Here is a 72,089-nt window from a genome sequence, read left to right on the forward strand (position 1 = left end):
CTCCTCACTGTCGGAGACGTACTCGACGCTCTCCACACTGCCCTCCTGGCTGCCTTCCTCCTCCTCGGTCGAATTCCCATTCGAGACAGGAGAAAACCAGTTGGTCCACGCCTGCACGAGATACAATCGACAACATCAGACGTCGGACAATAATACAAGAAAAAGCGATAAATCTAAGACAGTTGGATGCACTCGACAAGTTATACTCACCTCATTCGGAGGAGGGTTGTCCGCGTGGAAGGGCTTCACTCGCCGGGCTCGTCTGAGATTATCGCAGGCGCCTGTGATGTTGAGGACCCACGACGCCACCAGCTCCCCGGTCACGCACTCGGGGTTAGTCCGAGTGGAGTCCTCAGGCCCTGTGTAGTGCCACATGGCATGATGTCGAGCTTGCAGAGGCTGGATACGCCGACCCAGAAAAACCTCCAGCAAATCTATGCCAGTGACTCCCTTTCGGACGACCTCTACAAGCGCATCGACCAGAGGCTGGATCTGGATCTTCTCCATCTTCGTGAGCGCGAGTTGCCTAGGCGGAGCCGGTCGGTCTAAGCTAAAAGGTGGTAGTCCGGTGGTGGCATTTGGGCTAGCGACGTCTTGGCAGTAAAACCAAGTCGACTGCCAGTTCCTAACGGATTCAGACAGCTGAAGAGCGGGATAACTACTTTTACTTTTCTTTTGGAAGCCTAAGCCTCCGCAGAGCTGGAGGAGGTGAGTTTTGTCATCCGACTGGCTCAGCCTTTTTGTGGTTTGAGATCTAGCAGAAAAGATGTGCTTAAAAAGCCCCCAATGGGGAGGACAGTCGATAAAGCACTCGCACATCACGACGAAGGCACATAGATGAGCTATTGCGTTGGGGGGAAAATGGTGGAGCTGCGCCCCGAAGTGGTTCAATATACCTCTGAAGAAGGGATGAGGAGGCAGAGAGAAGCCTCGGTGCACATGACTGAGCAACAAGACGCGCTCCCCCTCCTGGGGCGCCGGCTCGGTCTCGCCCTCCGCCGGCAACCTCCACGTCTTGTGCTCGATCATGTCATGCTCCACCAGCTCCAGCATGTCCTCCTCCGTCACCGTGGAGGGGAGGAAATCCCCCTGGATCCAACCCGCCGACAGTGCTCGCTGCCGCCGCTGAGCAGGAGCCGCCGCCTTCCCCTTCTTCTTCCGCGCCTCGAGCTTGCTTGTCTGCCCCTTTGTCATGGTGGAGGTTGCAGACCCGCGGGGGAGAAGGAGAAGGAAAGAGCTTGAGATGCACAGGGGGTGGCGAGAGAAACGAGGCAAGCGCGAGCTATCAGGCGAGTGCAACGAAAAACCCTGTCTTTATCACCGATGAGGATTATGAATTCTCTGTCGACCCTGAGATAATCTCTCTAGTCGAATCTGATCCTTTCCACGGTTATGAGTCTGAGACGGTCGTAGCCCATCTTACCAAACTACACGATATAGCCACCCTTTTCACTAGTGAGGAGAAGATCCGCTACTACTATATCCTTAAGCTGTTTCCTTTCTCTCTAAAGGATGACGCAAAAGCCTGGTTCACTTCTCTTGCTCCTGGATGTGTGAGTAGTCCCCAGGATATGGTCTATTACTTCTGTGAGAAATATTTCCATGCCCATAAGAAGCAAACTGCCTTGCAGGAAATATAGAACTTTGCTCAACTCAAAGAAGAGAGTCTCCCACAAGCTTGGGGGAGGCTCATCCAGCTACAGAATGCTTTGCCTGATCACCCTCTTAAGAAGAACGAGATACTTGATATCTTCTATAACGGACTTACTGATGCCTCTAGAGACCACCTAGATAGTTGTGTCGATTGTGTTTTTAGGGAACGAACTGTAGAACAAGCCGAGATCCTACTGAATAACATCTTGATCAACGATAATGCTTGGACTATTCCCGAACCACCTCCTAAGCCAACTCCTAAGAAAAGAGGTATTCTATTCCCCAGTCCCGAAGATATGCAAGAAGCCAAGAAATCTATGCAAGAGAAAGGCATTAGATCTGAAGAAGTCAAAATTCTACCGTCCATCGAAGAGATCCATGGTCTCGATAACCCGATACAAGTAGTAGAGGTGAATTCTCTGCGTAGATTTAATGAGAGTGATATTCCTTTTGACAAATCTGCTAGCCTATGCCTTGATGAATTTGACAACTTTGTTGCCAAACAACAGAGTTTCAATGATTATGTTAGCAGACAATTGGAACAAATTACTCGTATGCTTAGTCATTTAAGTGCTTGTGTAGACAGAAATGTCAATGATCTAAAGCTTCTGAGTAAACATGCCTCTATGATTACTACTCAGGTAGAACAAGTACTTAAAGCTCAGAATGACTTGCTCAATGAATTAAATGACAACTCTGTCACAGTCATTACTAGAGGAGGCAAAATGACTCAGGAACCTTTGTATCCTGAAGGCCATCCTAAGAGAATTGATCAAGATTCTCAAAGAAATAATGCTGATACACCCAGTCATCCTAAGAAGAAGAAGGATGATAGAAACCTACATGTCAGTTCACCAAATACTGTCACACCTAAAGAACCAAATGATATTCCTGCGTCTGATGCAGAAACACAATCTGGTGATGAACATGAACCTGGTGACAATATCGACAGCGATATTCATAATAATGCTCAACCTAGCAATGATGAGGATGTGGAGATTGAACCTACGGTTAATCCTGATAACCCACAACCTAAGAGATACGATAATAATGACTTCACTGCTAGGAAGCATGGTAAAGAAAGGGAGCCATGGGTTCAGAGACCCATGCCCTTTCCTCCTAAGCCATCTAAGAAAAAGGATGATGAGGATTTTGAGCGCTTTATTGAAATGTTGAGACCCGACTTTCTGCAGATGCGGTTAATTGATATGCTCAAAATGTCTCGATATGCCAAGTACATGAAAGATATCGTGACTAATAAACGGAAGATACCAGATCTTGAGATCTCCACCATGCTCGCCAATTACACTTTCAAAGGTGGAATTCCTAAGAAACTTAGTGATCCCGGAGTGCCCACTATACCTGTTGGGGAACGTCGCATGGGAAACAAAAATTTTCCTACGCGCACGAAGACCTATCATGGTGATGTCCATCTACGAGAGGGGATGAGTGATCTACGTACCCTTGTAGATCGTACAGCAGAAGCGTTAGTGAACGCGGTTGATGTAGTGGAACGTCCTCACGTCCCTCGATCCGCCCCGCGAACAATCCCGCGATCAGTCCCACGATCTAGTACCGAACGGACGGCACCTCCGCGTTCAGCACACGTACAGCTCGACGATGATCTCGGCCTTCTTGATCCAGCAAGAGAGACGGAGAGGTAGAAGAGTTCTCCGGCAGCGTGACGGCGCTCCGGAGGTTGGTGATGATCTCGTCTCAGCAGGGCTCCGCCCGAGCTCCGCAGAAACGCGATCTAGAGGAAAAACTATGGAGGTATGTGGTCGGGCAGCCGTGAGAAAAGTTGTCTCAAATCAGCCCTAAAACCTCCGTATATATAGGTGGGAGGGAGGGGAGGAGGCAGCCTCAAAACCTAAAGGTTTGGCCGAAATTGGAGGTGGAGGAGTCCTACTCCAATCCTACTTGGAGTAGGATTCCACCTTCCCACTTGGAAACTCTTTCCACCTTGTGTTTTTTCCTTCTCAAACCTTATGGGCCTTAGTGGGAACTTATTCCAGCCCACTAGGGGCTGGTTTATCTCTTCCCATAGCCCATGAGACCCCTTGGGGCGTGACACCCCTCCCGATGGTCCCCGGCACCCCTCCCGGCACTCCCGGTACACTACCGATGAGCCCGAAACTTTTCCGGTAATGCACGAAAACCTTCCGGTAACCAAATGAGGTCATCCTATATATCAATCTTCGTTTCCGGACCATTCCGGAAACCCTCGTGACGTCCGTGATCTCATCCGGGACTCCGAACAACATTCAGTAACCAACCATATAACTCAAATACGCATAAAACAACGTCGAACCTTAAGTGTGCAGACCCTGCGGGTTCGAGAACTATGTAGACATGACCCGAGAGACTCCTCGGTCAATATCCAATAGCGGGACCTGGATGCCCATATTGGATCCTACATATTCTCCGAAGATCTTATCGTTTGAACCTCAGTGCCAAGGATTCATATAATCCCGTATGTCATTCCCTTTGTCCTTCGGTATGTTACTTGCCCGAGATTCGATCGTTAGTATCCGCATACCTATTTCAATCTCGTTTACCGGCAAGTCTCTTTACTCGTTCCGTAATACAAGATCCCGCAACTTACATTAAGTTACATTGCTTGCAAGGCTTGTGTGTGATGTTGTATTACCGAGTGGGCCCCGAGATACCTCTCCGTCACACGGAGTGACAAATCCCAGTCTCGATCTATACTAACTCAACGAACACCTTCGGAGATACCTGTAGAGCATCTTTATAGTCACCCAGTTACGTTGTGACGTTTGATACACACAAAGCATTCCTCCGGTGTCAGTGAGTTATATGATCTCATGGTCATAGGAATAAATACTTGACACGCAGAAACCTTGTACAAACCCAAAATCTTTGATCATCTCATCAAAGTGTATATTCCAACTCCGAGATGCTTGCACCAGTCCATTCAAGGATTACTGGAGCTTGCATACTTGCTAGTATCTTTAGGATCGACAAAACCTTCTGGTTGTATCACATACAATGTTTGCTCAAGGAAACCGTCGAGAAAACAATGTTTTGACATCCTACGTGCAATATTTCATAAATAATGCATCAACAACTAACATAATTCTAACAGACTTTTAGCATCGCTACGAGTGAGAAAGTATCATCATAGTCAACTGTTTGATCTTATCGAAAACATCTTTGCGACAAGTCGAGCTTTTCTTAATAGTGACTTATCACCATCATCGTCTGTCTTCTTTTAAAGATCCATCTTTACTCAATAGTCTTATGACCATCAAGTAGTTCTTTTAAAGTCTACACTTTGTTTTCATACATGGATCCTCTCTCGGATTTCATGGCTTCCAGCCATTTGTCGGAATCTGGGCCCACCATCGCTTTCTCCATAACTCGTAGGTTCACTGTTGCTCAACAACATGACCTCCAAGACAGGGTTACCGTACTACTCTGCAGCAGTACGCGACCTTGTCGACCTACGAGGTTTGTAGTGACTTGATTCGAAGCTCAATGATCACCATCATCAGCTTCCACTTCAATTGGTGTAGGCGCCACAGGAACAACTTCCTGCGCCCTGCTACACACTGGTTGAAGTGATGGTTCAATAACCTCATCAAGTTCTACTACCCTCCCACTCAATTCTTTCGAGAGAAACCTTTCCTCGAGAAAGGATCCGTTTCTAGAAACAAACACTTTGCTTTTGGATCTGAGATAGGAGATGTATCCAACTGTTTTGGATATCCTATGAAGATGCATTTGTCCGCTTTGGGTTCGAGCTTATCATACTGAAACTTTTTCACATAAGTGTCGAAGCCCCAAACTTTCAAGAAACGACAGTTTAGATTTCTCTAAACCTCAGTCTATACTGTGTCATCTCAACGGAAATACGCGGTGCCCTATTTAAAATGAGTGTGGTTGTCTCTAATGCATAACCCATAAACGATAGTGGTAATTCGATAAAAGATATCATAGTATGCACCATATCAAATAGTGCGTGGCTATGACGTTCAGACACATCATCACACTATGATGTTCCAGGTGGCATGAACCGCGAAACAATTTCCACATTGTCTTAACTGTGTACCAAAACTCGTAACTCAGATATTCATTTCTTATGATCATATCGTAGACAGTTTGTCCTCTTGTTACGACGATCTTCACTCTGAAACGGATTTGAACTTTTCAACATTTCAGACTTGTGATTCATTAAGTAAATATTCCTGTATCTACTCAAATCATCAGTGAAGTAAGAACATAATGATATCTACTGCGTGCCTCAGTACCTATTGGACTGCATACATCAAAATGTATCACTTCCAACAAGTTACTATCTTATTTCATCTCAATGAAAACAAGGCCTTGCTCATGTGGTATGATTTGCATGTCACTAGTGATTCGAAATCAGGTGAGTACAAAGATCCATCAGCATGGAGCCTCTTCATGCAATTTATACTAACATGACTCAAGCGGCAGTGCCACAAGTAAGTGGTACTATCATCATTAACTCGTATCTTTTGGCACTAATATTATGAACATGTGTAATACTACGATCGAGATTCAATAAACCATTGAAGGTGAATATTCAAGAAAATAGAGTAACCATTATTCTCTTTAAATGAATAATCGTATTGCAACAAACACGATCCAATCATGTTCATGCTTAACGCAAGCACCAAATAACAATTAGTTAGGTTTAACACCAATCCCGATGGTAGAGCGAGCGCGCGACGTTTGATCATATCAACCTTGGAAACACTTCCAACACGTATCGTCACCTCGCCTTTAGCTAGTCTCCGTTTATGCCGTAGCTTTCATTTCGTGTTACTAATCACTTAGCAACCGAACCGGTATCCAATACCCTCATGCTACTAGGAGTACTAGTAAAGTACACATCAACATCATGTATATCAAACACACTTCTTTCGACTTTTGCCAGCCTTCTTTATCTACCAAGTATCTAGAGTTGCTCCGCCTCAGTGACTGTTCCCCTCATTACAGAAGCACTTAGTCTCGGGTTTGGGTTTAATCTTGGGTCTCTTCATTAGTGCAGCAACTGTTTTGCCGTTTCACGAAGTATCCCTTCTAGCCCTTGCCTTTCTTGAAACTTTAGTGGTTTTACAAACCATCAACTATTGATGCTCCTTCTTGATTTCTACTTTCGCAGTGTCAAACATCACGAATCGCTCAAGGATCATTGTATCTATCCTTGATATGTATAGTTCATCACGAAGCTCTCACAGCTTGGTGGCAGTGTCTTTGGAGAACCATCACTATCTCATCTGGAAGATTAGCTCACACTTGATTCAAGTGATTGTTGTACTCAGACAATCTGAGCACACGCTCAACGATTGAGCTTTTCTCCTCCACTTTGTGGTCAAAGAATCTTGTTGGAGGTCTTGTACCTCTTAACAAGGGCACAAGCATGAAATCACAATTTCATCTCTTTAGAACATCACTTATGTTCCGTGACGTTTTAAAACGTTTTCGGTGCCTTGCTTCTAAGCCATTAAGTACTTTGCACTGAACTATCGTGTAGTCATCAGAAACGTGTATGTCGGATGTTCACAGCATCCATAGACGACGCTCGAGGTGCAGCACACCGAGTGGTGCATTAAGGACATAAGCTTTCTGCGTAGCAACGAGGACAATCCTCGGTTTTACAGACTCAGTCTGCAAAGTTTGCTACTATCAATTTTCAACTAAATTTTCTCTAGGAACATATAAAAACAGTAGAGCTATAGCGCAAGCTACATCGTAATTCGCAAAGACCATTAGACTATATTCATGACAATTAGTTCAATTAATCATATTACTTAAGAACTCCCACTCAAAAGTACATCTCTCTAGTCATTTGAGTGGTACATGATCCAAATCCGCTATCTCAAGTCCGATCATCACGTGAGTCGAGAATAGTTTCAGTGGTAAGCATCCCTATGCTAATCATATCAACTATACGATTCATGCTCGACCTTTCGGTCTCATGTGTTCCGAGGCCATGTCTGCACATGCTAGGCTCGTCAAGCTTAACCCGAGTGTTCCGCGTGTGCAACTGTTTTGCACCCGTTGTATGTGAACGTTGAGTCTATCACACCCGATCATCACGTGGTGTCTCGAAACGAAGAACTGTCGCAACGGTGCACAGTCGGGGAGAACACAATTTCGTCTTGAAATTTCAGTGAGAGATCACCTCATAATGCTACCGTCGTTCTAAGCAAAATAAGGTGCATAAAAGGATTAACATCACATGCAATTCATAAGTGACATGATATGGCCATCATCACGTGCTTCTTGATCTCCATCACCAAAGCACCGGCACGATCTTCTTGTCACCGGCGCCACACCATGATCATCCATCAACGTGTTGCCATCGGGGTTGTCGTGCTACTTATGCTATTACTACTAAAGCTACATCCTAGCAAAATAGTAAACGCATCTGCAAGCACATATGTTAGTATAAAGACAACCCTATGGCTCCTGCCGGTTGCCGTACCATCGACGTGCAAGTCGATATTTCTGTTACAACATGATCATCTCATACATCCAATATATCACATCACATCGTTGGCCACATCATATCACAATCATACCCTGCAAAAACAAGTTAGACGTCCTCTAATTTTGTTGTTGCATGTTTTACGTGGTGACCAAGGGTATCTAGTAGGATCGCATCTTACTTACGCAAAAACCACAACGGAGATATATGAGTTGCTATTTAACCTCATCCAAGGACCTCCTCGGTCAAATCCGATTCAACTAAAGTTGGAGAAACAGTCACTTGCCAGTCATCTTTGAGCAAAGGGGGTTACTCGTAACGATGAAACCAGTCTCTCGTAAGCGTACGAGTAATGTCGGTCCAAGCCGCTTCAATCCAACAATACCGCGGAATCAAGAAAAGACTAAGGAGGGCAGCAAAACGCACATCACCGCCCACAAAAACTTTTGTGTTCTACTCGAGAAGACATCTACGCATGAACCTAGCTCATGATGCCACTGTTGGGGAACGTCGCATGGGAAACAAAAATTTTCCTACGCGCACGAAGACCTATCATGGTGATGTCCATCTACGAGAGGGGATGAGTGATCTACGTACCCTTGTAGATCGTACAGCAGAAGCGTTAGTGAACGCGGTTGATGTAGTGGAACGTCCTCACGTCCCTCGATCCGCCCCGCGAACAATCCCGCGATCAGTCCCACGATCTAGTACCGAACGGACGGCACCTCCGCGTTCAGCACACGTACAGCTCGACGATGATCTCGGCCTTCTTGATCCAGCAAGAGAGACGGAGAGGTAGAAGAGTTCTCCGGCAGCGTGACGGCGCTCCGGAGGTTGGTGATGATCTCGTCTCAGCAGGGCTCCGCCCGAGCTCCGCAGAAACGCGATCTAGAGGAAAAACTATGGAGGTATGTGGTCGGGCAGCCGTGAGAAAAGTCGTCTCAAATCAGCCCTAAAACCTCCGTATATATAGGTGGGAGGGAGGGGAGGAGGCAGCCTCAAAACCTAAAGGTTTGGCCGAAATTGGAGGTGGAGGAGTCCTACTCCAATCCTACTTGGAGTAGGATTCCACCTTCCCACTTGGAAACTCTTTCCACCTTGTGTTTTTTCCTTCTCAAACCTTATGGGCCTTAGTGGGAACTTATTCCAGCCCACTAGGGGCTGGTTTATCTCTTCCCATAGCCCATGAGACCCCTTGGGGCGTGACACCCCTCCCGATGGTCCCCGGCACCCCTCCCGGCACTCCCGGTACACTACCGATGAGCCCGAAACTTTTCCGGTAATGCACGAAAACCTTCCGGTAACCAAATGAGGTCATCCTATATATCAATCTTCGTTTCCGGACCATTCCGGAAACCCTCGTGACTTCCGTGATCTCATCCGGGACTCCGAACAACATTCGGTAACCAACCATATAACTCAAATACGCATAAAACAACGTCGAACCTTAAGTGTGCAGACCCTGCGGGTTCGAGAACTATGTAGACATGACCCGAGAGACTCCTCGGTCAATATCCAATAGCGGGACCTGGATGCCCATATTGGATCCTACATATTCTACGAAGATCTTATCGTTTGAACCTCAGTGCCAAGGATTCATATAATCCCGTATGTCATTCCCTTTGTCCTTCGGTATGTTACTTGCCCGAGATTCGATCGTTAGTATCCGCATACCTATTTCAATCTCGTTTACCGGCAAGTCTCTTTACTCGTTCCGTAATACAAGATCCCGCAACTTACATTAAGTTACATTGCTTGCAAGGCTTGTGTGTGATGTTGTATTACCGAGTGGGCCCCGAGATACCTTTCCGTCACACGGAGTGACAAATCCCAGTCTCGATCTATACTAACTCAACGAACACCTTCGGAGATACCTGTAGAGCATCTTTATAGTCACCCAGTTACGTTGTGACGTTTGATACACACAAAGCATTCCTCCGGTGTCAGTGAGTTATATGATCTCATGGTCATAGGAATAAATACTTGACACGCAGAAAACAGTAGCAACAAAATGACACGATCAACATGCTACGTCTATTAGTTTGGGTCTAGTCCATCACATGATTCTCCTAATGATGTGATCCCGTTATCAAGTGACAACACTTGCCTATGGCCAGGAAACCTTGACCATCTTTTGAACAACGAGCTAGTCAACTAGAGGCTTACTAGGGACAGTGTTTTGTCTATGTATCCACACAAGTATTGTGTTTCCAATCAATACAATTATAGCATGGATAATAAACGATTATCATGAACTAAGAAATATAATAATAACTAATTTATTATTGCCTCTAGGGCATATTTCCAACAGTCTCCCACTTGCACTAGAGTCAATAATCTAGTTCACATCACCATGCGATTCCAACGAATCCAACACCCATATAGTTATGGGGTCTGATCACGTCTTGCTCGTGAGAGAGGTTTTAGTCAACGGTTCTGAAACTTTCAGATTCGTGCGTTCTTTACAAATCTTTATGTCATCTTATAGATGCTGCTACTACGTGCTATTCGGAAATGCTCCAAATATCTACTCTACTATATGAATCCGTTTCACTACTCATAGTTATCCGGATTAGTGTCAAAGCTTGCATTGACGTAACCCTTTACGACAAACTCTTTAACCACCTCCATAAGCGAGAAAAATTCCTTAGTCCATTAGTTACTAAGGATAAATTTCGACCGCTGCTAGTGATTCAATCATGGATCACTCTCTGTACCTCTCAACATACTTTGAGTCAAGGCACACTTCAGGTGCGGTACACAGCATGGCATACTTTAGATTCTACGGCTAAGGCATAGAAGACGACCTTCGTCTATTCTCTTTATTCTGCCGTGGTCGGGTTTTGAGTCTTACTCAAATTCACACCTCACAACGCAACCAAGAACTCCTTCTTTGCTGGTCTATTTTGAACTCTTTCAAAAACTTGTCAAGGCATGCATCTTGTTGAAACTTCTATTAAGCGCTTTCGATCTATCTCCATAGATCTTTGATGCTCAACGTTCAAGTAGCATAATCCAGGTACTCCTTTGGAAACTTCTTTCAAACAACCTTGTATGCTTTACAGAAATTCTACATTACTTCTGATCCACAATATGTCAACCACATATACCTATCAGAAATTCTATAGTGCTCCCACTCACTTTTTTTGGAAATACAAGTTTCTCATAAACCTTGTACAAACCCAAAATCTTTGATCATCTCATCAAAGTGTATATTCCAACTCCGAGATGCTTGCACCAGTCCATTGAAGGATTACTGGAGCTTGCATACTTGCTAGTATCTTTAGGATCGACAAAACCTTCTGGTTGTATCACATACAATGTTTGCTCAAGGAAACCGTCGAGAAAACAATGTTTTGACATCCTACGTGCAATATTTCATAAATAATGCATCAACAACTAACATAATTCTAACAGACTTTTAGCATCGCTACGAGTGAGAAAGTATCATCATAGTCAACTGTTTGATCTTATCGAAAACATCTTTGCGACAAGTCGAGCTTTTCTTAATAGTGACTTATCACCATCATCGTCTGTCTTCTTTTAAAGATCCATCTTTACTCAATAGTCTTATGACCATCAAGTAGTTCTTTTAAAGTCTACACTTTGTTTTCATACATGGATCCTCTCTCGGATTTCATGGCTTCCAGCCATTTGTCGGAATCTGGGCCCACCATCGCTTTCTCCATAACTCGTAGGTTCACTGTTGCTCAACAACATGACCTCCAAGACAGGGTTACCGTACTACTCTGCAGCAGTACGCGACCTTGTCGACCTACGAGGTTTGTAGTGACTTGATTCGAAGCTCAATGATCACCATCATCAGCTTCCACTTCAATTGGTGTAGGCGCCACAGGAACAACTTCCTGCGCCCTGCTACACACTGGTTGAAGTGATGGTTCAATAACCTCATCAAGTTCTACTACCCTCCCACTCAATTCTTTCGAGAGAAACCTTTCCTCGAGAAAGGATCCGTTTCTAGAAACAAACACTTTGCTTTTGGATCTGAGATAGGAGATGTATCCAACTGTTTTGGATATCCTATGAAGATGCATTTGTCCGCTTTGGGTTCGAGCTTATCATACTGAAACTTTTTCACATAAGTGTCGAAGCCCCAAACTTTCAAGAAACGACAGTTTAGATTTCTCTAAACCTCAGTCTATACTGTGTCATCTCAACGGAAATACGCGGTGCCCTATTTAAAATGAGTGTGGTTGTCTCTAATGCATAACCCATAAACGATAGTGGTAATTCGATAAAAGATATCATAGTATGCACCATATCAAATAGTGCGTGGCTATGACGTTCAGACACATCATCACACTATGATGTTCCAGGTGGCATGAACCGCGAAACAATTTCCACATTGTCTTAACTGTGTACCAAAACTCGTAACTCAGATATTCATTTCTTATGATCATATCGTAGACAGTTTGTCCTCTTGTTACGACGATCTTCACTCTGAAACGGATTTGAACTTTTCAACATTTCAGACTTGTGATTCATTAAGTAAATATTCCTGTATCTACTCAAATCATCAGTGAAGTAAGAACATAATGATATCTACTGCGTGCCTCAGTACCTATTGGACTGCATACATCAAAATGTATCACTTCCAACAAGTTACTATCTTATTTCATCTCAATGAAAACAAGGCCTTGCTCATGTGGTATGATTTGCATGTCACTAGTGATTCGAAATCAGGTGAGTACAAAGATCCATCAGCATGGAGCCTCTTCATGCAATTTATACTAACATGACTCAAGCGGCAGTGCCACAAGTAAGTGGTACTATCATCATTAACTCGTATCTTTTGGCACTAATATTATGAACATGTGTAATACTACGATCGAGATTCAATAAACCATTGAAGGTGAATATTCAAGAAAATAGAGTAACCATTATTCTCTTTAAATGAATAATCGTATTGCAACAAACACGATCCAATCATGTTCATGCTTAACGCAAGCACCAAATAACAATTAGTTAGGTTTAACACCAATCCCGATGGTAGAGCGAGCGCGCGACGTTTGATCATATCAACCTTGGAAACACTTCCAACACGTATCGTCACCTCGCCTTTAGCTAGTCTCCGTTTATGCCGTAGCTTTCATTTCGTGTTACTAATCACTTAGCAACCGAACCGGTATCCAATACCCTCATGCTACTAGGAGTACTAGTAAAGTACACATCAACATCATGTATATCAAACACACTTCTTTCGACTTTTGCCAGCCTTCTTTATCTACCAAGTATCTAGAGTTGCTCCGCCTCAGTGACTGTTCCCCTCATTACAGAAGCACTTAGTCTCGGGTTTGGGTTTAATCTTGGGTCTCTTCATTAGTGCAGCAACTGTTTTGCCGTTTCACGAAGTATCCCTTCTAGCCCTTGCCTTTCTTGAAACTTTAGTGGTTTTACAAACCATCAACTATTGATGCTCCTTCTTGATTTCTACTTTCGCAGTGTCAAACATCACGAATCGCTCAAGGATCATTGTATCTATCCTTGATATGTATAGTTCATCACGAAGCTCTCACAGCTTGGTGGCAGTGTCTTTGGAGAACCATCACTATCTCATCTGGAAGATTAGCTCACACTTGATTCAAGTGATTGTTGTACTCAGACAATCTGAGCACACGCTCAACGATTGAGCTTTTCTCCTCCACTTTGTGGTCAAAGAATCTTGTTGGAGGTCTTGTACCTCTTAACAAGGGCACAAGCATGAAATCACAATTTCATCTCTTTAGAACATCACTTATGTTCCGTGACGTTTTAAAACGTTTTCGGTGCCTTGCTTCTAAGCCATTAAGTACTTTGCACTGAACTATCGTGTAGTCATCAGAAACGTGTATGTCGGATGTTCACAGCATCCATAGACGACGCTCGAGGTGCAGCACACCGAGTGGTGCATTAAGGACATAAGCTTTCTGCGTAGCAACGAGGACAATCCTCGGTTTTACAGACTCAGTCTGCAAAGTTTGCTACTATCAATTTTCAACTAAATTTTCTCTAGGAACATATAAAAACAGTAGAGCTATAGCGCAAGCTACATCGTAATTCGCAAAGACCATTAGACTATATTCATGACAATTAGTTCAATTAATCATATTACTTAAGAACTCCCACTCAAAAGTACATCTCTCTAGTCATTTGAGTGGTACATGATCCAAATCCGCTATCTCAAGTCCGATCATCACGTGAGTCGAGAATAGTTTCAGTGGTAAGCATCCCTATGCTAATCATATCAACTATACGATTCATGCTCGACCTTTCGGTCTCATGTGTTCCGAGGCCATGTCTGCACATGCTAGGCTCGTCAAGCTTAACCCGAGTGTTCCGCGTGTGCAACTGTTTTGCACCCGTTGTATGTGAACGTTGAGTCTATCACACCCGATCATCACGTGGTGTCTCGAAACGAAGAACTGTCGCAACGGTGCACAGTCGGGGAGAACACAATTTCGTCTTGAAATTTCAGTGAGAGATCACCTCATAATGCTACCGTCGTTCTAAGCAAAATAAGGTGCATAAAAGGATTAACATCACATGCAATTCATAAGTGACATGATATGGCCATCATCACGTGCTTCTTGATCTCCATCACCAAAGCACCGGCACGATCTTCTTGTCACCGGCGCCACACCATGATCATCCATCAACGTGTTGCCATCGGGGTTGTCGTGCTACTTATGCTATTACTACTAAAGCTACATCCTAGCAAAATAGTAAACGCATCTGCAAGCACATATGTTAGTATAAAGACAACCCTATGGCTCCTGCCGGTTGCCGTACCATCGACGTGCAAGTCGATATTTCTGTTACAACATGATCATCTCATACATCCAATATATCACATCACATCGTTGGCCACATCATATCACAATCATACCCTGCAAAAACAAGTTAGACGTCCTCTAATTTTGTTGTTGCATGTTTTACGTGGTGACCAAGGGTATCTAGTAGGATCGCATCTTACTTACGCAAAAACCACAACGGAGATATATGAGTTGCTATTTAACCTCATCCAAGGACCTCCTCGGTCAAATCCGATTCAACTAAAGTTGGAGAAACAGTCACTTGCCAGTCATCTTTGAGCAAAGGGGGTTACTCGTAACGATGAAACCAGTCTCTCGTAAGCGTACGAGTAATGTCGGTCCAAGCCGCTTCAATCCAACAATACCGCGGAATCAAGAAAAGACTAAGGAGGGCAGCAAAACGCACATCACCGCCCACAAAAACTTTTGTGTTCTACTCGAGAAGACATCTACGCATGAACCTAGCTCATGATGCCACTGTTGGGGAACGTCGCATGGGAAACAAAAATTTTCCTACGCGCACGAAGACCTATCATGGTGATGTCCATCTACGAGAGGGGATGAGTGATCTACGTACCCTTGTAGATCGTACAGCAGAAGCGTTAGTGAACGCGGTTGATGTAGTGGAACGTCCTCACGTCCCTCGATCCGCCCCGCGAACAATCCCGCGATCAGTCCCACGATCTAGTACCGAACGGACGGCACCTCCGCGTTCAGCACACGTACAGCTCGACGATGATCTCGGCCTTCTTGATCCAGCAAGAGAGACGGAGAGGTAGAAGAGTTCTCCGGCAGCGTGACGGCGCTCCGGAGGTTGGTGATGATCTCGTCTCAGCAGGGCTCCGCCCGAGCTCCGCAGAAACGCGATCTAGAGGAAAAACTATGGAGGTATGTGGTCGGGCAGCCGTGAGAAAAGTCGTCTCAAATCAGCCCTAAAACCTCCGTATATATAGGTGGGAGGGAGGGGAGGAGGCAGCCTCAAAACCTAAAGGTTTGGCCGAAATTGGAGGTGGAGGAGTCCTACTCCAATCCTACTTGGAGTAGGATTCCACCTTCCCACTTGGAAACTCTTTCCACCTTGTGTTTTTTCCTTCTCAAACCTTATGGGCCTTAGTGGGAACTTATTCCAGCCCACTAGGGGCTGGTTTATCTCTTCCCATAGCCCATGAGACCCCTTGGGGCGTGACACCCCTCCCGATGGTCCCCGGCACCCCTCCCGGCACTCCCGGTACACTACCGATGAGCCCGAAACTTTTCCGGTAATGCACGAAAACCTTCCGGTAACCAAATGAGGTCATCCTATATATCAATCTTCGTTTCCGGACCATTCCGGAAACCCTCGTGACTTCCGTGATCTCATCCGGGACTCCGAACAACATTCGGTAACCAACCATATAACTCAAATACGCATAAAACAACGTCGAACCTTAAGTGTGCAGACCCTGCGGGTTCGAGAACTATGTAGACATGACCCGAGAGACTCCTCGGTCAATATCCAATAGCGGGACCTGGATGCCCATATTGGATCCTACATATTCTACGAAGATCTTATCGTTTGAACCTCAGTGCCAAGGATTCATATAATCCCGTATGTCATTCCCTTTGTCCTTCGGTATGTTACTTGCCCGAGATTCGATCGTTAGTATCCGCATACCTATTTCAATCTCGTTTACCGGCAAGTCTCTTTACTCGTTCCGTAATACAAGATCCCGCAACTTACATTAAGTTACATTGCTTGCAAGGCTTGTGTGTGATGTTGTATTACCGAGTGGGCCCCGAGATACCTTTCCGTCACACGGAGTGACAAATCCCAGTCTCGATCTATACTAACTCAACGAACACCTTCGGAGATACCTGTAGAGCATCTTTATAGTCACCCAGTTACGTTGTGACGTTTGATACACACAAAGCATTCCTCCGGTGTCAGTGAGTTATATGATCTCATGGTCATAGGAATAAATACTTGACACGCAGAAAACAGTAGCAACAAAATGACACGATCAACATGCTACGTCTATTAGTTTGGGTCTAGTCCATCACATGATTCTCCTAATGATGTGATCCCGTTATCAAGTGACAACACTTGCCTATGGCCAGGAAACCTTGACCATCTTTTGAACAACGAGCTAGTCAACTAGAGGCTTACTAGGGACAGTGTTTTGTCTATGTATCCACACAAGTATTGTGTTTCCAATCAATACAATTATAGCATGGATAATAAACGATTATCATGAACTAAGAAATATAATAATAACTAATTTATTATTGCCTCTAGGGCATATTTCCAACAATACCTTGCTGCATTAAAAGAAACTACGTAAGAACTGCCTTATGTGACCTTGGAGCCGGTGTTAGTGTTATGCATCTCTCTCTTTATCGTAGACTTGAACTGGATAAGTTGACACCCACTAAAATCTCTCTGCAAATGGCCGACAAATCAACTGCTTTCCCTGTCGGCATTTGCGAGGATGTGCCTGTTGTGGTTGCTAACGTTACTATCTTAACATACTTTGTTATCCTGGATATTCCTGAGGATGATGCCATGGCGATCATTCTTGGAAGACCATTCTTAAACACCGCAAGGGCTGTTATAGATTGCAGCAAAGGCAATGTCACCTTCCATGTCAATGGTAATGAGCATACAGTGCACTTTCCGAAGAAACGATATCAAGTACATTGCATCAATGCTATCGAAAAAAGTTCATCGATTCTTATTGGGAGCTTTGAATGCCCTATTTCTCGTGTTAAGATGAAGTATGATTTGCTTGTTGGGGAGATTCATATCCCCATTGAGGTGACTTAGTGGCTATTCGACAATTCTCCGTTTCCTTTTGGGATTCGAAAAAGTTTTTTCATGAGGATTTGATCAACCCCATTGATGGATTTCTTTTGATGACCATGAAATGGATGAATCAAGGAGTCACATACCTCTGTTTTAAACTTTCACTTTCTGTTGCTTAGAAGAAAAATGATAGATTTAGTTTAGTTTTTCCTGTTTTCTGTTTTAGCGTCGTTGAGAAAAGTACCCCGAAAATAAAAGTTCTCCGATGGTCCTGAAAATCAAATATGATTTTTTCTGGATTTTAAAAAAAATACTGGGATTGAGAGCTGGCCTAGGGGCCACACTAGTGGGCCACAAGCCCTATAGCCGCGGCCTCCCCCCTGGCCGCGGCTACCAAGCTTGTGGGGCCCACAGGGACCCCCTCCACTCATTCCAGCTCCCATCCTCTTCTTCTACCTCCAGAAAAAATTGTTTCGCAGCTCAAACCCGTGGTCTTGCTCATTTGGCTGTGATTTTTGATCTCCTTGCTCAAAGCACCATTCTCCGAACAGTTTTGGGGAAATTACTCCTTGGTAAGTGACTCCTCCATTGGTCCAATTAGTTTCTACTCTAGTGCTTTATCCTTCGCGTATTCTTGCTACCTTGGTGACCCTGTTCTTGAGCTTGAAATGTTGATTTTAGCTGGTCCCAAGTAGTTTTAGCGCGTGATACGGTCTCTAGGCACTAGTAGGAGTAGTTGCTATAAGGTGTGGTTGGTCTTTATTCACTTTTCTCTTGAACTTCAAAAATTTCAGCAAAAAGAAATTATGTTCAGGAGGAAGTTTCATGGTGGTTCCTCAAGTAAGAAGAGTCCCCGTCTTTCTATTCGGGAGCCCGGTCCTTATCAACTAAGGGACGCACCAGTACAACCATGTGAATGGCCTTCCGATGAGTTCATGATCAAAGCAGGCTTCAAGGATGAGTTTGATACACTTGTCCGCAATGCCGGGTTAGAAGAATTCCTCTCAGATAAATGTGAACAGTATGCTATGCTCACTGCCTCGTTCGTGCGTAGATTTAAATTTTCAGTTGGCCGTGACTCATCCATACTGTTTGATCTGTATGATAAATCCTACATCATGGATTTGGAGGATTTCAATAGGATTTGCAAGATACCCGATGGGGGTAGTCTTAATGATCCTGCTAAGTCTTCGGTTAGAGATTTTGTCTCTAGTATAACTGTTGGAGAAACTAGAGACATGACGCAAGCTACCATAGGAAGCATTCATTTCCCTGCCTTGCACTACTTTGCCCTCTTCATAGGTAGATGCATTAACGACAAGGTTGAACATTGTCACCTATGCGCATCCGACCTTAGTATCCTTAAGTGCGCAGTGACCGGTGACAAAAGCTTCAACATGGGAGCTATTATAGCAAGGAGGCTGAATAAGAATGCTATTGATGGGGATTTCTTTGGCGGCATCTATGCCACTCGCATAGCAAATTTTCTTGGAGTACCCATCCGTGCAGGAGATCCCCCGCTCCATACAGCTTTCATTGACCGCGTCGCTATGACACGCTACCAGTTCCTTGAGAGGGATGATGAATCCCTCCTATACCGATTGATATTTAACCGACAGCGTGTTTTCCATATTACCCTTCCTGCTCCTGCTTTCTTTGACTTTCAGGTAAAACGGAGATACTACATAACAAGAGGAGAGGCACACGAGTATGAGAGGGAGGCGACGGCTGCTCGTCTTCGTGAGGCAGCTATTCAGGCAGTGGCTGCAACGCTCCCGTATATGGACATTTATGCATCTTCACGAGAAGAATTTAGCCCATCTATTGTACTTGTTCATTGTTGCTATATCCGAGTGGCCTATGTTTTGCCGGAATGTTGATTCATTTATGTTTCCGGTAAATTTCAGGCGCTCCATATGTCCACTTTTTAGCAAAGGTCATGCCGAAATTTTTCGTGAATTTCGGCATGACTAGTGCTAGAAACTAGGACATATGGAGTGCCCTGGAATTGCCGAAAATTGGAATGAATCAACATTCCGACAAAATATAGGTCACTTTTTATTATTCATGCTTCTGTTTATATATAGATGTTCAATTCTTTCTATATAGTGTCACGGTTGTTGTTTACGCATTTAAAAACATGTTCCATGGATTATAAGTTAAACTACCACATTAAAACATGAAATGTCTGACAATGAATATTGGGAGTGTGAATATTGCGGCGACTATCGGGGTATCTGCGACACGCCGCACCTACGAGACGACATATTCTTCAGCATGCAGCTTGACGAGACCTTCAAAGTTTGTATGGTACGCAACGATGACTAGTGTTTTTTCGTAATTAAGCATGCATGTCTTATGTTTTTTGCTTCAACGTGTAATTTTTATTTTATACAATTCGACTAGTTCCTCCCTTGCCATGCAAGAAGATATGTGTTGGAGAGGCTTGGTTTCGAAGACCACGAGCGTATGGAGACGAGGAGCGCTAACCTTAGGACTATACATGGTCACATTTGTGATCAAAGTATTTAATTCAGTTTTTAACACAGAAATAGGATGCTCAAAGTGGGAAAATCGTTGCAAGGCATATGGATTTCAGGAGGGTATGGAAACAACCTCCGACCTTCGTCCTGAAGATAATATGCCAGGCAACATCGACATTTGGGTGGTTGTCGGTTTGCTTTCTGTTTTACCTCCATGTGAGTTCCTCAACCATATTTGTCAAGTAATTTGCATTCTATATTTAGAAATAGTTGGTGTTCATCCATATACTAAATTTTTAAAATTATAATTTAAAGATTATTTCGGTACTTCGAGTGAATTAAGGAAATTAATTGACACGACACACTACACGTATGGATCACATCTAACTTGGGAGGAGAAGGATGTTCTTCTCCATTTTCTTGTTGGTGTCCTGGTTGCTATGGAGAACTTCCCGTATAATTTGGGAATTGACCAAAATTATACATTTTACATGCCACTAGTACATAGGTTGAGGCCGGATGTCATTCGCCGAAATATCTTGATAACAGTTTCCTAATTAAGTACGCTCTACTATTGCACTATTGCATAAATGGTGTTGATTACATTGCTAACTAGGTTATTATTATGTTCTTCAACAACAACTGCAAAATGATGTAGTGCCTCTGTTGATGCACCCAGAAGGTCATATGAAAATTAAAAGCCCGCTCAGGGCTGAGTTCGATGCTCCATACTCGACTAATTGCAAATCAAGAAGGCTCCAAATTGAAGCATGGAGAGAAATAAAGAAGGAACGCACGCCACAAGTTGGAGACCGTTTGATCACTGTGCTTCATCATGGAGACATAGGTGTTATTCTGTTTTATGACATTATACCTAGAAGCAGGACTAGGTCTTATGAGAGCCAAGTTTTTCTGGTTTATATTAACTTGACATGATCGATTAGGATGCATGCATATGATGACTATTATGATGTTTTTCTGTTTTACGAGATTTTAACTTGATATATGATTAAGATGATGATGAGTTGTTAGATGAGTACGTAAGATGATGATGAGCTATATGACATGATACTTTATGTGTACGCTATGATGAGAATAATGCATGTTTATTATGATACGATGAAACTATTGTTTAGATCATGCACAAATACATAGAGGGGGCATAAGGGTAAGAAGGAGTAACGACCATCATCGACGGTCGAAAAATCAGTGAGGGAGTGTCCACCATATATGAGAGAAGAAGAATGCGGACTGTTGTCATGGGGGTTGCTTCTCCTTCTTCTCCTTGTGCTCGATATTTGTTATGCACTAGGGGAAGTAGGTAGCGACCATCATCGACGGTCGAAAAAACGGTGAGGGACTGTCCACCATATACGTAAGATAAGAGTTTAGGAAGGAAGACTCGACACACCTAAAGTCAACCCATTGCATATTGAGTAATAGTTCATCAACCATATTTATTAAGTAATTTATATTGTTTATTTAAAAATAGTTGACAACTAATTTCTATTGACAGCTTATTTCCATTCAAGCAAACATGTCCAACGCTTGGTAGGGAGCATCTACTACTGTCCCGGGGCTGAACTAAACTGCGAGGAGAAAGGTCATCATGTTTCATGGCTTGAGGATCCATGATACTGTCAAGACATATTATTTTCCTGAACTTCGAGATATTAGTACTCAAAACGTGCGATACTAGTGTGCGTATTGAACTACGGTCACATTTATTTAGTAAAGATGGTAAGATATTTACTATTTGTCCTCGGTGCATCTTTTGCATACATTATTTTTTAAGCTAAACTGTATAATGGGGTAGGTCCTAGGTATTAATAACAATTAGTGATGTATCACGAACAAAAATGATGTATCATGAACGAAAATGATGATGATGAGGAGTTGTTATATGACAATGATGTATTATGATGATATTGTATGAAAACCTGTATAATGACGCTACTAATACGACGGAAATTAAATATTTAAAGCAGTAGAGTTGGAATATTAGTAGTAGTGTTGGGTTATCAATAGCGCTTTATCTGTTCTAGCGCTACTGCTAATGTGTATACCAGTAGCGCTAGATAAAACAACACTACTGCTAACAGATTAGTTGTAGCGCGATTGCAGTAGCGCTGACACGAGCGCTACTAGTAAAGGACAAACCAACGCTACTGGTAGCCTTTCTCCTACTAGTGATGGAGTACCTCGTTGTCCCAAAGTCATCTCTTGCTTTTCTAGGGTTGTGATTTCGCATGACTGCATTGTCTAAATGCCCGGACGGACGGACCGATCATTTATCGGTAAAGAAGCCCGATCTATCTAGACACCTCAAACCGTTTTCAAACGTTTGGACTGTCCGACGACATTCATATCCGACCCAAAACGTAGGATGAATATGGGATGGCCCGGATGCGCCCGAGCGCATTCGCCGTCAGCCCGATCCACCACTTACGTCAGTCCGTCCCCATAAAACCCCTCATCCAGAGCAAACCCTATACTTCACTTCACATTGGGCCCAAGCCCAAACGCAAGTGGAAGCAGGGCCGGAGCCGTCCGACGTTTGAAGGGCTTCGTCGTCGTCATCTCCCTTTGTCACGCACGCAGGCCGCGTCGCGCCGTCAATCCCGCCTCGTACCTGCCCCGCAGGCTTGCCCCCCTTCTTCTTCACCAACTTTGGCTACGGGATGCCCCATCTACCTGTGGACCACGTTTCACGGTAGGTAGATTCCTTCTTGTCTTCTCTTCTCTTCAGATTCAGAATCCTGCAATGCAAGCCGTTGATTCTTTCGGTGCAGATCTGCTTATGCGTCCTTGGTCATCATAGCGATGAATATTGCAGTAAAAGGCGAGAACACACGGGGCAAGCCAAATTCGCTCTTCTGTTTCCCTTGTTCCACTAACTATTTCTCCACCTCCACCTACGCCAACGGCGAGCAATCTGCCATCACCCAAGCGATGGATAGAGCAGAGATGAAGGGCCGAACCTCTTATCGTGTATATACACCCCAGATTCCTCACAACAACACCCATCGGGACGGTTCTATTTACAAGAGACACTCTTGTTTTCTACGTCTATGGCCACTTATTACCCGACGTGATGAGAGTAAGTCATCCTAATCTCTTCCCTATCATAATCTGTAACGTGCTTTGGTTGATTTGATTGAAAATGCATTATCATGTTTATTTTTAAAAACTGCAAAATACTCCCTCTCTGTGAAGAAATACAAGATCGTTTAGCTCACTATTATATGAATTAGCAAAAAGCAAAGTATTTTCAAGTTGAATGTTTATCTAAAATTTTTGGATAAAAATTTCTTGATATATCATGCATGGTTAAGGTCTTAACACTAGTTAACAAACTAAAACTATTTTTATTACATAAATATCTGCCAGTTTTACCCATAAACGAACAAGCTCTGACTCATAAAGTTGAAAGACATTATGCTTATTTTAATTATGTTCTCTAATCAAACACAAGTATGTGTTGGTAGATCGTAATTTTAATTCTACTTGTGAGAGATATTGTTTAATTCACTATTTGTTGAAATATAATATACGTAGTTTTGCTTTATGAAGCACAACTAGAGCCAATGATGTCCTCGCAGCCCATGAATTGCTCCCCGAATCGGGAAAAAGTGAAATACATTGTGTAACTGAAATGTTGCAGATTTTCTTATTAAAACAGGCTAAAACTAGTACCAACGTCGGCTTGGTACAGATAGATGGATATATAGCAGTGCAGGATTTTGATGATTCATTGCTTAATTATGTTGTCAACTGCAGCAGAGATGATCCCATCGTTGTGGAACAGGTGCACATATTTACATGTATGCAATTAAATTTAGCATTGGATTCTTTTAATAATGGAGCTCAATCTCGGCATGATATGCATAAAGCACTAGTAGAAAACCCGGTTTCACACCCGGTTCGTTTGGGCCATTAGCCCCGATTCAGGAACCGGGACTAATGCTAGCCCCGGTTCGGCCCCGAACCGGCGCTAATGGTCCTCCACGTGGCGGGGCTGGGAGCAAGGGGTGAGGGGTATTAGTCCCGGTTCTTATTACAAACCGGGGCTATTGCTTCACTGCCTTTTTTTAGCACTTTTTAGGGTTTAGGCTTTTGCAGTAAATTGGATGGGGGCTATTTTGCTGCCCCTTTTTTGTTTGCTATTTTTCCATTTATTTGTTTTGGGAACTTTTTAATTTTTGTTTTGCACTAAATTGGATGGTACATACACAGCAATAAAGGAACAACTATATTGCACATCATTGTCATGAATATATTACACCATCTCATTTGTGGTGCTTTGTCGAACATATTATAAAATGTAGACACGAGTTACATGCACACATGCATATATTTTACACTCTAACATTTCACTTCAACCGGCGGGCAATAGTATTCCCCCTTCAAATCTAGGACCTCTGCGTCTAAGGATCCGGCAATTTCCTCTTGAATTGCTCGTACGCGTTCCTGTGGTAGAAGATCGTCCCGCAACCGTTCGATCTAATTTAAAGTAGGGGTCGATATATATCAATGAAACCGAACACAATTGGTGATAATAAAATAAAGTTGTGAGTATTGTTTATCGTACTTCAATTTTTTTTAAGTCCCGATTTTTGCCCGTCTCATGGATCGTCTGGTGAATGAACTTGCAAACATAGTATCCACATAAATTGTTCCCGTGTTCCTGCCTCAAGCACTTTACGAGAACAAAGTTCAATCAAAAACATAATCAAGCATGATAATGGTATTGAAACTAGAATAAAGAGATGTGCGGGTCTAGCTAGTAGTACTTACATCCATTTGTTTAAATGTAAGCTCTGGCTTTGAAACACCCCGACACTTGGCGGTGAACCGTTCCCAAGCCCTGCCAAGAAAAGGAAATGATAAAGGAGTTCCATATTAATTACTTGCTATCAGGAAATGAACGAAAACTTTTCGATATAGTGCCATAATGATTGAAATTACCTCTCGAGGCATTCCTGCATGTTCGCCCAATCAGTGAGGGGTTTGCATTTTGGGTCCATGACTTTTACTAGTCCATCGTGAGGTACAATGATTACCAGTTATGCAATCTTCGCATTTTTATTGGTAGCTCATTGACTAACTCAGGTTTGACGAGTGGAGACCCGTGTCGATACGGTTATGCTACGTCAGCGAAATCTTGTATATGGTTTAAGTACCGAACAATAGACATGCCATGAGCCTTGGTCGCTTCTCCGTACAGTGCAACAAACTCCAGATTGATATCAGCTGTTTCATCATACCTCTGCTCGGCAGCAGCTCCGCTCGAGCACACCTCTATATCAGAATACACTTTGAACGGGGACACGTCGGGAACTCTTCATCGGCGATCGTCGGGGACTCCTTTGACAACCGTCAGGCACTCCTCTGACGATCGTCGGGGTCTCCTCATCGACTATCCTCGGGGACTCCTCCGACGATCGTCGGGGACTCCTCACCAGTGATCGTCGGGAACTCTTCACCGACGATCGTCGGGGACTCCTCTAACGATCGTCGGGGACTCCGCACCGACGATCGTCGGGGAATCTTCACCGGCGATCGTCAGGGACTCCTCTAAGGTTCGTCGGGGACTCCTTCATGATCGTGAGGGACTCCTCACCGGCGATCGTCGGGAACTCCTCCGAAGATCGTCAGGGACTCCTCACCGGCGATCGTCGAGGACTCCTCCGACGATCGTCGGGGACTCATCTCATCTAATCTCATTATGCAACAAAAAAAGCCAGAGCACATGCAAATTTTAACATTTGTTTGTCTATCTAAAAAACCTAAAAGAAATTCTATCATCTCATCTCATCTCATTTCTCTCACATTTCCACAAAACATCTCATCTCATCTTCGTAAGACATCTCATACATCTCATCAAAAAAAGAGCACATCTAAAAATGCCATACTTCTGACTAGAGGGGGAGGGTGCGGCGACGATGACGAGGCTCGGGGGAGGGCACGGTGACGATGGCACGGGTCCCGCAACGATGGCGGGGGCACGAGGTCGACGACGGTGTGGGCGGGACGGTGGCGTCAGGAGGAGCTCACTGGGGGCCCGGGGATGAAGCTAGCTGTGGAGGCCGGCGACAATGAGAAGCGGGCTCGGCGACGGGGAGGAGGGCGCGTGAGGAGGTATGGTGCGAGTATGTGGTCCGGCGCGAGGAGGTGGTCGTCGGTGCAGTCAGGCGAGAGGAGGAAGAAGGAACTGGCGATGTGGATTGGAAAAATTCCATCGACCAGCTTAAAAGTCCCGGTTTGGGGCTCCTTCGTCTCTTGGTTGTTCTTCCTCAATTCCCTCATCGGCTGGGTTAAGGTATTGTGTGCACTCATCATTTGCTTTTTCATTCGTTTCGTTTCCACAACGTATCATGTCGTACAGGACATCCTGTTGATCATGGTCTATGTCTCTACCGTCCATAGCTTAACTAACCGACAAAAAGATAAAACAATTTAGTGTTCACTTTAGCTAGCAAGATCATCATGTATATATAATATCACTAATACATCGAATAATCCACTTAAATAATGCATCATCCTATAATCCACTTAATATTATCAAATATATAAACTCGAATACATCAATAATACATCCCTCAAATAATATCTAACTGATCAACCAATAAAGAGTTGCCGCTGTACCGAGGCGCGGGCGGTGGACACCCAAAGAGCAGGAACCATCACCGGATCATAGCTCGGGTGAGATCCCTGAAGAACCTGTCAGGTATTAGAGAACCTGGCTTCCAACGCCTCCATGTAGCGATGGACGTGCTCGTCCTCCTCCCTCACACGGCGACGTACCTGCTCCTCGGGGGCCGGCAGCCTCGGCACCGAAAGTGGCCCACGCGACTTCCACCAAAGAAGCTCCGGGTCGACGAGGGAGCCCGTTTTCTCACCAAGTTGCGTGCCCTGGAAGGTAGCTCCTCCGAGTGCTAGCCAGGCGGAGTCGAGTCCCGCACATGCTGGCGCCTCTCAAGCAGGTGATCGCCACCGAGTCGATGACGAGGATGCGGGCCAGGCATCGTACGTCAACGTCGAGAACCAATTTTACAATTATTTCAATTCCTACTATTTAATAAACTTTTCTAAACTTTTACTGCTAGATACGAGTAGCAACTATTTAATTAGGTTCAGCAAAAAACTTAACAAAAAAGAAAATATAGCTTATAGATAATAGTTGCTATGTTATATAATCCCCAATGATGCAATAGAGCACTCTAACTAATTTTTCCATAACTAATTTTTGCACTGCTCGTCGGGGATTTTTGCATAACTAATTTTTGCAATAGAGATGGAAGTAATGTTTGCACTGCTAACTAATCCCTCTACTATTTTTTGTCTGCACCTTCTCATGGGGTAGCCTGAGCGCGGGGGTGCACGGCACCGGCGAGGGGAGAGGATGGGGGCGCCTGAGCGCGGCGTGGGGAGAGGAGGGGGCGCCAGAGCGTAGCCCGATGGGAGGCAACTGGAGCTAGAGGAGGAGAGGGAAGAGTGACGGCGGAGCTCACCGTGGGAAGCAGAGGAGGGCTGGGGCGCAGCAGCTGCTCGTCCGCGGGCAGGTGGAGGAGGCGCAGGCGGCCGACGTAGGTGGCGGCGACGATGAAGACGGATTCGAGGGCGGCAGCGACTCCGGCAGCCTGGCGGCGCCGGGGGCAGGAGCGGCGTTGGCAACGGGATCGAATGGAGACAGGGGAGAGATCAAAATTTCCAAACTGCCGCTTATATAGCCCCACCTTTAGTCTCGGTTGGTGGCTTCAACCGGGACTAAAGGTACCTCTATAGTCCCAGTTTATGCCATCAACCGGGACTAAGGCTCATTTTCGGCAGGCCGAATGGCGGGAAGCAAAGGACCTTAGTCCCGTTTGGTGGCTCCAAAGTTTGACAGTTCGCATGGTATCATCATTTAGCATGTGCTAAAAAATTGAGAGGGTTACGGCAAAAACTGGATGCACTTCGTGTACAAATCGTACAACCTCTTTCGAAGTATCATAGTTTCATACGAAAACTCATCTGTTACAAAGGGCTTTCATTTCTTCAACTTATTTGAACTCCAGACTTTTTGTGTGTTCAAAATGCATCATTCAAAGTCACATCATCAATTTTCAACCCTTTCTGACATCATTTGGTATTTTCCATGCATTTACTGATTCTTTGAGCTAAATGACCCTCAAACTGAAAAACACTACAAATAAAATCTGAAAAGGTTGAAAGTTGGCATGGTATCATCATTTCACCCATATAGCATGTGCTAAAAAGTTGAGAGGGTTCTTTTTGTAATTTTTAGGTTATTTTAAATGGGTGTTTTAATCAAAAACGGATTTTGTTATTTTAGTTTGCTATTAAAGTTTCTAACAAAAAAAGTACTTTATGAAAATTGTTTTTGCTATTAATATTTTGAACAAAAAATACTAGTTGATTTTGCATAAATTTTATATAATTTTAATGTCAAAAATACTAGAGGTTTATAAAATCTTTTTAGTTGATTATTTTTGCTATTAGAGTTTTATAAAAGCTTTTTAGTTGATTCTTTTTGCTATTGAAGAATATTATAGTTTTGTTTTAGTTGATCATAACAGAATATTTTAATTGATTATTTTAGTTCATTCTTTTTGCTATTAGTAGAATATTTTAATTGATCATAACAGAATATTTCAATTTTAGGGTCATTAGTTTGTACCAGCAAATGAAGCGTGCTATATATGTGATCGAAATGCATGAAACAATGAAAAGTAGGAAATGAAGTTAGAAAGGTTTAAACCATTAAAATTTGGAAACTAATAGCACAAACAGAAACTAGAGATAAATTGGTCCAAGCAGTACATAATAATACTCGTCCAACCACTACATAATAATAGCTAGCACACATATATATACAAGTGTTCGCCGTTGTCAACACTACTCGTCTGAATGAGAAAGTCCCCAAACTCGTGGTGCTGGTGCTGGTGCAAGGTGACGCTGGCTATAGTTCATGATTCGAATCTTGCGGTACAACTCATATGAAACGTATACATCTTTTGCTGCATACTCAATGCTGATACCGTCAAGTGGGGTCCTCTCCCACTTTTTGTGATGATACCTTGGGAATTTGGTCTTCATATCAACGTACTCCTCGTCGATCAAGATGACTGCCATATGATCCATCGAAGTCCTCTCATGTTCAACCTTGAATTTGTCTTGGATATCAATGTGGCAGTCAGCTGGTATCTCAATACTGAAGCTGTGCCTCATCTTGAGCTTGTCGTAAGTTTGGTTGTTGACTTGATATCTCGACTCGACTGGTTGGCACATCAAATGACTTATGGACTAGTTGCTGGTTACCCTCGACTAGTCTTGCCCTTTAAGTGGAGTGGCTCAAAATTAGCCCATGGGTTTCTCTTAAAAAAATAGGCCATTGCCGGGTTGAAGAAATGTGGGCCTTAGTTCATCCTTTGAAGGGTAGCCTCTTCGATGCAACCACATAAACTCCCATCTCAAGTCATCTCCTAGGTGTTGCTAACCTCACCCTTGGCAAGTGAGGCGACCTGGCCTGAACAATGACTGTTTTGTTGACACCCTCTACCTATGAGTGTGCTTGAGGATGCACCTAGCAATGTTTATACTCTTTTTCGCCGCCCAACATTGTGTACCCCTTAGCGCATCGACTTCATCCCTTGCCCCCTAGTCTATAGACAACGTGGCACGCTTGGCGACCACTCCGCTTGTTTGCACTGAATGCATCGTGCTTGTAGATCCTCAGCTTTGCCCTACTACATTGCCAGCATGGAATGTCGTGCCGTCTTAGACCCTCTTAATCCCCATCGATCTTGATACATCTCCATCGTATCTGCTTTTCCAAACTCTTTTGCCCTTGTTTTGGACTCTAATTTGCATGATTTGAATGGAACTAACCCAGACTTACGTTGTTTTCAGCAGAATTGCCATGGTGTTGTTTTTGTGCAGAAATGAAAGTTCCTCGAACGTCCTGAAAATTTACAGAGAATATTTCTGGAAAATATGAAAAATACCTACGCAAAGATCCACCGGAGGGGACGGGCTAGTGGGCCACAAGCCCTGTGGCCGAGGCCTCCCCCCTGGTCGCGGCCACCAGGCTTGTGGGGCCCACGTGGCTCTGCCGCCCCCAATTCCAGCGCTATTTATTCCCTTTCGTCCCTGAAAAAATCAAGAGAGAAGATTTCATCGCGTTTCACGATCCAGAGGCATCGCCACATCTCGTTGCATGATGAATGTCATCCAACAAGTCGTCGATCCATTGCCTACGAGTTTGTCCCAGTACTACTGTTACTTGCTCTGCTGCTACTGCTGTTACTACTGTTGCTGCTACTGTTACTTGCTGCTACTGTTACTTGCTTTGTCCTGCTGCTGCTGCCACTATTGTTGCTACTACTGTTACTTGCTCTGCTGCTACTGCTGTTACTACTGTTGCTGCTACTGTTACTTGTTGCTACTGTTACTTGCTACTGCTGTTACTCGCTACTGCTGCTACTTGCTACTGCTGTCACTACTGATGTTCCTTACCACTGTTGTTACTCGTTGCACTGCTACTACCTGCTACAATACTTTTCTGGCGCCATTGATACAACAGTTAGGAATAGTCTACCTCGTCAATAGATCGTTTCTGGCACCGTTGCTATCATACTACTTTTGCTGCTTATATCCTGCTTGCAGATACTAATCTTTCAGGTGTGGTTGAACCGACAAATCAACTGCTAATACTGGAGAATATCCTTTTACTCCCATCGTGTCGAACCAACAAATTTGGGTTGAATACTCTACCCTCGAAAACTACCATGATCCCACACGCTGGTGGGCCATTGCAAGACAATTGCTAATTGTTGAGCAACTGGAAGCAGTTCTTTTCTGGTGCCATTGCCGGGGACTGCCAGCAGCTCTTTTCTGGCGCCGTTGCCGGGGAGGGATAGCTATATTCTCTGAGTCACTTGGGATTTATATCTGCAGATCACTATGAATAATCTCAAAGATCCAAGAACCAAAGTCTTGCCCTCAACTACGAGGGAGGTAAGGAACTGCCATCTAGCTCTGCACTTGATTCACCTTCAGTTATGAGTAAGTTTGCGACTCCACCTCCTGCTAGAAATCTTGATATGTTGCATGTGCTAGATAATGCTAGAGATGCTACTGCTATTGATGATGCTTATGATGCTACTATGCTTGATACTATGTCTGATACTGCTAGAGATGCTATGCCTGATACTGCTATCCATGATGCTATGCTTGATACTGCTTTGCTTGATGATACTATGTCTGATACTGCTAGAGATGCTATGCCTGATACTCCTATCCATGATGCTAGAGGTGCTATTTTGCCTGATGATGCTATGCTTGATATTGCTAGAGATACTACTTTTCCTGATATGCCACTAGGGGTATTCCTTGATGCTCATATTGCTAGAGTTACTGCCAATGCTCGTGATGCTTCTGAAACTGCCGATACTATAGAGATAGAACCTGCTTTTGCTCCTTCTAGATCTAGCTCTCCTAGATATGAATTGCCTGATATACCTGAGGGTTATGTTATGGAGGGAGAGATAGCTGAGGATTTTCTTGCGTGTAAGGATGCCTATGACGCTGAGAAATTACTTCTCAAGTGGAAGGAAAAATCTCTGAAAGCTAGGATGAAATATGACCCGATGTTTGCCACTTCACCTATCTTTATCACCGATGAGGATTATGGATTCTCTGTCGACCCTGAGATAATCTCTCTAGTCGAGTCTGATCCTTTCCACGGTTATGAGTCTGAGACGGTCGTAGCCCATCTTACCAAACTACACGATATAGCCACCCTTTTCACTAGTGAGGAGAAGATCCGCTACTACTATATCCTTAAGCTGTTTCCTTTCTCTCTAAAGGATGACGCTAAAGCCTGGTTCACTTCTCTTGCTCCTGGATGTGTGAGTAGTCCCCAGGATATGGTCTATTACTTCTGTGAGAAATATTTCCATGCCCATAAGACGCAAACTGCCTTGCAGGAAATATAGAACTTTGCTCAACTCAAAGAAGAGAGTCTCCCACAAGCTTGGGGGAGGCTCATCCAGCTACAGAATGCTTTGCCTGATCACCCTCTTAAGAAGAACGAGATACTTGATATCTTCTATAACGGACTTACTGATGCCTCTAGAGACCACCTAGATAGTTGTGTCGGTTGTGTTTTTAGGGAACGAACTGTAGAACAAGCTGAGATCCTACTGAATAACATCTTGATCAACGATAATGCTTGGACTATTCCCGAACCACCTCCTAAGCCAACTCCTAATAAAAGAGGTATTCTATTCCCCAGTCCCGAAGATATGCAAGAAGCCAAGAAATCTATGCAAGAGAAAGGCATTAGATCTGAAGAAGTCAAAAATCTACCGCCCATCGAAGAGATCCATGGTCTCGATAACCCGATACAAGTAGTCGAGGTGAATTCTCTGCGTAGATTTAATGAGAGTGATATTCCTTTTGACAAATCTGCTAGCCTATGCCTTGATGAATTTGACAACTTTGTTGCCAAACAACAGAGTTTCAATGATTATGTTAGCAGACAATTGGAACAAATTACTCGTATGCTTAGTCATTTAAGTGCTTGTGTAGACAGAAATGTCAATGATCTGAAGCTTCTGAGTAAACATGCCTCTATGATTACTACTCAGTTAGAACAAGTACTTAAAGCTCAGAATGACTTGCTCAATGAATTAAATGACAACTCTGTCAGAGTCATTACTAGAGGAGGCAAAATGACTTAGGAACCTTTGTATCCTGAAGGCCATCCTAAGAGAATTGATCAAGATTCTCAAGGAAATAATGTTGATACACCCAGTCATCCTAAGAAGAAGAAGGATGATAGAAACCTACATGTCAGTTCACCAAATACTGTCACACCTGAAGAACCAAATGATATTCCTGCGTCTGATGCAGAAACACAATCTGGTGATGAACATGAACCTGGTGACAATATCGACAGCGATGTTCATAATAATGCTCAACCTAGCAATGATGAGGATGTGGAGATTGAACCTACGGTTAATCCTGATAACCCACAACCTAAGAGATACGATAAGAATGACTTCACTGCTAGGAAGCATGGTAAAGAAAGGGAGCCATGGGTTCAGAGACCCATGCCCTTTCCTCCTAAGCCATCTAAGAAAAAGGATGATGAGGATTTTGAGCGCTTTATTGAAATGTTGAGACCCGTCTTTCTGCAGATGCGGTTAATTGATATGCTCAAAATGTCTCGATATGCCAAGTACATGAAAGATATCGTGACTAATAAACGGAAGATACCAGATCTTGAGATCTCCACCATGCTCGCCAATTACACTTTCAAAGGTGGAACTCCTAAGAAACTTGGTGATCCCGGAGTGCCCACTATACCTTGCTCCATTAAAAGAAACTACGTAAGAACTGCCTTATGTGACCTTGGATCAGGTGTTAGTGTTATGCAGCTCTCTCTTTATCGTAGACTTGAACTGGATAAGTTGACACCCACTAAAATCTCTCTGCAAATGGCCGACAAATCAACTGCTTTCCCTGTCGGCATTTGCGAGGATGTGCCTGTTGTGGTTGCTAACGTTACTATCTTAACGGACTTCGTTATCCTGGATATTCCTGAGGATGATGCCATGGCGATCATTCTTGGAAGACCATTCTTAAACACCGCAAGGGCTGTTATAGATTGCAGCAAAGGCAATGTCACCTTCCATGTCAATGGTAATGAGCATACAGTGCACTTTCCGAAGAAACGATATCAAGTACATTGCATCAGTGCTATCGAAAAAAGTTCATCGATTCTTATTGGGAGCTTTGAATGCCCTATTTCTCGTGTTAAGATGAAGTATGATTTGCTTGTTGGGGAGATTCATATCCCCATTGAGGTGACTTAGTGGCTATTCGACAATTCTCCGTTTCCTTTTGGGATTCGAAAAAGTTTTGTCATGAGGATTTGATCAACCCCATTGACGGATTTCTTTCGATGACCATGAAATGGATGAATCAAGGAGTCACATACCTCTATTTTAAACTTTCACTTTCTGTTGCTTAGAAGAAAAATGATAGATTTAGTTTAGTTTTTCCTGTTTTCTGTATTAGCGTCGTGGAGAAAAGTACCCCAAAAATAAAAGTTCTCCGATGGTCCTGAAAATCAAATATGATTTTTTCTGGATTTTTAAAAAAATACTGGGATTGAGAGCTCGCCTAGGGGCCACACCAGTGGGCCACAAGCCCTATAGCCGCGGCCTCCCCCCTGGCCGCGGCTACCAAGCTTGTGGGGCCCACAGGGACCCCCTCCACTCATTCCAGCTCCCATCCTCTTCTTCTACCTCCAGAAAAAATCGTTTCGCAGCTCAAACCCATGGTCTTGCTCATTTGGCTGTGATTTTTGATCTCCTTGCTCAAAGCACCATTCTCCGAACAGTTTTGGGGAAATTACTCCTTGGTAAGTGACTCCTCCATTGGTCCAATTAGTTTCTACTCTAGTGCTTTATCCTTCGCGTATTCTTGCTACCTTGGTGACCCTGTTCTTGAGCTTGAAATGTTGATTTTAGCTGGTCCCAAGTAGTTTTAGCGCGTGATACGGTCTCTAGGCACTAGTAGGAGTAGTTGCTACAAGGTGTGGTTGGTCTTTATTCACTTTTCTCTTGAATTTCAAAAATTTCAGCAAAAAGAAATTATGTTCAGGAGGAAGTTTCATGGTGGTTCCTCAAGTAAGAAGGGTCCCCGTCTTTCTATTCGGGAGCCCGGTCCTTATCAACTAAGGGACGCACCAGAACAACCATGTGAATGGCCTTCCGATGAGTTCATGATCAAAGCAGGCTTCAAGGATGAGTTTGATACACTTGTCCGCAATGCCGGGTTAGAAGAATTCCTCTCAGATAAATGTGAACAGTATGCTATGCTCACTGCCTCTTTCGTGCGTAGATTTAAATTTTCAGTTGGTCGTGACTCATCCATACTGTTTTATCTGTATGATAAATCCTACACCATGGATTTGGAGGATTTCAATAGGATTTGCAAGATACCCGATGGGGGTAGTCTTAATGATCCTGCTAAGTCTTCGGTTAGAGATTTTGTCTCTAGTATAACTGTTGGAGAAACTAGAGACATGATGCAAGCTACCATAGGAAGCATTCATTTCCCTGCCTTGCACTACTTTGCCCTCTTCATAGGTAGATGCATTAACGACAAGGTTGAACATTTTCACCTATGCGCATCCGACCTTAGTATCCTTAAGAGCGCAGTGACGGGTGATAAAAGCTTCAACATGGGAGCTATTATAGCAAGGAGGCTGAATAAGAATGCTATTGATGGGGATTTCTTTGGCGGCATCTATGCCACTCGCATGGCAAATTTTCTTGGAGTACCCATCCGTGCAGGAGATCCCCCGCTCCATACAACTTTCATTGACCGCGTCGCTATGACACGCTACCAGTTCCTTGAGAGGAATGATGAATCCCTCCTACCGATTGATATTTAACCGGCAGCGTGTTTTCCATATTACCCTTCCTGCTCCTGCTTTCTTTGACTTTCAGGTAAAACGGAGATACTACATGACCACACGAGAGGCAGAGGAGTATGAGAGGGAGGCGACGGCTGCTCGTCTCCGTGAGGCAGCTATTCAGGCAGTGGCTGCAGCGCTCCCGTATAACCCCGATTATGATTTTGGGTTTCGCCAGGACCGTCCTTGGCAGTAGACCAAGCTATGCCAAAAGCCTAATCTTGGGGGAGTACGTGTTTGCACCAACTTTACATTCATGCTTATGCTTTCACTTTGTTAGTCGGTGTTTACACTTTGCCACTGTATTATCCATGCTAGTTTATTTTTGTTTTGTGTCCTTTTGAGAAAACCCAAAAAGATTTTCCTTTCTTCTTTTGCTTGTTGGGAACTTTCCCGTGTAAATAGTTTTCTTTTTCTTTGAGTCGAGGTAGAAGACCATGGTTACAATGTTTAGTGGCTCTCGCATGCATATATGTTCATTTGTTAAAGAGACATATTACTTTGTCTTCTCCTTTGTGTTTGCCTGCAGATTCAGCTTAGTCCAACGCACGAGCACTCTTATTATCGTTCACATCGTTCGATCGTGCAAGTGAAAAGCAATAATGATGATATATGATGAAGTGACTGAGACTGGAAAAGCTGGTATGAACTCTATCTATTTTGTTTTTGTAAATATGACTAGCTTGTCGTCCCAGATTCAGCTTTGTTGAGAGAGAACCATGTTTGCGATGACAACTTAGAGATCATAGTTTCTGATGCCATGCTTAATTAGCTAAGAGCTTATAATGGTTTGTCTTGAATGCCAACATAGATATTGAGTATGACTATGACTGGATCTTCGTTGCTATGAATTAGAATGTTTAGTCAGCCCTTGGTCTTTGAAAGTGCTCTGCATTTATGTTTTGCGGTCTCAGAAAGAGCTAGCGAGATACCACCTATTCATATTGCTTCATGCTTGTTTTGATTGAATTGTTGGTATATAAAACTCATTATTATTAGCTCGCTAGCTGATTATGCCATTGATATTAGTTTACCGTGAGACCTATGTGTCACTTGCTTATGTGGTTAACTTGTGATCTTGCTGAAATTCTCGTTATGAGTTAGACATAGTTGCAACAACAAGATCAAACAGAGTTTGTCAAAGTTTTTCTTTCTCTTTCAGTTTGTCAACTGAGTTGCTTGAGGACAAGCAAGGTTTTAAGCTTGGGGGAGTTGATACGTCTCCATCGTATCTACTTTTCCAAACTCTTTTGCCCTTGTTTTGGACTCTAATTTGCATGATTTGAATGGAACTAACCCGGACTAACGCTATTTTCAGCAGAATTGTCATGGTGTTGTTTTTGTGCAGAAATGAATGTTCTCGGAATGTCCTGAAAATTTACGGAGAATATTTCTGGAAAATATGAAAAATACCTGCGCAAAGATCCACCGAAGGGGACGGGCCAGTGGGCCACAAGCCCTGTGGCCGCGGCCTCCCCCCCTGGCCGCGGCCACCAGGCTTGTGGGGCCCACGTGGCTCTGCCGCCCCCAATTCCAGCGCTATTTAATCCCTTTCGTCCCGGAAAAAATCAAGAGAGAAGAGTTCATCGCGTTTCACGATCCAGACGCGCCGCCACATCTCGTTCTTGCCCTGGAGGGCAGATCTGGAGTCCGTTTTGGGCTCCAGATCAAGGAGATCGTCGCCATCGTCATCATCAACCTTCTTCCCTCTCCAATTCCATGAAGCTCTTCATCGTTCGTGAGTAATCTATTCGTAGGCTTGCTGGGCGGTGATGAGTAGGATGAGATCTATCATGTAATCGAGTTGGTTTTGAGGGGGATTGATCCTTAGTATCGACTATGTTCTGAGATTGATGTTGCTACTACTTTGCCTTGCTTAATGCTTGTCACTAAGGCCCGAGTGCCATGATTTCAGATCTGAAATTATTATGTTGTCACCAATATATGTGTGTTTTAGATCCGATCTTGCAAGTTGTAGTTACCTACTATGTGTTATGATCCGGCAACCCCGGAGTGACAATAACCGGAACCACTCCCGGTGATGACCATAGTTTGAGGAGTTCATGTGTTCACCAAGTGCTAATGCGTTGGTCCAGTTCTTTATTAAAAGGAGAACCTTAATATCCCGTAGTATCCATTTGGACCCCGCTGCCACGGGAGGGATGGACAATAGATGTGATGCAAGTTCTTTTCCCTAAGCACGTATGACTACACACGGAATGCATGCCTACATCACATCGACGAACGGGAGCTAGCCACATATCTCTCGTGTTATAACTGTTGCATTATGAATGTTATCCAACAAATCACCGATCCATTGCCTACGAGTTTGTCCCACTGCTACTGTTACTTGCTCTGCTCCTACTGCTGTTACTACTGTTGCTGCTACTATTACTTGTTGCTACTGTTACTTGCTGCTACTGTTACTTGCTTTGTCCTGCTGCTGCTGCCACTACTGTTGCTACTACTATTACTTGCTCTGCTGCTACTGTTGTTACTACTGTTGCTGCTACTGTTACTTGTTGCTACTGTTACTTTCTACTGCTGTTACTCGCTACTGCTGCTACTTGCTACTGATGTCACTACTGACGTTCCTTGCCACTGTTGTTACTCGTTGCACTGCTACTACCTGCTACAATACTTTTCTGGCGCCATTGATACAACAGTTAGGAATAGTCTGCCTCGTCAACAGATCGTTTCTGGCACCGTTGCTATCATACTACTTTTGCTGCTTATATCCTGCTTGCAGATACTAATCTTTCAGGTGTGGTTGAACCGACAAATCAACTGCTAATACTGGAGAATATCCTTTCACTCCCATCGTGTCGAACCAAAAAATTTGGGTTGAATACTCTACCCTCGAAAACTGACGCGATCCCACACGCTGGTGGGCCATTGCAAGACAATTGCTAATTGTTGAGCAACTGGAAGCAGTTCTTTTCTGGTGCCATTGTCGGGGACTGCTAGCAGATCCCGACTCCCAACAACATGCATAACCTGTGTTAGCGCTCTCTCCTCGGCGCAGACTTAGACACACATGTCTCTGTCTTGTCATATGGTTTCGGATGCTATAACTCATCCAACTGCTCGAGAACACTAAGTTTGGTCCCATTGGGCGGCCAAGGAAGATTAATAGGATTTTCTTTGTTGTCGAACCCTCACTTTCCTTACCTTTACTTGACGTAGACATGAACGACATTCATGCTGCTTGTGGATTATAATTTATTTAAGTGTTCTATTAGTGAGTAATAGGTATTTAAGGTAAAATCAACCAAAATAATTCTAGAGGCTTACTTCATGTAAGACATTATAATTACTTAGTAAAATGCATATGAGGATTCATACCACGAATTACCCAAACACACCAAAAAAATAGCACTTAAACTACAAAATGCCCTTCTCTCTGATTGTTGTCATAAGTGAAATGGTATCTTCACTTTTATACGGCCTCCTTGATAGAAAGGATGTCCAATTCATTTTTGGAGAATTCTAGTCCGCGTGAATTTTTCCTACCTTAGGGTTGCAAATCATAGGATTTTTTTCCTCTTAGGATTCTACTCCAACATTTTAGGAAAAAACCTATGCTTTTCCTGTCCACAATCAAACAGTCTTTCAGTCCTCTTATACTCAAGATGGCACAACACTTTAATCTTGTGCTTTGGTGTTACCACGTTTCGGGAATCCTGCAATCATAGAGGTCAAACATTTGATGTCTTGGTGATGGTGGCTCCACTTGATGATCTCATTTATGTCATTTTATGGATTTGTATATGCAATTCATGTGCTTTGGAAGATATTATGCAACAATGGGTTGAACCTTGCATATATTACGCAAGTTTGTGGGTAATTACCTCGGCATGATTTATTTAAGTTGTGTTATATTACCCTCATCAAGGACATGTATGATAATGTTGTGACAAGTGTTCGAACAAGTGATGGCGACTCTGATGACTTTTCGATTAAGATAGGACTGCATCAGGGTTTAGCTTTGAGCCCTTATCTTTTTGCCTTGGTGATGAATGAGGTCACAAGGGATATACAAGGAGACATCCCATGGTGTATGCTCTTTGCGGATAATGTGGTGCTAGTCGATGATAGTCGGATGGGGGTCAACTGGAAGTTGGAGTTATGCACGCAAACCTTGGAATCGAAAGGTTTTAGACTTAGTAGGACTAAGACTGAGTACATGAGGTGCACTTCAGTACTACTAGGCACGAGGATGAGGGGGGTGTTAGCCTTGATGGGCAGGTGTTGCCTCATATGGACACCTTTCGATGTTTGGGGATATCGATGATGATGTGAACCATCGAATTAAAGCAGGATGGATGAAGTGGCGCCAAGCTTCTGTCATTATTTGTGACAAGGGGCTGTCACAAAAGCTAAAATGCAAGTTCTATAGGACGACGGTTCTACCCGCAGTGTTGTATGGCGTTGAGTGTTGACCGACTAAAAGGCAACATGTGCAACAACTGGGTGTGGCGGACATGTGCATGTTGAGATGGATGTGTGGCCACACAAGGAAGGCTTGAATCCGGAATGATGATATACGATATAGAGTTGGGGTATCACCAATTCAAGAGAAGCTTGTCCAACATCGTGTGAGATGGTTTGAGCATATTCAGCGCAGGCCTCCAGAAGCCCCAGTGCATAGCGGAGGGCTAAAGCATGCTGATAATGTCAAGAGAGGCCGGGGTAGACCAAACTTGACATGGGAAGAGTCTGTAAAGAGAGATCTAAAGGATTGGAGCATCACCAAAGAACTAGCCATGGACAGGGGTGCGTGGAAGCTTGCTATCCATGTGTCGGAACCATGAGTTGGCCGCGAGATCTTATGGCTTTCACCTCTAGCCTGCCCCAACTTGTTTGGGCTAAAGGCTTTGTTGGTGGTGTTGTTGTTGTTGTTGTTGTTGTTGTGTTATATATGCAACTGAGTTATGTTTGCTGACAAAATATCTAAAATTGTTTTGCTTTCAAGGGTTTGGATTGTATGCTATCATTTATTTGAGATCTGTTGTCAACTGACTAGAAAGAAAAGTATATGCTTTAATATTTCCTATTACTTTACATGATGAGCTACTAAATAATAATAGTTTTGCAGGGTTCTCTTATTGAGATTACTGGCCCTAAGTGATACATCACAGTACTAGCCCTTGTTCTTGTTGAGTTTGACATGAGGATCAAGAAAGGAGAGCAAGAAGAAGATGATCTACAGCTAATAGATGGTGCAAAAGAGTATGGCGATCTACGCCCATCTGAATACCCATTCATGGATCGTATTAATGGAGATTGTGGCGCGGTTCACATCACTTTAGCCCTCGTTCGTTGGGCATTTGGGCCACAATAGATGTTATCATATCAAATGTGCAGTGTGGATTCGATTTATCTCTCAGATCGTTTGTTTTTAATATGGATGGGTGATACGTCCATTTTGCATCATGCTTTCATGTTGATATTTATTGCTTTTTGGGCTGTTATATTACTTGTGGTACCATATTTATGCCTTTTCTCTCTTATTTTGCAAGGTTTATTTGAAGAGGGAGAATTCAGGCAGCTGGAATTCTCGACTGGTAAAGGAGCAAATCTTATTCCACTAATATGCACATCTCCAAATGCCCTGAAAAGTTACGTGGATTTTTTGGGATTATATAAAAGTTACTGGGCGAAAGAACTACCGGAGGGGGGCTGCCAGGGCGCCACAAGCCCTGACACCGCCACCCCCCTGGTGGCGGAGTGGGGGCCTATGGGCTCCGTGACGGCCCACTAGCCCCCCCCCCTCTTTTGCTATATGAAGCGTCTTGGTCCAGAAAAAATCAGACGGGAGCTTTTTTGTGGTTTCGCCGCCGCCACGATGCGGAACTTGAGCAGATCCAATCTAGAGCTCCGGCAGGACGATCCTGCAGGGGAAACTTCCCTCCAGGAGGGGGAAATCGTCGCCATCATCATCACCAACACTCCTCTCGTCGAAGGGGAGGCGTCTTCATCAACATCTTCATCAGCGCCATCTCCTCTCCAATCCCTAGTTCATCTCTTGTAACCAATCTCCGTCTCACGACTCCGATTGGTACTTGTAAGGTTACTAGTAGTGTTGATTACTCTTTGTAGTTGATGCTAGTTGGATTACTTGGTGGAAGAGTTTATGTTCAGATCCTTGATGCTATTCATTACACCTCTGATCATGATTATGATTATGCTTTGTGAGTAGTTACTGTTGTTCCTGAGGACATGGGATAAGTCATGCTGATAATAGTCATGTGAATTTGATATTCGTTCGGTATTTTGATATGCTATATGTTGTCTTTTCCTCTAGTGGTATTATGTGAATGTCGACTACATAACACTTCACCATATTTGGGCCTAGAGGAAGGCATTGGGAAGTAGTAAGTAGATGATGGGTTGCTGGAGTGACAGAAGCTTAAACCCCAGTCTATGCGTTGCTTCGTGAGGGGCTGATTTGGATCCACTAGTTTAATGCTATGGTTAGACTTTGTCTTAATACTTCTTTTGTAGTTCCGGATGCTTGCGAGAGAGGTTAATCATAAGTGGGATGCTTGTCCAAGTAAGGGCAGTACCCAAGCGCCGGTCCACCCACATATCAAACTATCAAAGTAACGAATGTGAATCATATGAACATGATGAAACTAGCATGACAGAAATTCCCGTGTGTCCTCGGGAGCGTTTTTCCTCCTATAAGACTTTGTTCAGGCTTGTCCCTTGCTACAAAAGGGATTGGGCCACTTGCTGCACCATTGCTACTACTTGTTACTTGTTACTTTTTGCTTGCTACGTTTCACCTCGCTACACAATCACTTGTTACCGCTACTTTCAGTGCTTGCAGTTATTACCTTGCTGAATTCCGTTTATCAGAGCCTTCTGCTCCTCGGTGGGTTCGACACTCTTACTTATTGAAAGGACTACGATTGATCCCCTATACTTGTGGGTCATCAAGACTCTTTTCTGGCGCCGTTGCCGGGGAGTGAAGCGCCTTTAGTAAGTGGAAATTGGTAAGGAAACATTTTTATACTGTGTTGAAATTTATTGTCACTTGTCACTATGGAAACTATCCCTTTGAGGAGTTTGTTCGGGGTATCTTCACCATGAACAAAATCATGAGGAGTTGTTCCTCAACCTGAGGTACCTACTGAAAATATCTTTTATGAAATTCCTTCGGGTATGCTTGAGAAACTGCTGGCTAATCCTTTCACAAGAGATGGATCTTCACATCTAGGCTTGCATCTGATCTATGTAGATGAAGTTTGTGGTTTATTTAAGCTTGCAGGTTTGCCCGAGGATGAGGTAAAGAAGAAAGTCTTTCCTTTATCTTTGAAGGATAAGGCATTGACATGGTATAGGCTATGTGATGATACTGGATCATGGGGCTACAATCGGTTGAAATTGGAATTCCATCAAAAGTTCTATCCTATGCATTTAGTACATCGTGATCGGAACTTTATTTATAACTTTTGGCCTTGTGACAGGGAAAGCATAGCTCAAGCTTGGGGGAGTCTTAAATCAATGCTATATTCATGCCCCAATCATGAGCTCTCGAGAGAAATCATCATTCAAAACTTTTATGCCTGGCTTTCTCATGAAGATCGTACCATGCTTGACACTTCTTGTACCGGTTCTTTTATGAAGAAGGATATTGATCACAAGTGGAATTTATTGGAGAGAATCAAACGCAACTCTGAAGATTGGGAGCTGGAGGAAGGTAAGGAGTCAGGTATGAATTTCCAGTTTGATTGCGTTAAATCTTTTGTTGAGACAAACACTTCTAGAGATTTTAGCGCTAAGTATGGACTTGACTCTGAGATAGTAGCTTCTCTTTGTGAATCTTTTGCTGCTCATCTTGATCTTCCCAAAGAGAAGTGGTTTAAATATCATCCTCCTATAGAAAGCAACATAGCCAAAACCAATCTTGTTAAGGAGAAAGTCATTGCTTTTAGTGATCCTGTTGTTCCTTGTGCTTACACTGAGAAACCACCATACCCTGCTAGGATAAAGGATTATTCTAAAGCTCCAACTCTGATACGTAGGGGTCACATTAGACCACTTACACCCCCTGAAGATATTAGAGTTGAACCTAGTGTTGGAGTTTTGTTTGAAAATCATGAATCTAAATTTTTTTCTATGAAGTGTTGAAAGAAGAAAATTATAAAGTGGTTCATGATATCTGCTTGAATGAAAAACATGATTGCCATGTTGTTAGTATGAATTCTCTGAATATCTATCATGCTAATGATATGCAAAACCACAAGCTTGGGGATGCTATGCGTGATGAAGATGATATTTTTTGTTTCCCAAGTTCTGGTGATGACCCTTATGCTATAATTGATCATGAAAAGAATGCTTTGTGTGATAGTTATATTGTTAGATTCCTTCATGATGTTACTAAAAATTACTATGAGAGAGGAACATATGCTTTTACATATTGCAATAATATCAAGCTTCCTCTCTATGTGTTCAACGTTTTGAAGTTATGCTTGTTTTGCCTTCCTATGCTAATTAATTCTTGTTCCCATAAATTGTTTGCTCACAAAATCCCTATGCACAGGAAGTGGGTTAGACTTAAACGTGTTTTTTGCCATTAATGATGCTCTTTTGCATATCTAAACTACTACTTTTTATGTGGGCATCATTGAAATCGTCAAGCCTAGCTAGGGGCGTTAAACGATAGCGCTTGTTGGGAGGCAACCCAATGAATAAATTTATTTTTGCTTTTCACTTTCTGTTTTGTTGAGTCCACAACATCATGATTCTGTTATGATTGTGTTTCTTATGTTTAGTTAGTGTTTGTGCCAAGTAGAACCTTTATGACTAGTTTTGGTGATAGTTGTTTAATCATGCTGAAAAAGACAGAAACTTTGTGCTCAAGAAATTATTTTTAATTCCTATCCAGAAAGAGATTTTGAGTTGATTCTTTTTTATTCTGGTTGATATGAAAAATTTCCTAATTTTCATAAAGTTTCAGAATTTTTGGGATAGCAGAGATATACGAAATATACAGATTGCCACAGACTGTTCTATTTTTGACAGATTCTGTTTTTGTTGTGTTGATTACTTATTTTGATGAAACTATGGTTAGTATCGGGGGGTACGAGCCATGGAAAAGTGAGAATACAGTAATATAAAATCAATCTAAATGGAAATTAAGTTTACTACAGTACCTAAAAAGTTGGTGGTTTGTTTTCTTATGCTAATTATATCACGAGTTTCTATTTAAGTTTTGTGTTGTGGAGTTTTCAAGTTTTGGGTGATGTTCTTATGGACAATGGAATAAAGAGTGGAAAGACCCTAAGCTTGGGGATGCCCAAGTCATCCCAAGCCAAATTCAAGGACACCAAAAATCCTAAGCTTGGGGATGCCCCGGGAAGGCATCCCCTCTTTCGTCTTCAATCCATCGGTAACGTTACTTGGAGCTATATTTTTATTTACCACATGATATGTGCTTTGCTTGGAGCGTCGTGTATTATAGGAGTCTTTTCTTTTTGTTTTATCGCAATCATCCTTTCTGCACACCTTTTTGAGAGGGACATGCACTCATCGTGAATTTGTTAGAATACTCAATGAGCTTCACTTATATCTTTTGAGCTAGGCAATTTAGCTCCCATGAGCTTCACTTATATCTTTTGAGCTAGATAATTTTGCTCTAGTGCTTCACTTAAATCTTTTTAGAGCACGGCGGTGTCATATTTTGTAGAAATAAAAACTCTCGATCTTCACTTATATCATTTTGAGAGTGATCTCTCTAAGTAACTTGGTAATTGGCGTGTGCTATGAAATTAGTCCTAAATATGATAGGCATCCAAAGAGGATATAATAAAAACTTTCATATTCAAGTGCATTGATTAGTAAGAGAAGCTTGATTCCTCACAATTAGTATTGAGATATGGATATGGTAATATTGGAGTTATGTTAGTAGGGTGTTGTGAATCTAGAAATACTTGTGTTGAGGTTAGTGATTCCCGTAGCATGCACGTATGGTGAACCGCTATGTTAGGAAGTCGGAGCATAATTGATTTATTGATTGTCATCCTTTGTGTGGCGGTCGGGATCGCGAGATGGTTTAGACCTACCAACCCTTCCCCTAGGTGTATGCGTTTAGCACCTTGTTTCGATTACTAATAAAACTTTCGCAATAAGGATATGAGTTCTTCATGACTAATGTGAGTATATGGTATAGATGCACTCTCACCTTCCACCATTGCTAGCCTCTCTAGTACCGCGCAACTTTCGATGGTGCACAAACCCACCATATACCTTCCTCAAAACAGCCACCATACCTACCCATTATGGCATTTTCATAGCCATTCCGAGATATATTGCCATGCAACTTCCACCGTTCTGTCTCATGACATGTGTCGTCATTTTCATTTTTCCATTGCATGATCATAAGATAGCTAGCGAGATGTTCCAACGTCATACGCTAAGCTAGATCGTTGCACATCCCGGTACACTACCGGAGGCATTTCATATAGAGTCATTATCGTTCTAAGTATTGAGTTGTAAGTAAATAAAAGTGTGATGATCATCATTATTAGAGCATTGTCCCATGTGAGGAAATAAAAAAAAGAGGCCAAAGATGCCCACAAAAAAAAGAGGACAAAGAGCCCAAACAAAAAAATGATGAGAGAAAAAGAGAGAAGGGGCAATGCTACTATATTTTTCCACACTTGTGCTTCAAAATAGCACCATGTTCTTCATGATAGAGAGTCTCTTGTTTTGTCATTTTCATATGCTAGTGGGAATTTTCATTATATAACTTGGCTTGTATATTCCAATGATGGGCTTCCTCAAAATTTCCCTAGGTCTTCGTGAGCAAGCAAGTTGGGTGCACAGCCACTAGTTTTCTTTTTGAGCTTCATACACTTATAGCTCTAGTGCATCCGTTGCATGGAAATCCCTACTCATTCACATTAATATCTATTGATGGGCATTGCCATAGCCCATTGATACGTCGAGTCGATGTGACCATCTCCTCTTTTTTTGCCTCACAACCTCCACCGCACTCTATTCCACCTACAGTGCTATATCCATGGCTCACGCTCATGTATTGCGTGAGAGTTGAAAAAGTTTGAGAAAGTAAGAGTGATAAAACAATTACTTGGCCAATACCGGGGTTGTGCATGATTTAAATTCGTTGTGTGGGGATGATGGAGCATAGCCAGACTATATGATTTTGTAGGGATAACTTTCTTTGGCCTTGTTATTTCAAAAGTTCATGATTACTTTGCTAGTATGCTTGAAGTATTATTGTTTTCATGCCAATATTAAACTATTGTTTTGAATCTTACGGATCTGAACATTCATGCCACAATAAAGAAGTTACAAAGAACAAATATGTTAGGTAGCATTCCACATCAAAAATTTGGTCTTTATCACTTCCCTACTCGAGGACGAGCAGGAGTTAAGCTTGGGGATGCTTGATATGTCTCTAACATATCTATAATTTTTTATTGTTCCATGCTATTTTATTATCAACTTGGGATGTATTATATGCATTTATATGCCATTTTATATCATTTTTGGGACTAACCTATTAACTCAGTGCCTAGTGCCAGTTTCTGTTTTTTCCGTGTTTTTGACCTTTTTCAGAAAAGAATATTAAATGGAGTCCAAACGGAATAAAACCTGCGGGATGATTTTTTCCATAACAGAAGATACCTAGAAGACTTGAGAACCAAGGCAGGATGTCTCGTGGGAGGTCACGAGCCCCCTAGGCACGCCCTAGGGGGGCGTCTAGCAGGCTCGTGGGCCCCCCTTGCCTCCTCCGCCCTACCTCTTTCGCCTATAAATTTCCAAAAATCCCGAAACCAACCGAGAGAGCCACGAAAATACTTTTCCGCCGCCGCAAGCTTCTGTCTCCGCGAGATCCCATCTGGGGACCGTTCTGATGCCCTGCCGGAGGGGGATTCGGACGCGGAGGGCTTCTTCATCAACACCATTGTCTCTCCGATGATGCGTGAGTAGTTCACCACACACTTTCGGGTCCATAGCTAGTAGCAAGATGGCTTCTTCTCTCTCTTGGATCTTCAATACAAAGTTCTCCATGATCTTCATGGAGATCTATCCGATGTAACTTTCTTTTGCGGTGTGTTTGTCGAGATCCGATGAATTGTGGATTTATGATCAGATTATCTATGAATATTATTTGAGTCTCCTCTGATTTCTTATATGCATGATTTCGTATCCTTGTAATTCTCTTCGAGTTATGGGTTTCGTTTGGCGAACTTGATCTATAATTCTTGCAATAGGAGAAGTGCTTGGTTTTGGGTTCATACCGTGCGGTGTCCTCACCCAGTGACAGAAAGGGTAGCGAGGCACGCATCGTGTTGTTGCCATCAAGGGTATAAAGATGGGGTTTATATCATATTGCATTAATTTATCCCTCTACATCATGTCATCTTGCTTAAGGCGTTACTCCGTTTGTTATGAACTTAATACACTAGATGCATGTTGGATAGCGGTCGATGCGTGGAGTAATAGTAGTAGATGCAGACAGTATCGGTCTACTTGTCTCGGACGTGATGCCTATATGTATGATCATTGCCTTAGATATCGTCATGACTTTGCGCGATTCTATCAATTGCTCGACAGTAATTCGTTCACCCACCGTAATACTTGCTATCATGAGAGAAGCCTCTAGTGAACACTATGGCCCCCGGGTCTATTTTACACATCATATATTCAGATCTACATACAAAAATACCAAAAATACCTTGCTGCCTTTTATTTATATTTACCTTTTATCATTTCCAGATCTCACCTTGCAAGTAATCGTGAAGGGATTGACAACCCCTTTATCGCGTTGGGTGCAAGTTTGTTTGTTTTTGTGCAGGTTCATTGGTGCCTCATCTTGATACTCCTACTGGATTGATACCTTGGTTCTCAAACTGAGGGAAATACTTATCTCTACTTTACTGCATCACCATTTCCTCTTCAAGGGAAAAACCAACGCAAGCTCAAGAAGTAGCACACATACGGACCGGGACCTATGGTGACATTGGTCCCGGTTCGTGAGGCCAGGGCGCCGGTCGGGCATCGTGGGCCATTGCTTTGGTTCGTCTCACCCCTTTTGTCTCGGTTCCAGTCAAGAACCGGGACTCATAGGCCGGCAACCGTTCGTATCCCCTTTAGTCCCGGTTGGTGGATCAAACCGGGACTAAGGTGTGGTGGCAGGCGTTCATACAACCGTTCGTATCCGCCTTTAGTCCTGGTTGATGGATCAAACCGGGATGGCAACCCTTTGAATCACCCCTTTGGTGCCGGTTTGTCGTCCAACCCGGGACTAAAGGCCCAAATGGTTCACCCTCCCACGTCGTTTCCAGCGATGAAAACTGCAACCGAACCAGAAAGAAGGCATTGTTTTATGTGCATACTACGTATGCAAGTTCATTCGCCACTCGACCTCTGGGCGGGACTTCTCTAAGAAACAATTTCAAGTACGTAAATAATATTCACAATTGTGTTGAGTTATATATATATATATAGATATATATAGATATATATATATATATATATGTATGTATGTATGTATGTATGTATGTATGTATTGACCCCCTTCTTTAAATTAGACCTCGCAGATGCGGGATGAACTCCTACCATATGATCGCATACGAGCAATTCAAGAGGAATTGGCGGGATTCTTTCTTGACCACATCATACCTAAAGATGAAGAAAGATGTTATATTGTATATATGTAATAGCGTCGGATAGATATACGAAAACTTGTTGTTCGGCCAAGCATGGAGAAAGAGAGGACACTTCTCTCTATTAGCTAGCTAACACAATATGAAACCACTAAATTAACGCTCCACACCCCCTCCATTAAAAAACCCAGCTCCGGCCAGATGCTCACGCGTGGATGCCATGTTGTCCCGGTAGGTGTGACCAACCGGGACTAAAGAACCTCCTAACCGGGCTACCCGCAGAGGCCATGTGGAGACCCTTTGGTCCTGGTTAGTAGGGAACCGAGACTAAAGGTTATGAGCTTTAGTCCCGACCCTTTAGTCCCGGTTCCAGAACCGGGGCTAATGGGCCTCTGGAACCGGGACAAATGGGCCATTTTCTACTAGTGGTAGTAGTAGGCACCGCCGGTGTAGTAGTAGTCATCGGCGAGATCAACCATCTCCTGGCTCCATCATCTGGTCGCGACAATCATATCAAGAGGAAAAGGGGGAGCAAAGCAATAGCGAGTACTCATCCAAAGTACTCGCAAGACTAGCATGACAACTATGCTAAATATGCATCAATATCAAAGGAATGGGGCTATATATTTGGACTGACTGCAAAAATGCCAGAATAGAGAGAAGGCCTAGTCCTGTCGAAGACTAGCAACTTGAGTGTCTTGCAGCATTAGAAGAGCGTAGATCAATAACACATATGTCATAAATATGTTGCAGCAAATTTATAAATTACACCCAGAGATCCTTTCTAGACTCCGTGCGAGAAAGCAATCTCAGAGCCAACATTTAAAATTAAGTCACATGTCTAGTTGTATTAGATCAGGATACAACTCCAAGTCGTCCTCTTATCGTGGAGACGGCTATTCGAATAGTTAATTCATCCCTGCAGGGGAGCACCATATTTTCCAACACGCTCGATCAACTCTGCCCGAACGCACTTTCCTTGATCATGCCCGGCCTCGGAAGATCAACACGTCACAGCCCTACCTAGTCTCAATAGAGAGGCGAGCCCGATGGTCTACATCCTAAACGCGTACGGATCTTGGGCCCATCACCCTTTGCACTCCTGCATGTTGCGTGGGCGGTCGAGATCAGTCTTGGCACCTCTGATACAAGATCAATGCTTACGCGGACCACTCGGGGGCGCGCCACTCCAATGCTGACGTCCGAAGAGCTTCGGCTGATACAACAATGTTGAGTGCCCATAACTATCCACACGTGAAGGTTAGTGCGAAAAAGGTCAATCAGCCAACCCAGATCAAATACCCAATGCCATTAACGTTTTATTAATTGCAGCGACGAGCAACAATTCACGATATGTAGTCCCACCGCCCCGTCTCGAGGATGTGTGACAAGGGCCAAGAATGCCAGGCCATGCCACGTTACAACCACGTGGGAATCCACCCGCACCACACATTTCATCATGTTCCTAGTAGTAAAGTTAAAGTAACAGTGTGTCTATAACATCATAGGAATCTGAGGTATCATCCTCGATGGATTCCAATCAATGTAACTATCAAGATGACCATGGAGGAATCATCCTCGATGGTCCACGCTTGAGGGGTTGCACGAGAGAGTCGTTATCGGAAGTGGTGAAGAAGGAATCACCCTCCATTATCCACCTCCGGTTAAGTACACTACAGAGTTAACATCATGAGTACATAACGAGGTGTCACCCTCGGTACTCGATAGTAGGTCTTCAGAGTCGTACAACTAAGGGGGTTGAAGTGAGGTGACGGGTCATGGCTAGTTGATCAGTTGATCGAGTCTTTGGGTCATCGAGTCTCCGATGATTAAGCAGGGGCAACTCGGACTAAGGGGTCACTTGGGATCACTAATTCACCTATACTAAGCATTTAATATGCAGCAGGGTACAACAACACTTTATCATAAACATGCTATACATCAGAATAGGAGCTATCTACAACAGTAGCAAAGTCTAATGCAAGCATGAGGGAGAAAGAATGGACGATATAGGGATGATCAAGGGGGGTTTGCTTGCCTGGTTGCTTTGCACATAGATACGAACCCTCAACGGTGAAGTAGTCAATCACCGGATCAACATCAGTCTCGGGGTCTATTCGAAAAGAAGTAACGAAGGGGGAAACAAACAAATAAATAACATGGCAATCAAATGCAACACAAATGCAATGGCACGACAAGATGTGTGGGTGACATGCTCTAATGTATCCCTAAGCATTTTATGAAAAGGAGGAAAGTATCCGCCAGTATTTTCCCGGCTCTAGGTATTTTTTGAACAGATGATCCTAATGTAAAATGTTTATGTTCATTATGTTAGATAGGCGTGAAAGGTATATTGATAACATATTCGAATTCGTTATATATTTTCGATTATCTTTCATATATAAAATATTTTCATTGGACTTACGGTTTATTTTATATGATTTAACAAAGTTTTATAAATATGTTTTGAATTTATTATTAGTTGTTAAATTCGAATTTTAAACAGGGTAATTACTTTTATAGACAGGAGCAACCACCGAGAGCCATATGTCATACTATAATTAGCATCTAAGGTTAGCACTAATACCAGATTAGCATGGCCGGCCACACTAGACAGTGGCACAACCGGCTATCCCCTAGCTGTGAACACATACGCACAGCACGGAGGCAAGCAAGGCCACGGCCAGGTTGCCATGGCCAGCAAGCAGGGCACCGGAAACGCTAGCAGTAGCAGCACAACAGCGATAGCAGAGGGCAGCGGCATCGGCCAGTAGCAGCAACGACAAGCAGCAGCGTAGCAGCAAATGGCAGCAGAAAGCGGCATGGAGCAGTAGCAGCGCGGGCGCAGCAACGACGGCGACGGAGGCAAGCGGGCGAGGACACCCGGACGGAGGCAAAGCAGCAAATGCCGTGAGAGGACAGGCATGCGCGCGTGCGGCAGCAGGCACATGCGGCGGGCCGCAACAAGGTCGCGACGACACACGGTCGGGCGTGCGCTGGGATGTAACCGGATGAGCAGGCCATGGCCGCGAGGGACCTCCTATTCGCCGCTCAGTGCGGCAACCAGTCCGGGCTTCGCACAGGGCGACCCTCGACTGGGCCGGCCCAATAGGTGCATAACGACTGTAGTTTTTTCCCTTTTCTGCCTTTTTTCCTGAAACTCCAGGATAATTTTTTGAAAATCGAGAACATTTTTCTAAAAGGACAAAATAATTTTAAAATTTGAATAAAAAATTTTGAAAGTCCGGAACATTTTTTAAATTCCGGAACATTTTTTCAAAATCTTGAACAGTTTTAAATTCCGAAACATTTTTTCAAATTCCAGAACATTTTAACAAATTCCGGAATATTTTTTCAAAATAGTTTTCAATTCCAGAATATTTTTACAAATTCTAGAACATTTTTTCAAAATCTTGAACATGTTTTCAAATTCCGGAACATTTTCTCAAAATCTGGAACATTTTTTCAAATTCCAGAACATGCTTACAATTTCCGGAAAAAAAATTCAATATCTCGAACATTTTTTCAAATTCCGGAACATTTTTACAAATTCTGGAACATCTTTTCAAAATCTTGAACATTTTTTCAAATTCTGGAACATTTTTTCAAATTCTAGAACATTTTTTTAAAATTCAGAACAATTTTGAAACAGAAATAGAAAAAAAGAAACAAAAACAGAAACAGAAAAATGAAAAATGAAAAAAAATGGTTCCGGGAACCTTCTAGAATTTCCCAAAACCGGAAAAAAGGCTCAAAACCTCTAGAAGGGTCCCAAAACCGGAATCGGTGAAAGTTTGACCGGGCCGACCCAAACCCAGTCTCTCGCTCGCACCCCCTGTGCGAAGCGGCGACTATTTGCCGCAGTGAGCGGCGAATAGGAAATTCTGAGGCGCGAGGGGGAGCACGCGTCAGCCTGGACGTGGCGAGCGGGTGTCGTTGACCACTCGTGGCCCGATCGGTCCAAACCGGCTCAGTCTTGGCCCGGTAGAAAATCCAGTCAGTCCGGGCTACAGATTTCGGCCCGCCACTTCGACGGTCCGGTCCGGTCTTTAACTGAGACAGGTCGCGGGAACGAGGTCTCCCGTGCTCGCCGCCGTCTCCTGTGCTCACGCCATCGTTTCCTCTACTCGTCGTCGTCTCCTCTGCTCGTCGCCGCACGTATGCACAAGCACAAGGAGTGATACAGAAGCAGTGTTCTATGGGGTAACATGGGAGATCAACACGAATATCATTTAGCCCATTGGGGATTGGTGTCCAGGAAAAAGGAATTTGGTGGGTTGGGGATACCCAATATTAGAGAATATAATATGGCCTTATTAGCTTCCTGGGGGAAGAGATTCTACAACAACAGTAGTATTGATTGGAAGAAGTTGTTAGCTTATAAATACAATGTCGATAATCCCAGTATTTTCTGGTCCACGCAACAGGGGGGCTCTCACTTTTGGAAGAGTATATCTTGGGCCTTCGAGGCTGCCAGAAATTTTTATCAATGGAAGATTGGTGATGGGAATAATATTCGGTTTTGGCATGATAAATGGGATGGGGATTGTTCCCTTAAAGTCATATTTTGGGGGCTATTTGAAATTGCAATCAACAAAAATGTGTGGTGTCCCAGGTGTGGGATGGGACTACTCTTAAACTTACTTTTAGAAGGTGTGTGGATCAAGGGATGATGATTATATGGAAGGATCTCATTGACCAAATTAAGAATTCCCCCATATCAAATAACCCTGATCTACCTGTTTGGATATTAGAGCCTAATGGCATTTATTCAGTAAAATAATGTATCAATTTTGGTGGGGTAGGCTCTCTTTTTGGAGAAACCTTATGGAAAATTCTATGCCCTCAAAACAACCATGTGTTTTTATGGTTGTGTCTATACAACAAAATACTAACTAGAGACAATGTGGCTAAGAGGAAGAAAGTAGATGATTTAACTTGCTTGTTTTGTAATGAAGCTGAATCTATGAAACATTTATTTTTTGACTGCATTAATGCTAGTTGTATTTGGTCAATTATCTCTAAATTTTTTGTGATCAGAAAGATCCAATGCTTTGATGATGTATCTTCCATGTGGAAAGTAAATAAGAAAAGAACTGTGCTTAATATGATTATTGTTGCCTCCTTATGGAGTATTTGGACGTTGAGGAATGATTTCTTCTTCTAGGGGCGCACATGGAGGGGTCTGGGTTGCGGCCTTGCCCAGTTAAGAGGGACTTTACAACAATGGCTAGTGCTCTACGACACTGTACAAGCGGGAGTGTTGAGAAGATTCATCATGTTGCTGGACAAACATCGAGGGGAGCTACTTCGGATAGCATGGACTCAAGTTTCTGATTGATCTCCGGCTTGTAATAATAAAAGTGACGGGATGTTTAGCTGCTTTTTAGGCTTAAGTATTGTTTGTTTGATCTTTTCCTGGTAGCAAGTTTTAGTGTTTTGTAGTTCCCTGCCGTTTCAGGACATTTCCTATGTGTTTTGCCTCATGTGGTTGGAGTTTAGCTTTGCTAAGTTGCTGGCGATATTGGGCTATGATGTGGTTTATTCTGCTTCGTTTAATAAAATGGGGCAGGGGGCAACCCCTTTCATTCAAAAAAAAACAGAAGCAGTGCTCGCCGTTGTTCCTCGTCTTCACGGCCACCGGCAGCCCTTGGGTGAACCACATTGTCTTCAAGCTTGCCTCTGGTCTCCATGGCTGTAGTGTGTGCACCGTAGCCGCTCTGGAGTTCTGGATCAGGTGAAAAACAGAAAAGCCGCTTGCGCGACAAGGTGTTCGAGCGCCAGAAAAACTTATGTGTTTGTCTCCCTCCCCTTCGATCGTGTCTCCGACAGCTGACCACGGGGACAAGTGCACTGCTGCTGTAATTTCTGAAGTTTATGTACATTGTTTCCTTAAGGGGCCTCTCACTATAAGAAATGAACGCTCAATTATAATCGAGTCTGCGCATGAATTTTGCAAAACAGTCTCGAGGACAAGCGCGTTGCGGCTGTAATTTCTGAAGTTTCCGAAGTTTCTCCGTCATTCTCACGTTTTCTTTCTCTGATCATATTACATCCAGGAGTTGTTGTTGTTTGTCACTAGCTGCACACAGCCTAAAATTTAGCTAAGCAGGAGTTGTTGTTGTTTGTCAAAGAAAATGTTGCACTTTTGCTTTATTTGCTCTCCAAAATCAACAAGTGATTAAACAACAGCCAAATAAAACCTAAATACATGAGAAAACACACTACAAATGCATGGCGTGAGGGCTAGCTTAGCCACTTTAATTATCTCTTAATATAAGGAATTGATTCTCAAAAAAAGTAGCAATGAACCTAAGCGGCGGTGACATGACTAGCGTCCGTTTCCGTAGACAGGAGACACTAAAAAAAGACGCATTTATGACATTATGGCCCAAACGACTTTTATAATGACTAGCACAAGACCCGTACGTTGCTGCGGGAGACATTGTTACATGTCTTATGACTACAACTATTTTCCTCCTTTCTCGTCTCAGTTTGTCACACGTACATGTGTTACAACTAAATACAAAATCTTCAACATCAGTCCAGATATGAAGAAAAATGCCTGACAGAGCTAGTGCAGTTGAGAGTGTAGTTCATCTGTTCAAGTAAGGGAATCAGCTGCAATATCAAATAGGAAAGACTTGCATGTAGATATCAACAAATATGACCGAAATGTGAGAAACATGTGGACAGGTTGTGTTTCTTCCACTGATATTGTTGCCGCTGCATGAGAAATACACTTCAACAGGAGAGCCACAACATTGTATCGAAATATGGTAAGCCAGAAAATGTTTCGAACTTTCCATATATACTATATGTATACAAGGGGAATACTCTATGCTGGGAGAAACTAACAACCATTTAGTTGTGTTGCACCTACATTGTCATTATCTCCTCAACGGGTGTCATTAACATAAATTGTCTCGGTATGCTTTATGATTTCCTGAAGTAAGATGCACATGGGGACGAAGCTTTGTCATTACCTGAAGTAAGATGCGGACGAGTTCAGTGCTTCCATATCGTGCAGCTTCAAGAAAGCACTGGTTCACATTGTGTGCGCCACTCTCTAAGAACAACTCTAACAGCCCTTGTATAGCAGTTGCTGAGATCCCTGATGACCATCCTTGGTCAAAGGTGCTTGAGAACAGTGTAAGAGGAAAGCATGCAGCATCAAAGGCCTCAGTGAAATCTTTCCCGGTGAGATCATTATCAGCAATATTCAGAAATGTCTTGCAAGCAGATAGCTGAAGTTGAACCTCAATGATTGTGCCATGGTTTCCTCGACCCTTACTCTCGCGCACACGGGAGTGTAATCCAATGCACTTCAGAGCCCATTCTGTGAACTTATGCACCTTTGCACTTGCTTCTGCCTTCAATACCTCATTGCCATGGGATTCTTGGAGGCGTTCGTGCAACCTAAGAATTATTCAAAGCCGTCACAACAGTACACAGTATAAGGTGAAAAGATGAATTGGAATTATCGAATTCGACACAACAAATACAATTGCAAGGCATGTGATTCAAGACAAACTGTAACGATCAAATCCATGAATTGGAACTATCGAATCCGACACAAGTAATACAATTGCAAAGCATGTGATTCAAGACAAACTGTAACGATCAAAAATCATTTTGGACAGACTTACTTTTGACCCATGAAGCTCACGGCATCGGAGAGGCTGGTCGTCCGCCCCCTGCATGCCGACACACACGACGCCAGGAACGATGTCCGGAGCGCAACGCGTGTGAAATCATTCGCACCCGCCGACACCATCCTCTTGATCAAGGCGACGATCGCATACAGCTCCTCCTTGTCGCTCAAGAACCAAATGGCATCAACCGCCACGCACATCACGTCATTGAGTCCCTGCGCATCAGCTCTGCCCAGCAGGCCATCGGGCTCTCCCAATCATTAGAGCTCACTGCATGCTGGAACAACCGGCTGAGCTCGACCCGGTCTTGCCTGGAGAGCTTCCTGTCCTGCTGCCTGGCGGGGTCTCGTTCCCCACTCCCAAGCTCAAGGTCCAGCTCATCCCCGAAGTCGGTGCTGACTGACCTCGGCTTCTTGGCGACAGAAACCTTGCAGGTCTTGGAATCCCTGGGGGTCAAGGGGCGCTCCTTGGAGCTGCCACTGTTGGCACCCACGTCGGCGCTCTTAGCAAAGCCAGGCTCGTCAATGTCCATCTCGGAGGAAGGCAGCGGATCCTCCACCTTCAGATTCTTGCTCTCCACGTCCATGTCCTTGGATCCAATCTGCTCCCAAATCCACAGATCACCCATCAGGATTTCCAATTGGGACCCCGAGCTAGGGGAAATGGAATAATTCACCAGAATTTCGTTTAAGAGCGAGCACTCACCTCCAAATTCATCCTGCCCTCCATGTCAATATGATAGGCCACTTGATAGAGGTGAGGGGCCCGATCTTTCGGTGAGAAGGTAACTATCGATTTGGTGGAGACGACTTTGACGATCCGACTACAAACGTGCACGATGTTGCGCCTTAGCAATCGCTAAACCAATCTCCAAGAGATTATCGACCACGCCGGAGCACGATCAACCTGACCACGAAGGTCTATTCCTGCAAACAATCGAAGAACCAGCAAGAATATGATATTGCAATCTGAATATTACGAATATAGATGAAGTATTGATAAGGGTAGGGATCCGAAAGCGGTCTTAGTCTGGTCGTTGGACACAAACGAAGTACACGAAGTTGCAATTGCTAACTTTTAACTAAACAAATCCCAAGTAAAAAAGCTACTAGGTTGATCTACTTATATAGGAGCAAAGGGTGGCGGCCAAGGAGGTGGGAGGGCATCCCAAGGCAGCCTAAAACTAACCCTGGGTCGTACAAGGCCTATGGGCCCAAGTGAAGGTGGTGCAACACCTTTAGACTTGTTGTTTGACTCGGATTCTGGTGCAACGTCATTTTGTTTGGTCGATATCTCCACGCTCCGGACGAATTTGAAGGTGATCCAATTAGGTCTGAAAGCCAGTAAAATCTACTTTGCAGCCCAAAAAGAATCACGCAATTCGAAGTCCGGATGAAAAGGTTGAAGGCGTTTTGGTACAGGTATGTATGTGTAGTCCGAATCTGAGTCCAGCACGTGAAATACTTGGGCTCTATCTTCTCTTGGGCTAAAAGTGACGTGAGAGAACTTCTTGAACAACAACTAATTATTTCATTTGACATGAGAGGACCTCTTGAATAGCATCCAACCATTTCCTCTTCCCTTGTCATCACACGTGATTTATACAAGTGTTCGATCATTCTGCATTTAGGTATAAAATAAAAACATGTGAAGTATTTTTGTTCCGGACCTCAAATAAATACGCATATGCAATGATTGTAATAATATCAAAGGTAGTCATGTCCTCATCACAATATCCCCTTGCCTAATGCCCTTGATCCAACCTGCAAAATGGAAACGCAAACGGGTGAAGCAAGGGCGTCCTCCCATACCGGATCAAGCGCCCACGTCATTCGCATTCTCGTCCTCCGCTTCCTCCCCGACGACGACCAACACCATGTTCGCCGTCGCCCATCCATGCCAGACGCACACAGAGAGGAGCGGGAGCCCCGCGCGCCTCGCCTCCGCTTCCTCCCCGCCGGCGACCAGCACCATTTACACATAGAGGAGCGGGAGCGCCGCGCGCCGCGCCTTCGCTTCCTCCCCGCCGGCTACCTGCACCATGTCAGTCGTCGCCCCGCCTGTTGGGGAACGTCGCATGGGAAACAAAAATTTTCCTACGCGCACGAAGACCTATCATGGTGATGTCTATCTACGAGAGGGGATGAGTGATCTACGTACCCTTGTAGATCGTACAGCAGAAGCGTTAGAGAACGCGGTTGATGTAGTGGAACGTCCTCACGTCCCTCGATCCGCCCCGCGAACAATCCCGCGATCAGTCCCACGATCTAGTACCGAACGGACGGCACCTCCGCGTTCAGCACACGTACAGCTCGACGATGATCTCGGCCTTCTTGATCCAGCAAGATAGACGGAGAGGTAGAAGAGTTCTCCGGCAGCGTGACGGCGCTCCGGAGGTTGGTGATGATCTTGTCTCAGCAGGGCTCCGCCCGAGCTCCGCAGAAACACGATCTAGAGGAAAAACTATGGAGGTATGTGGTCGGGCAGCCGTGAGAAAGTCGTCTCAAATCAGCCCTAATACCTCAATATATATAGGAGGGAGGGGGAGGGAAGAGGCAGCCTCAAACCCTCAAGGGTTGGCCGAAATTGGAGGTGGAGGAGTCCTACTCCAATCCTACTTGGAGTAGGATTCCACCTTCCCACTTGGAAACTCTTTCCACCTTGTGTTTTTTCCTTCTCAAACCTTATGGGCCTTAGTGGGAACTTATTCCAGCCCACTAGGGGCTGGTTTATCTCTTCCCATAGCCCATGAGACCCCTTGGGGCGTGACACCCCTCCCGATGGTCCCCGGCACCCCTCCCGGCACTCCCGGTACACTACCGATGAGCCCGAAACTTTTCCGGTGACCAAAACAGGACTTCCTATATATCAATCTTTACCTCCGGACCATTCCGGAGCTCCTCGTGACGTCCTGGATCTCATCCGGGACTCCGAACAACATTCGGTAACCAACCATATAACTCAAATACGCATAAAACAACGTCGAACCTTAAGTGTGCAGACCCTGCGGGTTCGAGAACTATGTAGACATGACCCGAGAGACTCCTCGGTCAATATCCAATAGCGGGACCTGGATGCCCATATTGGATCCTACACATTCTACGAAGATCTTATCGTTTGAACCTCAGTGCCAAGGATTCATATAACCCCGTATGTCATTCCCTTTGTCCTTCGGTATGTTACTTGCCCGAGATTCGATCGTCAGTATCCGCATACCTATTTCAATCTCGTTTACCGGCAAGTCTCTTTACTCGTTCCGTAATACAAGATCCCGCAACTTACGCTAAGTTACATTGCTTGCAAGGCTTGTGTGTGATGTTGTATTACCGAGTGGGCCCCGAGATACCTCTCCGTCACACGGAGTGACAAATCCCAGTCTTGATCCATACTAACTCAACGAACACCTTCGGAGATACCTGTAGAGCATCTTTATAGTCACCCAGTTACGTTGCGACGTTTGATACACACAAAGCATTCCTCCGGTGTCCGTGAGTTATATGATCTCATGGTCATAGGAACAAATACTTGACACGCAGAAAACAGTAGCAACAAAATGACACGATCAACATGCTACGTCTATTAGTTTGGGTCTAGTCCATCACATGATTCTCCTAATGATGTGATCCCCTTATCAAGTGACAACACTTGCCTATGGCCAGGAAACCTTGACCATCTTTGATCAACGAGCTAGTCAACTAGAGGCTTACTAGGGACAGTGTTTTGTCTATGTATCCACACAAGTATTGTGTTTCCAATCAATACAATTATAGCATGGATAATAAACGATTATCATGAACTAAGAAATATAATAATAACTAATTTATTATTGCCTCTAGGGCATATTTCCAACACCGCCCGCGCCACGCTGTCTCTGGTGGATTAGATAGAAGAAAGGATCGCGACTGAAAATTTATAGATGCAGGAGCTTTCTTGCAAATTTAAAACGTTTTTCCACATATCCACTTAATCAGGGACTGCGGATTGAATATTCAGAAACGGGGGACTTTTTTGCAAAAAAGCCACGACGGACGATCAGAAACAGTATGTATTCGCTTTGTTATTATTATATAGGGAGAGATAATGATAATTATGATGGGCACCTAGTTTTATGACAAAACAATATGACAGAAAATCGGGTTCATGTCCTGGACAGGCTGAAGATCGTTGTATGCGAGCCGATCGATCGCTGTGTTGCATCAAGCCGCCACGTGAGACGTGAGTTGACCTAGCCTATGGGCCCAAGTGGAGATGGTGCAACACCTTTGGACTTGTTGTTTGACTCGGATTCTGGTGCAACGTCATTTTTTTCGGTCTATATCTCCACGCTCCGGACGAATTTGAAGGTGATTCCAATTGGGTCTGAAAGCCAGTAAAATCTACTTTGCAACCCAAAAATAATCACGCAATTCGGAGTCCGGATGAAAAAGTTGAAGGCGTTTTGGTACAGGTATGTCTGTGCAGTCCGAATCTGAGTCCAGAACGTGAAAGACTTGGACTCTATCTTCTCTTGGGCTAAAAGTGACGTGAGGGAACTTCTTGAACAACAACTAATTATTTCCTTTGACATGAGAGGACCTCTTGAATAGCATCCAACCATTTCCTCTTCCCTTGTCATCACACGTAATTCATACAAGTATTCGGTCATTCTGCATTTAGGCATAAAATAAAAATAAGTGAAGTATTTTTTTTCGAATAACATAAATAAATTATTGAATGAGTTTTATCAGAAATCACCTCAAATAAATACGCATATGCAATGATTGTGATAATATCAAAGGTAGTCATGTCCTCATCATCCTTCCTTTTTTGAAAATAAAGCCGTCATCGGCGCTGCTTAATCTGAAATTTGGCTAACAAAAGAGACAAGTTGTACATGTTGTATATGTATATGTCATCCATTTTTACTTTTCTTGGTTTTTGCACATATGACACATGTATACATGAGTAACTATCATATGTTATGAAATATAAAGCCAAAATATTATCACAAGTAGTAGAAAGCATGAAAATATTGCAACTCAGTTTGCACATATAAGTGAAGGTCTTATTTATATCAAAAGGTTGATAATGCTCATCACTATACCATCCCAACATTGGTGAAGAAAATTGAATTGTTTCAAATGTACATGCTACAACAGGCTGAACTAAGCAAACATGCAACATGTCATTTGACATAGAATTATCACCAAGATTGAAGGTCGTATCAAAATGATTAAACATTGGCACAATTATTTTCAAACATATTTGATCTAAATGTGATTTAATCCTTTTTTCACATGATTTTTTCTCAACAATAGTTAATTCAATCGGTGCACTCAAAATTGTTGATATTGTAGTTGTTTGAGCACACGGCAAAGTCAAATCATCAACGTAGTTCTCTAAAATAGGTGGTGTGATCAAAGTAATAGGTGTCTCATCACAGGGTACATTGCAATTGACAAGGCATTCATCATACTCATGTGGAGCTGGAAGATAGGTACCTTTTTCATTACCTCTTATGATCAACTCAGATGATGTAGGCACTCTCAATGGTAACATGTCACATGGTGAAGGTGATGTATCCCTCACAACAATTGATGTGGTTGTCATCGTACACCCAGTAGTTGAAGGAACAACCATATCAACTCTTGGAATAAGCACCTTGCGCTCGTTCTCCTTGTGGGCAATACGTCGTTTTATTTCCTGTTCAGCTTTGCAAGCAAGACGAAACAAACGATCCATAGGATAACACTTTTCATGAATTAGTATCTCCTGAATATCATGGTTTAACCCTCCCCAAAATCTATCCATAAAATCTTCTTCACTTTCTTCTAATGAAGAATGCAACAAGGTTGTTTGTAAATCATCATAATATTTTGTTACGGTGTCACTACCTTGTTTTAAATGTTGTAGCTTTTTAATCATGCCACGAGTATAATAAGTAGGAACGAATGCGTGTCTCATGGCAAGTTTCAAATCATACCAAGTAGTAGGTCTATAATCAGGGTGTAACCGACAATATTCGCTCCACCAAACTGAAGCATAACCGGTGAAAGAACCAACCGCGACCTTAACATTCTTATGTTCAGCAAAATTATGGGAAGCAAATATATCATTTATTTCAAATTCCCATTCAATGTATAAAGCAGGTCTAAAACGGCCATTAAATGGTGGTATATGAACATTAACCTCATGATGTGCATTTGTATCTCTCTGCACCTCTCGTAACAGTTGTTGTGGTGGCACGTCTCCCACGATCGAAGAAGCCCATGAACTGACAACTCTGGATCCTGTCATGACTAGTAGAAACAAGAAACAAAAATCCAAGAATTACTATGAACTACGAGGATGTGGTGGTAAAACGCTCACAGTAAAGCAAATATCAATGTCTTACAAATTATTACCATGCAGCAGGTGGTGACCGGCAACCGACGGTGTCAATATCTCCGAAGATTGAGTAAAGCGATTACCAGGTAAATGTATGTATACACGGTGTAGAAATATGTGGAGCTAGGAAGGCTTAAAGTATGGTAGCAAAAGATTACCAATAATCAATTCAGATATGCAATGCTGAATAAACGCTCAACGACGGTACTGTGCTGGTCCTAGGCTAGACCGTACTAGAGACGCGAGCCTAGAACACTAATGGAGTCACGTCAAAGCACAAATAGCAGCTATGGATGATATGAAGTAGCTCTGGATAGGAAGATTTAAGTGAAGATCACAATGACAGTAAAGATAGTGATGATAAATGACCCCAAGCAGGATAAACCAAAACTATCTCTAGAACTTCCCTCTTGAAAATATTATGTGAAATTTCTGATATTGTTTCTCAAGAATGCTACTGACTCAAGCTTTCGAATGCAAAAAGAATCACTCAGTTCCGAGATCGTATGAGGACTCAAAAAATTCGGGAACAGACCTAAAAATATTGAAAACTGTGTTCCTGACGTTCGGAGGGCAAAAATTCATGTTTAGAAGCCGATTTGGAGGTAACAATAATGAACAAGCTTGATCAATTATTCATATGCGGCTCATCGATAGCTCGAATTTGAGTACTCGCGGAGCCAAAACAGACATCGTATGAGGAAGATACATCTGTTTTACTGAACAGTGCATAAAAGAGTTTTTCAATGTGAATTCACATACGGGATTGACTCTAAATAGATCCGAAATTTGTAAAAAAAAATCTATTCTCTCTTTTTTTTCTCTCACTTTTTTCTTTTTTTCTCTCTATTTTTCTCTCACTTTTTTTTCTCTCTTTTTTTTGCTCTCACTTTTTTTGTCTTCTCTCGAACAACCAATTAAGATGCAGATTAGATCAAGCAGAGATGCGAATGACCTCAAGTATGATAGTAACAATGAACAATTGAAGCACGTGGTGAATATTGATGGATGGTGGTGGGCGACAACGGAAGGGATGACGGCGGCGTGATGGTGGTATATGGCAGCAGCGATGAGGATGGTGCGGCGACGGCGTGACAACATGTGAACAGAACTCGAAACTCTAAAAGACTAGACGCTAAGACCAGCAACTTGACACGACGATGCAACCGATAATTCAACTATGCAAGCACTAAAAAGAAAATTGCAAAGGCTCAGACTGGCTTGGACAAAGGATGACTAGATCTAACTATTTTTTCTGGTTTTTCTGGGGTACTAGGTAAGAAACATAAATCTAATCTAAGGATAACTGAAAATTTTCACCGAGCAACCTGAAAACTGATACCACTTGATAAAGGCCACCTGATAGAGGCGAGGGACCCGATCTTTCGGTGAGAAGGTAACTATCGATTTGGTGGAGACGACTTTGACGATCCGACTACAAACATGCACGACGTTGCGCCTTAGCAATCGCTAAACCAATTTCCAAGAGGTTATCGACCACGCCGGAGCACGATCAACCTGACCACGAAGGTCTATTCCTGCAAACAATCGAAGAACCAGCAAGAATATGATATTGCAATCTGAATATTGCGAATATAGATGAAGTATTGATAAGGGTAGGGATCCGAAAGCGGTCTTAGTCTGGTCGTTGGACACAAACGAAGTACACGAAGTTGCAATTGCTAACTTTTAACTAAACAAATCCCAAGCAAAAAGCTACTAGGTTGATCTACTTATATAGGAGCAAGGGGTGGCGGCCAAGGAGGTGGGAGGACATCCCAAGGCAGCCTAAAACTAACCCTGGGTCGTACAAGGCCTATGGGCCCAAGTGGAGGTGGTGCAACACCTTTAGACTTGTTGTTTGACTCGGATTCTGGTGCAACGTCATTTTGTTTGGTCGATATCTCCACGCTCCGGACGAATTTGAAGGTGATTCCAATTAGGTCTGAAAGCCAGTAAAATCTACTTTGCATCCCAAAAATAATCACGCAATTCGAAGTCCGGATGAAAAGTTGAAGGCGTTTTGGTACAGGTATGTGTGTGTAGTCCGAATCTGAGTCCGGAACGTGAAAGACTTGGACTCTATCTTCTCTTGGGCTAAAAGTGACGTGAGAGAACTTCTTGAACAACAACTAATTATTTCCTTTGACATGAGAGGACCTCTTGAATAACATCCAACCATTTCCTCTTCCCTTGTCATCACACGTGATTCATACAAGTGTTCGATCATTCTGCATTTAGATATAAAATAAAAACAGGTGAAGTATTTTTGTTCCGGACCTCAAATAAATACGCATATGCAATGATTATGATAATATCAAAGGTAGTCATGTCCTCATCACAATATCCCCCTGCCTAATGCCCTTGATCCAACCTGCGAAATGGAAACGCAAACGGGTGAAGCAAGGGCGTCCTCCCATACCGGATCAAGCGCCCACGTCATTCGCATTCTCGTCCTCCGCTTCCTCCCCGACGACGACCAACACCATGTTCGCCGCCGCCCATCCATGCCAGACGCACACAGAGAGGAGCGGGAGCCCCGCGCGCCTCGCCTCCGCTTCCTCCCCGCCGGTGACCAGCACCATTTACATATAGAGGAGCGGGAGCGCCGCGCCTTCGCTTACTCCCCGCCGGCTACCTGCACCATGTCAGTCGTCGCCCCGCTGTCTCTGGTGGATTAGATAGAAGAAAGGATCGCGACTGAAAATTTATAGATGCAAGAGCTTTCTTGCAAATTTAAAACGTTTTTCCACATATCCACTTAATCAGGGACTGTGGATTGAATGTTCAGAAACGGGGGACTTTTTCACAAAAAAACCACGACGGACGATCAGAAACAGTATGTATTCGCTTTGTTATTACTCCCTCCGTTCCTAAATATAAGTCTTTTAAGAGATTTCACTAGATAACTATATACGAAGCAAAATGAATAAATCTACACTCTAAAGTATGTCTATATACATCTGTATGTAGTCCTCTAGTAGAATCCCTAGAAAGACTTATATTTAGGAACGGAGGGAGTATTATATAGGGAGAGATAATGATAATTATGATGGGCACCTAGTTTTATGAAAAAAAAATATGATAGAAAATCGGGTTCATGTCCTGGACAGGCTGAAGATCGCTGTATGCGAGCCGATCGATCGCTGTGTTGCATCAAGCCGCCACGTGAGACGTGAGTTGACCTAGCCGATGCTGAGCAGCGGCCACCCTGAGACTGAGAGCGAGCAGTGCTGCCCGAGATGTAACTTAGACGCCATGGGAGGTGAACGTGTGCGCAGTCGCTTGCGAAGGACCAGGCGCTGATGCCTCCGAGGAAAAGACCGTGTGCCATTCGTAGGTGCGTGCACTCTGGCACAAGCAAAACTGCCAACATTTACTGGCGACTCCCAACAACGACGACAAAACTGTACTCAGGTTGCAGCTGTATATAAATTCTTCCTCGAGCCAAATATTAGCAGCACGAGTTCACAGTGCATCTTCAGAAACAACCGAGGGAACAGCAGCGGTATATTATATGATAAATTATCTACCCCCGTTTCTTTCTCGACCCAAGAAAATCATGGGTTTCAATTCAAACGCACACGACATGGTAACCACAATACAAGCCAACAGCCGGCCTGTCTATGTCTGGAGTTATCAGCTTCTCCTCCGCCTTCAAGTCAGGGTGTTGGAAAGAATCACTGCCGCGGCTTCCCTTCCACCTCGGCTCCTTTACATTGCATCCGCACAACAAAATGTCAGTCGATGCCGCTGCCATCATTTGTCCTCCTGGATCTTTCTTGGCAGCACAACTGTCCCCCCAGGCCCCAATTAACCAATCAGCTATACAATGTCCAGGCTCACAAGTCACCCGCTGCCGCTACATCTGATGTTGTACAATCAGTAGACTCTATTGTTGTTGTTTCTGTATCTACTAAGCTACTATCACCATGTACCCGCCTATAAAAAAGAACATAAGCTGCCGATGTCTTTATGCTATCCTCGTTCTCAAGACCTGATACACAACGGTCATCAAAATCATACCACTTCTTTTTCCCATCATTCTGCAACAGGAAAAGGTAACTCGTGTGAGAAGCTGACTCAACACATGCAGAGTTACACATATGGGGTATTTGCTTAGCAGGCTAAGCACATGCAGAGAATAACAAACAGGTCAGCAGGGAAAAGAACACTTACATAAACATAGGCGGTGTAGTGACCTCCTCCCATGCTCCCATAGTGGTTACTGACAGCATACAGTTGATAGTGATTGGACATCTGCCCGCTTCTGTCACGGATATAACTCGACAAGTCAAGATCATGAATAGGGAAGTCCACATATGTATCCAGCTTGTTTTTTGTGTACCGACTGTATGAAAATCTTTTTAGGTGTATTATGAGGATCTCCGGTAACCTCCAAAGGTCTAGTTTCTTAGAAGCTTGTCGATGTTCTTTACAACCTGGGCAATACCTGTGAAAAGAAAACGAAATAAACATGAATAAGCCTTACTTTGTGCATGCTTCTATGTTTTTCCTCCACCAGTTTTTCTACTTCTTGGGGGAGATTATAAAACAGTGATACATGACAATATCGATGAAAAATAATTACCACATGTCTTCTGGGCCCAATGGTTCCTCCTTTATAAATGCTTCAAGACATGCATACAGGGAACAGGTTTCCTGTGGTTTCCTTGTAAATAGAACGGTCTTGTAAACCTCTGGAAGCGAATCCAAAGAATCAAGGTTGTATTGCTTGAGACCATTATCCTGCCAACTCACAGACACAATCAAACGCTTCTGCAAATTGGAAAGTGTAATAGTTTGATCCATTTCTATCTTCAGACGCTGGTTCGGAAACCTCTCAGTATTCAAGGAAAACAGCATGCCACCTTCAGTCATCATGTCATCCTCACCAGCATTAGTGTTCATGCTGGAGCATTCTGCAGCATCGGAGCTCATATCGACGTCTGAAGTTTCATTCACGGGGCTGCTTTTGCCAGTTATTTGGTCTGCGTCCAAAGCATCATCTTTCGATACTCGGAATGGTGTCAGAGCTTTTAGGAGAAGATTGTAGATAGTACGCCCATCAATTGTGTCGGGGAGATTTGACACAAGAGGAGTGCCAAAATTCTTCCAAGACTTCCTACCAAAACTAGAGATGGAGGACCTGTACATAAAAGGAAAATTTTGTCATAAGAAGGCTCTATCTGTCCTTCTTAAGCAGATAAAACAAAAGATAACAGACGATGAAGGTGTTGATATCCAACTTCTCTTTTCTTTCAGAAAAACTGAGATCCAACTTTGGCAGCACAACATAACAGAAGAGGCGATTATACTTACTCCATACGTTCGCTTTTGAACACCACCACAGGTGCACCTTCACTGTCTTTCGGAAGTCGATATGCAACCAATTTATCTCCATCTCTGATCAAGGAGATGTCATCAGAGGGATCCTCCAAGTAGCGGATAAGAGAACTATTGTAAACCTACATGTAAATATCATAAGAATATATTAAGGAAGCATGCAGGGGATATATAGTAACTTTTGGCACAAGAATGATACGCGGGAATGAGTAATACCTCAGCAACCAGGAGGCGTTCGTCGTCTCTAAGCGAACAAGCATTGCTTAACGCATTGATGAGTGTCTTAAAGTCCCCAGATTTTGGTATACTCACAGTGTAAGGAGATGGCCCAATAGAGCCGTCAGTACTAAAGACTGTTACGGTCATTGTTCTCATTGTCGTTGAAGGCAGGGGCAAAGATAAATACATAAACGGGTCAAACGTTATGGACACTTTCTTGCAAAGTGGGCAAACTAACGTAGACTTGTATTGGCCCTGTCAATGAAGCACCAAAGATGATCAAAAGTTTGACAAAGCATACGAGTTAAAGCAGACAGAATAAAAATATCAACCATTACCCACATTCAGTCCACCCACAAATAGTGTGTATTGATATACCAGTTTGATCACACGAATTACATGGATTTGGAAAGGGATTCTACTTGCTATTTCATTCAATAGATGTATCCGCCAGAATAACGTATAAAGATGCATTGCCTTCCGCCAATTAAGTGGATCGGTATGGGCAATAGGTAGTCCAACAGAATTGCCTGGGCACTGGTATCACAGCTGTTTAGGTGTTGATGATTTGACTTTCCGATAACCAGCTCCTTACCGACACCCCTAACGAATATCAAAAGGGCTAGGAAATGGCTTCCATAAGTATGGGAGGAATCTAACAGCGGATAACCAGTAATTTCTGAACTCGTCCACGGGAAATACTAGAAGATAAAGAAAGGATTCGATTGAAAGTAGTGACTACTTCTTTAAACGAGATATGAGATGGCATATCTTACAAAAATCAAGAAAATGAATGTGCATAAAACTAACCTGGCATGTATCAACAATAATGGAATCATTTCGGGCTAAATGGTTGCCCCAGTACTCATCTGCAACCTGTTCATCAGGACGACCATCTGAATCCTTTGCTTCAGCATAGGGTTTACATTTGACACGATTCAAATCTTCATGTAGTCCATCCAATAAGAAAGCAAGAAGCTCCTACAAATAGCACAGGAAAGTCATCTGTCAACCAAACTATTGGCACTCATAAAACAATGCAGGTAAATACTAAATGCTATGTGAGTTCGTTAAAAGGGTTTTTATCATTTATGACACTGGTTATGTCCCACTAATCTGCTTTGCCATTAGTAATTTCAACTGCTCAAAAATGGCATCGCTTCGTTAGGCACATGATCAAAAATGCCACTAGACACCATTACTGTCAGCTCAAATCTCGTTTGCAATTTTTTAATGACCAATATACCTATGGACCAACAATGTCAGCTCTCCCTCTATCTCACTACAATAAAGTGTGGGTCCCACTTGATCGTAATAGCATTCTTATTTTCCTCTAAAATTATTCGCTTGCTTACTCTTGACAAGTGGGGCCCACACTTATCGTTGTGATATAGAGAGAACTGACATATGGGTCTAGAGTTATTTTTGTGATATAACATGGTCAACGGGTTTGACCTGACAATAACGCTGCCTAATGGCATTTTTGGGCAAACATCTAATGGAATGACGAAATTTTTTAGGTTCTAATGGCATTTTTGGGCAGTTGTAACTTCTAATGGCAAAACTGAGTAGTGGGACACAACTAATGGCATAAATGATAAAAAAAAAACTTGTTAAATATAAGCAACTACATGACTGGGAAGCATGAAAAAATACAAAGAAAAGAACCAACACCCGGGAGAAATATAAGCAACTAAACAGGGCTATTTTGGTTGCTGCCCCGGGCTGCATGCCTGGGCAGAAGTGTTGCCTGGCTTGGGCCTAGGATTTCGAGTTTTCTAGCCTGGTGAGGCAGCCTGGACTAGCACCTGTTCGAAATATGGCCTCGGGCTGGTAGGTTGTATACACATAACTGACGCATCAGCCCACGACCCACCTGCAAATGGATTGATTAGCACCAGGCAGCCACTGGCCATGGTTCAGGCAAATAGAATCTGACGCCTAACAGGCTAACTATTTGCCTGAGCTATCCAGGCCAGGCTAGCTCTATATTTTTAGGGGTTCCAACCAAACAAATAGCAGGCAGATCTCAGGGAGGCTCCAGGCCAGGCACCACATAGCGAGGATGCAAACCAAACTAGACCACAAACTCACGGGATTCTGGCATTGCAAATTATCAACAGGATTAACACAGTAGACTTAGGCTAATTGATTCTGAAAGTGAAAATGGAAGTAGAATTAAGTGGCTTAACACATTGCCAACCATGCTAAAAACATCCATGTCTTCCAGAAAACAAGAAATTTACTAACCTGTGAATCATGTTGGTTAAAGCCACTGAATTGGGGGGCAAAGCGTGCAAGTCTTGCCTTAAACTGGCGAGGAGAAAATGAGGTTCCGTCAATAGCCCACAACTTCCTCACCAGATCTCCAAATGAATAAGCAAGCTCCCCCTATTTAAGAAACATTGTCTAGATGAGCAACGGAATAAAAATAAGAATAAATGTAAGTGTTTATGGTAAAAGAGAATTTCAACATGCCTTCATTCCTAGTGGGTTATGGGTGTTTATCTCCTTCTGGTAATCTCCAAGAAAAAAGTCGACCAGCTTTGAAGTATGAGCCAAACACTGGACTGCACTGTTCATGAAACATGTGTTTCCAAGATTGTCTAATCCTATTAAACCAGAGCCAACTTGCTTACAGATTCCACCTGATGAATCCAGATCCATGTCCATGATGCCACCGTTGCTAAAAGCTGAGCTACCCATGGTCAATGATAACTCGTCTTTTCTCCCAGCGGCACCATTAGCCGGAGGTTCTGATATATCATAGAATTGTATTTCTAGAGGCATCTGAAGATGTGAACAAAATCATATAAGCACAATATACTACATTCCATTACTCATCTAAAAATATGAATAAAAGGCCGTTGAAGATCTTATTTCAGAACTTGACTGCTGTTAGATTTAGTATCAAATACTCCCTCTGTCTCAAGATGAAGACGTATTTTCACAGTGTCAAAAACATCTTACATTTTGGGACAGAGGAGGTAACTAGGAAGGACAACCTGGTGTATACTTCGTTTAGTCAGGCCAGGTGAGTCTGGATTAACCTAGCAGAAGCCAACTCATCTATTTTGAGGAAACCGTCTCAATCCAGATCGGTAATGCAATGGCTAACATGCTTATAACTTGCTAAAACCAATATAC

At 43.3% G+C, this 72,089-nt stretch overlaps 1 protein-coding gene and 2 pseudogenes across 1 annotated transcript in view; 1 reads left to right on the forward strand and 2 right to left on the reverse strand.

The window, feature by feature from the left end:
• The first annotated feature begins 23,037 nt into the window (after window positions 1-23,037).
• LOC123396192 lies at window positions 23,038-41,128 on the forward strand (annotated as a pseudogene).
• Window positions 41,129-55,896: 14,768 nt separating this feature from the next.
• LOC123396193 lies at window positions 55,897-58,985 on the reverse strand (annotated as a pseudogene).
• A 7,789-nt stretch (window positions 58,986-66,774) lies between these two features.
• LOC123452298 (ubiquitin carboxyl-terminal hydrolase 8-like) overlaps window positions 66,775-72,089 on the reverse strand; it is an 8,220-nt gene continuing 2,905 nt past the window's right edge. The window contains exons 6-13 of the mRNA XM_045128941.1: window positions 71,421-71,732; window positions 71,193-71,333; window positions 69,753-69,923; window positions 68,940-69,197; window positions 68,700-68,845; window positions 67,969-68,526; window positions 67,557-67,830; window positions 66,775-67,423 (exon numbers count right to left, since the gene is read on the reverse strand). Coding sequence (XP_044984876.1) covers window positions 67,220-67,423; window positions 67,557-67,830; window positions 67,969-68,526; window positions 68,700-68,845; window positions 68,940-69,197; window positions 69,753-69,923; window positions 71,193-71,333; window positions 71,421-71,732 — 2,064 coding nt within the window. The 3' untranslated portion in view covers window positions 66,775-67,219. The remainder of the gene's footprint in view (window positions 67,424-67,556; window positions 67,831-67,968; window positions 68,527-68,699; window positions 68,846-68,939; window positions 69,198-69,752; window positions 69,924-71,192; window positions 71,334-71,420; window positions 71,733-72,089) is intronic.

Source organism: Hordeum vulgare, chromosome 5H (genome assembly GCF_904849725.1).
Source record: "Hordeum vulgare subsp. vulgare chromosome 5H, MorexV3_pseudomolecules_assembly, whole genome shotgun sequence".
NCBI lineage: Eukaryota > Viridiplantae > Streptophyta > Magnoliopsida > Poales > Poaceae > Hordeum > Hordeum vulgare.